This window comes from Lactuca serriola, chromosome 8 (assembly GCF_051521515.1).
Source record: "Lactuca serriola cultivar US96UC23 chromosome 8, Lser_US96UC23_V15, whole genome shotgun sequence".
Classification (NCBI taxonomy): Eukaryota; Viridiplantae; Streptophyta; class Magnoliopsida; order Asterales; family Asteraceae; genus Lactuca; species Lactuca serriola.
The window spans coordinates 92,833,723-92,905,811 of NC_136415.1; the positions used below are offsets into that span (position 1 = coordinate 92,833,723).

At 34.7% G+C, this 72,089-nt stretch overlaps 4 protein-coding genes and 1 pseudogene across 4 annotated transcripts; 4 read left to right on the plus strand and 1 right to left on the minus strand.

Annotated features, from left to right (window-relative positions):
- The first annotated feature begins 26,706 nt into the window (after positions 1–26,706).
- Positions 26,707–29,493, plus strand: LOC145069982 (heparanase-like protein 3). The gene is made up of 9 exons (XM_079016907.1): positions 26,707–27,219; positions 27,538–27,574; positions 27,657–27,840; positions 27,932–28,080; positions 28,172–28,402; positions 28,485–28,674; positions 28,754–28,879; positions 28,965–29,064; positions 29,134–29,493. Exons 1-9 carry the CDS (start codon positions 26,992–26,994, stop codon positions 29,467–29,469), a joined length of 1,581 nt encoding a protein of 526 aa, XP_078873033.1. The 5' UTR covers positions 26,707–26,991; the 3' UTR covers positions 29,470–29,493.
- A 6,774-nt stretch (positions 29,494–36,267) lies between these two features.
- On the plus strand, positions 36,268–40,333 carry LOC145067163 (uncharacterized; annotated as a pseudogene).
- A 751-nt stretch (positions 40,334–41,084) lies between these two features.
- LOC145071115 (protein LATERAL BRANCHING OXIDOREDUCTASE 1-like) lies at positions 41,085–42,860 on the plus strand. Its single transcript, XM_079018026.1, has 4 exons — positions 41,085–41,527; positions 41,628–41,839; positions 41,933–42,260; positions 42,333–42,860. The coding sequence occupies exons 1-4, from the start codon at positions 41,261–41,263 to the stop codon at positions 42,567–42,569; spliced, it is 1,044 nt and encodes a 347-aa protein (XP_078874152.1). The 5' UTR covers positions 41,085–41,260; the 3' UTR covers positions 42,570–42,860.
- An 825-nt stretch (positions 42,861–43,685) lies between these two features.
- LOC145070360 (codeine O-demethylase-like) lies at positions 43,686–45,436 on the plus strand. Its single transcript, XM_079017290.1, has 4 exons — positions 43,686–44,017; positions 44,311–44,558; positions 44,645–44,972; positions 45,041–45,436. The coding sequence occupies exons 1-4, from the start codon at positions 43,784–43,786 to the stop codon at positions 45,275–45,277; spliced, it is 1,047 nt and encodes a 348-aa protein (XP_078873416.1). The 5' UTR covers positions 43,686–43,783; the 3' UTR covers positions 45,278–45,436.
- A 138-nt stretch (positions 45,437–45,574) lies between these two features.
- On the minus strand, positions 45,575–49,078 carry LOC145068921 (pyrophosphate-energized vacuolar membrane proton pump-like). The gene is made up of 7 exons (XM_079015892.1): positions 48,636–49,078; positions 47,581–48,155; positions 47,118–47,497; positions 46,637–47,054; positions 46,168–46,578; positions 46,033–46,092; positions 45,575–45,957 (listed from the first exon to the last, which is right to left on the minus strand). The coding sequence occupies exons 1-7, from the start codon at positions 48,880–48,882 to the stop codon at positions 45,751–45,753; spliced, it is 2,298 nt and encodes a 765-aa protein (XP_078872018.1). The 5' UTR covers positions 48,883–49,078; the 3' UTR covers positions 45,575–45,750.
- Positions 49,079–72,089: the final 23,011 nt, after the last annotated feature.

The window sequence follows — 72,089 nt, forward strand, 5'->3', positions numbered from 1 at the left end:
ACACTCTACTATCAAGATCCTTGACACTTCCGAAGGGAACTACTGTCTACAATGAGATCCTTGCCCATAAACTTTTTGTTGTGAGGAAAACGCATGAGCCTTTAAAGACATAATCATGAAAAATACTTGCTTTACACTCGATCTGACCAACGAATTCTTGAGAAACGCAACGAGGATGCTTTCTAACCACGAGTACCTCAATGGTAGCCTCGACCACTTCATGGTCTGCCCTGTCCCAACAACTCTAAGAAAACTTAATCCATTGAGTCCATATTGTTGGATTAGGTGTCTAAGCCCATAACTATAATTGGTATGTACTTGAATTGATAGCAGCACAGTCCTTTTAGGTTGCCCTCAAACCTAGCAACCAGACAAGGAAATTATGAAAGGAGAGATATTAATTTATTATAAGATTAATAAATTAATATAAATGAATTTATTAATATGTTAAAAGATTAATATATTAATAAGAAATCATTTTGTTTAATTAATTGTTAGCCAGAAATTAATTAGAATTAATTTTGGGGTTAAAAGAATTGATTATAAGGTGCAGGGACTAGTTTGCAATTATCTAATAGTTGAGTGGAAGGCTCTAGAACCCCCTTGGATAAGGGTGGACGAAATCTTTAGGGGGAAACCCTAATAATTTCGTCCATAGGGGCTTGGATAAGGCCCTTGGGTTTGCTTAGGCCCTAAGCAAAGGACAACTAGGGTTTCCCCTAAACCCTAAATCCCTCAGCTATATAAGGAGCCTCGTGGTTCATGTTTTGGTCACTCTCTTTCTTTTGAAGAAACCCTAAGGGCCAAAATTTTGCATACTCCCTCTCCCCTCTCTCCTCTACTTTCCTTCTTGCTAGTTTGGGTGTGATTCCATTAGAGGCATTACACTTGTGGTGTTGAGCTTCCAAGAAGATCAAGATCAAGATCAAGGGAATTATCAATTGTTTACTATAACAATTGAAAGGTATGTAATTACTAAACCCTATCTTGTTAATTTCGAAATTAGCCTCTCTCCTCTAAGGTTCTTGTTTTGCAATTCAAAGTTGTATGTTCAATAGTTAAAACATAGATCCAAAGTAGGTTGCATGTGAACTTAGGAATTGTTTTCTAGTTTATTTGTTTTACCTAAAACCCATCAGTGGTATTAGAGCCATTGTTTTTTTTAAATTGAATTGCTATAATTGTTGAATTGCAAATTAGGGTTTATAACTATTAAACCCTAAAGGCCATTTTTCGATTTCTAGGGTTTTGGATCAAAGGGTTTTCGAAAAACCCTAGCCTCCAAAGAACCCTAATCGAAATTAGGGTTAGGGTTTTGAAAACCCTAGCCTCCTCCCTTGTAAATTTTGAAATATGCTAGAGTTTTTAGGGTTTCTTGTTTTGGATAATTGTTACTTGATTTGATTAATTGGATAATTATCCTTTACCCCTAATTTTCGATATTTAGAGGGATAAGGATTAGGATTAAATTAATTGATTAATTTGATTAGATAATCCTTACAAGATTTAATAAATTAATTAAAAGTTAATTAATAGATAAATATTAAATCTAATTAATTGGTTTATTTAAATTTAAAATTTAATAGTTTAAATTTCGAAAAAACTTATATAAACCCTTGGAGTTTTAAAATGTTTTAAAACACACCTTATATATATATATATATATATATATATATATATATTATAATTAAAAGTTAAATATTATATATGTATAAGAATATGGTCAGTCAAATCACTAGTATGCCTCATTCACGAAGCTAGTCTATAAGGGGGGTATAAGGAAACTGCCTATAAAATGGTAGTTGAATGGGTGTCCACTCTCACCCACCGCTTCCTTGATTAATAGAGGGTCGTTAGCAGAACGGATTTGATAGGACAACTACTTCCCATTAAAAGTATAATGTTATTAAATAAAGTACTAGAACACTATTTTTCAAAATCCCAACTCTAGTTACTTTAGGAAAATGTGAAAAGTATGCTAATCCATGAAATTGCACATTATGCTTTATTGGTCATTAGTTGAGCGTGTGTGGTTAACCGGCACACTAAAAGGCACTAATAAAGAGTAGTAATGGGTATCTTATAATTATCATTTTGATGGAGCGTGTTTGGTTTACCGACACATCAATAGTTAATGATAAAGACAACAAGGTTACCAAGCACATTTGCAGGGTTATTCACATCTAGTTTGTGATCCTCGGTTTCCCAGTCACAAATAGTAGAGCATAATCCGAGATTAAAACATGCCATTAAATAGTTTTAATGTATCTCAAAAGAATTAGGAATTTCACTTCGTTTATTTTGTCTAATGGTGGAATTGGTGAATCGTCATTCACCTACCTTTATGAGATTTGAACTTGGATCTCGGCATCCCATTTCTAATTTGTAAATCGTCATAGTTGGGTCCTAACCTTGATATGATATCTTTGGGTTATTATATTGAGGTGTCTTGGAATCTAACTAAAACTATCTTTCTTTTCAGATGTCTACTTCTGGAAACACTTCTGCTTCATCATCCTCCAGCCACAACTTCTCTCTACTAAACATCTGCTCCAAAGTCGTTATGGATGGCTCCAACTATAACAATTGGATGTGTAACATCAAGATGGCACTTAGATTCGAGGACAAAGAGTATGTCCTTGAAAAGGAGCTCAAAGAACTTGATGAGTAAAAAACCACTCCCCAAGAGTATGCTGCCTACAAGAAACACTGTGATGATGCTACCAAAGTGACATGCATCATGGTTGCAACCATGTCCCCAGAATTGCAGAGGTACTATGAGGACTACTGGCCTTTTGAGATGAACAAGGAACTTATGGAAAAGTACCATAAGCGAGCTCGTCAAGAAAAGTTTGAGGTAGTCAAGTCACTCATGGCTTGCAAGATGAAAGAGGGGGAATCGGTTGTATCTCATGTGCAAAGAATGCAACGCTACATAGAGCGTTTGGTCATGCTCAACATTCACTTCGATGAGGAATTGGCCATTGACATGGTCTTGAACTCGTTGCCTGATTTTTATGGTCAGTTTATCTTAACTTACCATTTGAACAACACTGAGCAGACTTTGGCCCAATTGCACAACTTGTTGCAGACAGCTGAGGCAGGGATGAAGGGTATAAGTATACCCTCCACACCTGCAAGTGCCCCTGTCTTGGCCATTGGACAGGGAAAGGGGAAGAAGAGGAAAGGTCCTCCCAAGCAAAACTGGAAGAGCAAGGCTCAAGCGGTGTCATCTAGTAATGGCCCGAAGGCTAAGCCCAATGGTTCCACTCCCCATGTTTCTTATCCAAAAGAGGCCATTTGCTTTTACTGCAATCAAAAGGGGCATTGGAAGAGATCTTGCCCACAATATCTGCAAGATATCAAGGATGGCAAAGTGAAGCCATCCTCGGCAGGTATTTACACTATTTCTGCTAACAACTCATTATCTTCTCGTTCATGGGTCCTTGATACAGGATGTGGATTTCATATCTGTTCTGATTTGCAGGGGCTAAGGGAAAGTGAGGAGATAGAGCATGGGAGAATAAACTTGATCATGGGGAACAGAAAGTCTTCACCAGTTACCAAGATCGGAGCTTATCAACTTTTGCTCAGTAATGATGTTAGATTAGATTTAATAAATTGTTGCTATTCGTCTGAGATGACGAGAAACATTATTTCATTTCATACATTGTTCAGACAAGGTTTTAAATATTCTTTTAATGATTTGAATGGTTCAATTTCTGTTTATAAGAATGGTGTTTTTGTGTTTGAAGCTTTACCTTGTGATGGTGTGTATGAAACAGTGACTTGTGTTGATAGCTTAGGAAATAGTGTACTCAATATTAACTTGTCTAATAGTGTAGACAAGGCATGCTTGTGGCATTTTCGTCTTGGATACATTAACAAGAAACGCATAGCCCAACTCCAAAAGGATGGAGTGTTGGAATCATTTGACCTAAAATCAGATGATATGTGTGAATCTTGTCTTTTGGGAAAGATGACAAAATCACCATTCACAGGGTCTTGTGAAAGAGGTGAAGGTCTGTTGGATCTCATACACACAGATGTGTGTGGGCCCTCCAGATCAACCACAAGGGATGCTAATCGATTCTATGTGACTTTCACTAACGATTATAGCAGATATGGTTACATCTACTTGATCAAACATAAGTCAGAAACCTTTGAAAAGTTCAAAGAGTTTAAGCATGAAGTTGAAAATCAATTGGGCAGAAAGATCAAGATACTTAGATCTGATAGAGGCGGGGAGTATCTTAGTACCGAGTTCAACGACTATCTGAAAGAATGTGGGATAGTCTCACAATTGACTCCTCCTAGGACACCACAGTTAAATGGTGTAGCTGAGAGGCGTAATCGAACCTTGTTAGACATGGTTCTATCTATGATGAGTCGTGCCTCGCTTCCTATTCACTTCTGGGGGTATTCCTTAGAGACAGCCGCCCACATCCTCAATCTTGTCCCTACAAAGAAGGTTGCCAAAACACCTCACGAAATGTGGACAGGGAAAGTTCCCTCGTTAGCACATATTAAATTCTGGGGTTGTGAAGCTTTCGTAAGATGAGAGACTCACGACAAGCTAGCAGCTAGAAGTGAGAAATGTGTTTTCATTGGTTACCCAAAGCAGTCTTTTGGATATTTGTTCTACAGACCTAGTGAAAACGTGGTGTTTGTAGCTCGAAGAGGAGTCTTTCTGGAAAGAGAGCTCATATTCAAAGAGGACAGTGGGAGTACCATTGACCTTGAAGAGATTCAAGAGTCAACCAATGAAGGAACCTTATATGACACTAGCACTCAACCAGAGGAAACAGTTCCTGTTGAACCGGTTGATAAATCATTACCTCTTCGAAGATCCACTAGGGTGAGTGTGCCACCTGAGTTGTATGGTTTTCATATTACTTCAGATGGTGACACATTCATAAGTGACAGAACACTGGTAAACTTAGATGAACCAGTCACTTATAAGGAAGCAATGGAAAGCCCAGAGGCTTCCAAGTGGAAAGAGGCAATGGACGGCGAGATTAAGTCCATGTATGACAACCAAGTTTGGAATTTGGTTGATAGTGCACCGGGTCGGAAGACAGTTGGGTGCAAATGGATCTTCAAGAAGAAGACAGACATGGATGGGAATGTGAATACGTTCAAGGCTCGACTGGTTGCAAAAGGTTTCACTCAAACACAGGGGTTGACTATGATGAGACTTTTTTGTCGGTGGCTAAGATTAAATCTATTAGGATATTGCTCGCTATAGCTGCCTTTCATGACTATGAAATCTGGCAGATGGATGTCAAGACTGCCTTCCTTAACGGGAAGTTGGCTGAGGATGTTTACATGAGTCAGCCAGAGGGTTTTGTTGATGCAAAGTTTCCCAATAGAGTATGCAAGCTTGAGAAATCCATTTATGGATTGAAACAAGCATCTCGCAGCTGGAATCTTTGCTTCCATGAGAAAGTCAAAGAGTTTGGTTTCTCTAGAAGTGAAGATGAGTATTGTGTGTATATCAAGGCTAGTGGGAGTATAGTAACTTTTCTGGTGTTATATGTCGATGACATATTACTCATTGGCAACGACGTTCCAACCTTGAATGAAGTTAAGTCTTGGCTTGGAAAGTGTTTTGCCATGAAAGACCTAGGAGAAGCCGCCTATATTCTTGGGATTAGAATATTGAGAGATAGAAAGAAGAGACAAATGGGACTTAGTCAGAGCACATACTTGGATAAGGTACTAAAGAGGTTTAGTATGGAAAATTCCAAGAAGGGAGAGCTACCTATCCAGAGCAATACCATATTGAGTAAGACTCAATGCCCGAGTACAAATGAGGAAATAGATGACATGAGTCGTGTACCTTATGCTTCCGTTGTCGGATCGATCATGTACACTATGACATGTACTCGCCCTGATGTGGCATTTGCTTTGAACATGGTCAGTCGCTATCAGGGAAACCCAGGTAGAGCTTATTGGATAGCCATGAAGAATATACTCAAGTATTTGCGAAGAACAAAGGACTGGGTCCTTGTACTTGGTGGCAATGATACTTTGAGAGTAGATGGTTACAGTGATGCCAGCTTTCAGACGGATAGAGATAACTTCCGTTCTCAGTCAGGTTGGGTATTCTTATTAAATGGAGGAGCAGTTACTTGGAAGAGTTCCAAGCAAGATACGGTGGCTGATTCTACTTGTGAATCAGAGTACATAGCAGCAAGTGAAGCGTCGAAAGAAGCAGCTTGGTTGAGGAACTTCATCGGAGATCTCGGAGTTGTTCCAACCATCCAGGAGCCTATGGAACTGTTCTACGATAATGAAGGAGCGGTTGTCTTGACAAAGGAACCGAGAGATCATGGTAAAACCAGACATATCGACAGAAAGTACCATTTAATTAGACATAGAGTAGAAGAAGGCCATCTTATAGTGAAGAGGGTGTCATCTGAGGATAACCCAGCAGATCCCCTCACAAAGGGTCTGAGTAGGGCTAAGCATATTCAGCATGCTCGGAGCATAGGACTGAAAGATGATATTAGTTTTAGTAGTTAGATTAGTTTTCTGAAACTTGTAACAAAGTAAATGTAATTGACTTTTGGTGATTAAATAATAAAGTATTATTTATAAGTTTGGGTTCTACCTTTTGTCAATTGTTTATTATTGTGTTTCATTTTTTTGCATGTTTTACTTCCCGAATAATAAGATTATTCAAACTCCACAGTCGCTCATACTTTTGGAAGTAAGTAGTGAATCAAGACTGTCATGAACTGGATTGTAGATTGTCTAAGGATAGACATGGCAATGTATTTGCTGCAACGTTCATGAGTACTCAGAAATTGAGATTTGAGTATTGGATAAACCCTCGCTCAGAGTATTACTTCATGGAATTCATCACGAGTAATACTGAGACGATAATATCTTATAATCTTGAAACAGAGATATATGAGTTGTGATTTGCAAGTCGGCTATGCATTGGTGATACGAAAACGCATCAGTAACTTGGTGTTATAAAACTTATTATCATGTATGGTTTGATGAGTAAAAGATACAAGCATATGAGTCAATGTTTATTCGTTCCTTTTGCCCTAAAGGGAAAAGCGATATCTGTGGGCCCCTCGATGATTTGGTGTTGACTTGTGTGCTGGGCCCAGCCAGGACTAAATTGATGTGTTCAATTAGAAGTCCTACATCATCACAAATCGGGAATCGGGAAACATAGATTCTGTACAAAGAGGTTGATTGCATTCCATGTCTTTTGTCTAGGGATATCTAGCAGAACGAAGGATTATATGATCACTTATCTTAGGACACGTAACTGACTGGGTCAGAGTTCGGCAGCAGCTTTGTGGAAGCTACAATTTGCTGGTCAAATTTAGAAGGCATACTAGCAATTATAGTTACAGAATTATCCAAATGGGAGACTGTTGGATTAGGTGTCTAAGCCCATAACTATAATTGGTATGTACTTGAATTGATAGCAGCACAGTCCTTTTGGGTTGCCCTCAAACCTAGCAACCAGACAAGGAAATTATGAAATGAGAGATATTAATTTATTATAAGATTAATAAATTAATATAAATGAATTTATTAATATGTTAAAATATTAATATATTAATAAGAAATCATTTTGTTTAGTTAATTGTTAGCCAGAAATTAATTAGAATTAATTTTGGGGTTAAAAGAATTGATTATAAGGTGCAGGGACTAGTTTGCAATTATCTAATAGTTGAGTGGAAGGCTCTAGAACCCCCTTGGATAAGGGTGGACGAAATCTTTAGGGGGAAACCCTAATAATTTCGTCCATAGGGGCTTGGATAAGGCCCTTGGGTTTGCTTAGGCCCTAAGCAAAGGATAACTAGGGTTTCCCCTAAACCCTAGATCCCTCAGCTATATAAGGAGCCTCCTGGTTCATGTTTTGGTCACTCTCTTTCTTTTGAGGAAACCCTAAGGGCCGAAATTTTGCATACTCCCTCTCCCCTCTCTCCTCTACTTTCCTTCTTGCTAGTTTGGGTGTGATTCCATTAGAGGCATTACACTTGTGGTGCTGAGCTTCCAAGAAGATCAAGATCAAGATCAAGGGAATTATCAATTGTTTACTATAACAATTGAAAGGTATGTAATTACTAAACCCTAGCTTGTTAATTTCGAAATTAGCCTCTCTCCTCTAGGGTTCTTGTTTTGCAATTCAAAGTTGTATGTTCAATAGTTAAAACATAGATCCAAAGTAGGTTGCATGTGAACCTAGGAATTGTTTTCTAGTTTATTTGTTTTACCTAAAACCCATCACATATTTCCAACTTTCGAATGTGATCCCCTTTGATGTCGAAATGGATAAATTTTCCAACTTTATCCATTAGGAAACATCAAACAAGCAAGAGCTAAAGCCCAATATCACAAGATATCCAAACACACTTTTCTTCCTTCATGGAGTAAAGAAATCTCTTACACGCTCTATCTACTCCACCAAACGACCAGATATGAACCCAACATCAATCAAAAGCTCAAAAGTTCTCTAAACCTTATGCAACAAGCTTCAAAGGACCGAAATTCATTAAAATGGATCATAACACTAAATACTCATCGATCCAAAGAGAAATGCAATAACGTTTGGAACTTTATGACCTACAAAGGTCCAGAAGGTAGATGAAAATTAAGATCTTCAATTACCAAGCTTCAAGCAAATGGATACGCTATATTCTTCCGATGCATAGCAAAGATACCGTAAAATCAAACCGAACAATGATCCTCCAAGAAGACAATCCAGTTCTTCCCCACTTAGGGTTCGAACCACCGTCGACTGTCGTCCACAACCTCAAGGCCTCAGACTGGCTCAACCAAATACATACCAACCTTGACTCTCGGAATGCGCAACATAACACTAGACGATCCTCTAAATAATAATCAGCCAAATCTCAAGAAACTTTGCATCTCCGAAGGAGACCTAAGAACCTACTACCATATTGCCACCTCAATCTTATCAAAATCGACCCAAATACCATTTTATGGATGATGCACCTTACGAACTGAACCTTGCGCCATCAAAACTTGTATGATCCACAACTTCATCCTCCCATGAAGATTCAAAATTTGTATGATCCACAACTTCATCCTCCCCTAAAGATTCAAGAATCCTTGGAAAGCAAACACCAAAAGGATGATGCCTCTAATGGCTGACACCCAAAACCAGAAAATCTAGAAAGAGGAGGAGAGAGGAGATATGAATGGAATTTCATTCCTATGCCTTTAGTTAATGTGGTGAATGAAAATTGCAAGCCAAGGGGTCCTATATATAATTTAAATAACTTGCAGGCAAAGCAAGATTTGAATTAATTAAATAGTAGATTTAATCGAAATTCAAATCCTTTCCTTTTATGCAACCAGGAGACTTCTAGAGACCCTAGGAAACCCTCCAGAACTGTCCACCTTGGAGGGTTCTAGAATTGCTTCTTTTTTCAACCTATTGAACTGTTACAATTCATCCCTTGCACCTTTAAATTTTAATTAATTCCAATTAATCGCGAAATAATTCCAGATTAATTTTGATTAGTAATTAATCAATTCTAATTGATTTCATATTATTTATTAATCATATAAATTAACAAATTAATTATTTATCAATTGACCTCATATTAATTTATTAATCACATAATAAATCAACAAATAAACTGTCTATTTCCAATTAATATATTAATCACATAATATATTAACAAATTATTTTTCCATAATTTCCAATTAGGTTATTAATCACATAATAATCTATTAAATTATACTCATCTCTCCTAATATCATTTCTAGTTATTTCTATTCATGAGGGCAACCCAAAAAAGACTTTTCTTCTAATTACAAGAATATACCAATTTAGTTACTGAATTAGACACCTTAGTCCAACAGTCTCCCATTTGGATAAGAGTGTAACTACGATTGCAAGTATAGACCTTGAACTAAACAGAAAAGAGTGCTTTGATTCAAATTAAACATTGGCCCTAAGATAAGTGATCAGTTATTCCTTCGTTCTACAAGATATCATATGAACTGAGTCATGGATTAAATGATCAACCTCATGTTCATTTATTTGTTTCTTGATTTTCCGATTTGTGATCAGTTTAGACTACAAAATCGAACACATCAATTCAGTCCGAACCAGACACCTGGTTTTTCATAGATCAACTCAAATCACTGAGGGGACCATAGATATTGCTTTTCTTTATTCAGAAAGAAAGATCAGATTACATTGACTATATAGTCATACAATTTACATATCAAGTCACACATGGAATAACCCTTTATAACATCCAGTTTTGAGATGCGTTTGAGGGAACCAATGAACAAATGATATGTAAACTATGAACTATACATCTCTGCTTTAAGAATAGAAGGTATTAATGTTTTAGAATTACTTGTGATTAAATCCATGAAGTAATCACTAAACGTGGGTTTATCCAATACTTAAAATCTTGATTTTCAAAGTACTCATGAATATTGTAGCAATTCCGATTGCAATGTCTTAACCTCAATCGACAATCTACAATCAATTCTTGAAAGTCTTAATTCACTACTTACTTCCAAAAGTATGAACGATTGTGGAATTTTAAATAATATGAAAATTACTCGGGGAAGGAAAACATGCAAATTGAAACACAATAATAAATTAATTAACTATGGCATCATACCTATTGATTATAAATAAATCTTTATTATTTAATCACCATAAAAATTAGCAATTTATTCATTGTATAATATTTTGAGTAATCTTTATTATTTAATCACTCAAAAGTCCAACTATGGCTTAAAGCCCAACATATGGCCTAATTTTCCAAATTGGGCCCAAACCCCTACATGGACTTCCCTTAAGGCCCAATTGTTCAGTCTAGTCCAACATGTCTCATTCTAAGGGCCCAATATCATACAACCATCTACGCCCAAACTATGGCCCAATTTTCTAAATTGGGCCCAATCCTTCATATGGGCCTTACCCTAAGCCCAACTAATTATTCTAGTCCATTTGATTATTCTTGGATGGCCCATTAATAAACCAATTACCAAAGCCCAATCGAAAGGCCCAATTCACTGCCCCAAGTGAAATTAGGGTTTCACATAAAATGAAGATTAAGGTTAAGTGTTTCTTACTTAACCCATTAAGAACTTAATCCATTAAGTACTTTACTCTACTAGATAAATGATATGGAGAAATTGGGCTTAATACACAATCCAATCTCAATGGCCCAAAAGTGGGTCCAAATAAGTCCAAGACCCAAATACTCACAATTAGGGTTTTCCACCCAAACATGGACCAATAGGCCTAAAATTAATCTTTAAGCCCATTAGGGTTTTGGCTAGGTCCATTAGGGTTTTGCACCTCGAGTAGTGGTGGTCAATGGCGACACACGGAGGCGGCCACCACCTTACGGTGGCGGTTATGGTTCTTTTCATTAATCTTTTCTAATTACAATTACAATGCTTAATCCAAAAATAAACACACACACACACACAAACATAACCACACCGTGGTGGCCGGCGGTGGCGCTTGGCGGCAACGACTTTTTCCCGGCCAAATAAACACACACAACCCATACACACGTGCTCCTAATTTACAAGATGTATCCCAACCACCCACCTGGTGGTTCACAGAGGTCCGGCAGCAGCATGACGTCCCACATCGGTACAACGACATGAGAAGGAGGCAGATGTGGTGGCTAGGGTTTGGCAGCAGCTTCTGGTGAAACAACCGCAAAGCGGCGCCGAAAATGGTTGTGCTAGCGGCAACAGCGACGTCTACGGTGATGAGCATGAAAGGGAGATGCAATAGTGAACGACTCGACTATGGCCTACAACAGCCCCTGAAGTCGTCGATCTTCCTATTCCAATATAGATGGAGGCGACATCGGGCTTGGCGGCGCAACGATGGATGAACTCGGTGGGCGGCGACTGAGGAGATCCACAACCCTCTCGTTGACATTCCTGGCTCCGACTTGGTCGCCAATAGACATCCTGGCAGTAGAAGGAAGCAAGGTTGTCAGGCTCGGAGGTTTGAGGCTTTAGCAGCGGTGGTGGAGGAAGTATGGCGGCACCGGTGGGAGTCATAAGGTTGGCGGCTGGAGGATGAAAGGGAGTGGGGGTGACAGCCGACATCATATCTTTAGGGTTAGGGTTTGGCACCCGGTGATGTTGGGTTATATACCTGACTTACGAAACTTTGCCTCATAATGACAAGTTAAGCCCCTCCTTTCCCTCATTTCTTTCAAACTAATCCATATTTTACACTTTTAACCCTGCCTTCAAAAATCTTTACAACTGAATCCAAAACTTACCTTTTAAGCCCTTATCCCATAAATTTCTTTCATAATAGATCCCTAAATTACCAATAAACCCTTAAATCTTCAAATCTTTTTAATTTAAGTCCATAAATTACCAAACGCACCCTGACCTCCGAAATCCTTTTCAATTTAGTCTTTAACTTACACTTTTAACCCCCAACTTTTAAATTATTCACAAATTAGTTCGGGACTTACATTTACTAATTTATGTAGATAAACGAGGCATTACACATTATAATGCATGCTTGTGATGTTTATTTTATGTTAAATGCATGTTATGTTTAATGTATGAAAATGGTTTTTACATGTCAAATAACATTTTTTTCATAAGATAATATCACTTGGAGTTTGAGTTAAAAATATTTAAAAGATAACATAAAATGTTTATAAATAGGTATTTATAAAAACTTTTTACCGGTTAAAACTCAATTTTTTTGTTGAACATAGTTTTATTGTAAAACTTATAAATATCCAACTTTAAAATACTTGAAATGGTTTAAAAGATTTTTAAACTTTAAATAAACTCCATTTCTTTATAATAAATAAAGAGTTTTTATTAAAAAGACTAAAATCAGTTTATAACGTTATAACGGCATAAAATATCAAAGTAATCATACGAATGTGGAACAAAATAGTGTGTGCACTAGAATCACCCCGAGCTCTTCCCCTTTGCACCTGAAGTACTTGAAACATAAACTATAATTCGTAAGCACGAAGCTTAGTGAGTTTCCCCCAAATACCACATACCACACATATCAAACATATAATGGGCCCCGCCCTAACTCGCATTACGGACCCCGCCCACAGAGTATAACGGGCCTCGCCCTAACTTCTATAACAGGCCCTGCCCACTAAGTATAACAGGTCTCACCCTAAATCGCACAAGGGGCCTCGCCCAACATACAAACATACTAGTATAACAAGTAACAACATACAGAATAACCATTGATCCCCGACCACTAAGCATACGAACACATACACATGCAAGAGTCACGCATACATCTAGCACTAGGGGTGAGCATTTGGACCGGATCGAACCGAACCGAACCGGCTCTTGGACCAGACCGGTTATGGAGAATTTTGTGGACCATGGACCGGACCGGATGAGTCGTGTCCGTGTCCGTGTCTGGGTCCGGGTTTTCTAGTTTTTGGACCCATTTGGACCGATACAACTTTAATTGCATAGAGTATAAGTAATCTATATTGATGTATAATATTATAACTTGCAAAATTAATATGTTTCTGTTTCATGCATAACTAATCTACATTGATGTATAATATTATAACTTGCAATTTTCAAAAATTAATTTTCCGAATAAAAGCAACTAACATATAAATCAAGTTCACCAACAAAAGTTAAACAATTTTAAGACAAACATACAAAAGTATTACCGTAACAACAAAAATCATAGTTTAAACTTTAAAATCAATCAAACTAACAAAATTCATAAACTCATAATGAAATCTTCCATTGGCCTCTTCCCCATATCATTGTCATCCATATGTAACATATTTAAAGCTTGTGCAATCTCTACATAAACACAAATGAAAATGTTGTTAGTATTTAATCAAAAGTAATAATTGTATAAAAAAGAACAAAGATTGTAATTTTTTACCCAAAGCAATATCATCATCGTTCAGGATGTCATTGATGGGTTTTGAGCAAAACATCATTCCTATGGTGTACATGCAAACCCTAATAGCTTTTGGATCTAGTTTTTCTAATGAACATGCAATTGAATATCCAAAGCTATAAACCCTAGATCTAGCATACAATTAATCATATTAACATAAGATTGGCGTTTAGATCTTACCTTGATTGTTATGTAGCAATAACAATCTCAAATCCTCCTTTGTAATGGCTTTAGAAAGCTTAGAGTCACAAGTGTCACTCCTCTAATGGCTCACAAACACCAAGAGCAAGAGGATGAAGAATGATAAGAGAGGAGGCACCCAAAAATGTGTAGAAACCCTAAGGAAACTCTTCACCACGTTTTTGGTGCTCTAGGAATCCTTAAATAGTGAGGTTATTAGGGTTATCTGACACGGAAACCCTAATCTGACTGCTTAGGCCCTAAGCAACCCATGGACTCCCTCCTTAGAGGCCTTGGACGATTTCTAATGGGTTTCCCCATAGAATTCGTCCACTCCATCCTCTATGGAGTCCATTAGCTCAATATTCAACTATCACACAATTGACAGTTCTAGTCCCCTTTATTTAATTAATCTCTTTTAGCCACAAAATTAATTCTTATTAATTATTGACTAATATTAATTAAACAATATGATTTCTCCTTTAATATATTAATCTCATAATATATTAATAAATCATAATTAATCCTCTCTCTCCATAATTCATCCTACCAAGTTGCTTTGGCGAAGGCAACCCAAAAGGACCATGCACAATCGGGTCAAGTACATACCAAAATAGTTATGGACTTAGACACTAATCCAACAGTCTCCCACTTGGATAAGTCTAATAACTATTCTGCAAATGGCTTCAGATCCTGATCTGCAATCGTAGCTTTCAAAAACCATTGTAAACTCTGATCCTATCAGAAGCGTGTCCTTTAGATAAGGTATCATATATTCCTCCATTCTAGATATCATATAGACTTGAGGCATGGATTTAAATCATTCTCTCTGTCTATGTGTTGTTTTCCGATTTCCGATTTACGACGACTGACAACAGACTACAATTGAACACATCAAATTAGTCTCGGCTTGGCCAAGCGCTTAGGTGCCATCACTAAATCATCGAGGGACCCACAGATATCGCTTTCATCCCACTTTGGATAAAAGGAACGGATAAACTTTGATTCAATGCTTTCTTGCACTCACTCACCGAATCACACACAACAATATGTTTTATGACACCAAGTTACTGGTGCGTTTACATATTATCAATGTATAACCGACTCGCAAGATACAACTCACACATCTCGGTTTCAAGAATATAAGATATTATCGTCTCACCAATCACTCGTGATAAAATCCATGAAGTGATCCAAGTGAGTGTGGGTTTAATCCAATGCTCAAATCATATTCATAAGCACTCATGAACGTTGCAGCAAACATTTGCTTATGTCTAATACACTTTAGACAATCCACACACCAATTCACGACAGTCTTCATTCATACCTACTTCCAACATATGAACGACTGTGGTCCATTCGAATAATTTGATTGTTCTAATCCAATTTAATTATTCAGGAAGTCAAAACATGCAAAGTGAAACACAAGAATAATACTAATCCCATATGGCCCCAAACTCATGGTATAAATAAAACATTTTATTTAATCACCATATTGATTACTCATTATTTGTTGTTTCGGGTAATCAACTTCTTACTTGAATTATTACTACACTTGTCCCATGCTCTCAGCATGCACACAATGTTTACCTACGATCCTTACTTTGTGAAATAGATCAAATGAACACATTTCCAATCATACTCATTTCACAACTCCCAATCCTTATCATAAGTATAAGAATATCAAATTCTTGTTACTTATGCTAGATTCTAACATTTTTGCAATGATTCTTTCGTAAAGTCATAGCTCAAAATCATCAAGATTTGACTAATCTCTATCAGAAACAATTCTATAGATATGATGTCTCTCACTCAAATTACATTCCTTTGAACATCCTTCTTGTATAAAAGTTTCTAATCTAGATATAGATTCTCAATATCCAACTCCCAATATGGAAACATTTCCATATTTTCCATATGACAATTCATTCTTAATAGAATCTTATCTATTCATAATAATGTCGATATGGTCCATCCAATACCATACTTCCAACTACCCACAAGTAACCAATCCTCAGCGAGCTTTGGATCATCCTTTGATAGTTGTTTAATTATCTTAGTATAAAACCGATTCTTGTCCTTTTTCCCTCTTAATGAGCTAGACATTTGGAAAATTTTAGAATGGTCAAATTTTATAGCATCTACAATCGATCCTTTACCCGAAGCGTATGGGATACGATACATAATGTCTTACATGTTATGTATCCTTGACTAAATTTATTAACATTCCACAACCTAATCCTTTAGATTTGAAATGAAGCATACTATTCTCTCCCTTAATTATAGCAAAACAACTATTCAATCCTTACGATTTTGCAAAGTATAACTCTTGTTTTCTATAATTAATATTGCTAACATGCAATACTTGCCTTAATAATCATACAAGCACAACATTTATGCTCCCACTATCATGATGATTATTATCATATAAGCATAACACTTATGCTCCCACTATCTTTGACATGAATTCAGAAAACAACTTAACTTCCAGAAAACAATACCTATTGAATTTCTTAAGTTCATATTTCTAATACCTAATGCTTTGATAATCCTTTATCTAAGCTTCTCAAACTTATACACCTTTGCCTTAGATAGCTCATATGTGTGTCTAAACAATTCAGACTAATTGCCAAATCTCACAATTCGAATTTTGGAAAGGGATACCGTAACCATAATCGAATTCGAGAATACAGTTTTCACAATTACTATCTTCTTAAAATCGCTCTTAGCAAAAGCATTTCCTCACAATCATTTTCATGAAGAAGGGAATCTTATGACACTTAGATTTTAATGGTGTATGTGTTCCTATCCATGCGAATTTGTCAAAACCAAAGTTTGCGACAAATCCAAACTCATATGGACCGAACTTTCTCAATCTTGATTTCTTGCCTTATGGTGACACGAGTGCCCACCATGTCTTCCAAGTAGTTAAGCAGCTTACCCTTTCATATCAATGTACTTTTCATTGATCAAGGTGCTTGCCTTTTATGCGTTCAAATGAGAACTCGTAGAACTCACATGCATAATTAACTCAATTGGAATGGCACAGAAACAAAATAGTGTCAACACGATAGGTTGTAAACCTCAAGTCGTGTGCTAGTGATGATCGATAAGGTTTATTCTTGATTTGTTCTTGAAACCTTTCAAGACCATTGAGACTCCCACTGATTTCTTGACATATAAGATTCTCTTGTCAAGAAACATTCCATGACAAAACAAATATTCAAGAGTTAGTGTAGTTCTTATCAAAACACTTCACATAATTGGTCCTAGTTGGTCTTTGTCTTATCCAAGACAGCACAACTTTCCAATTTCAAATGTACAAGAATAGGAAAACCTTTTCAAATTCCACATTTGATGAATGTTATAAACATTCTTAAGACTTGTCACTCAATTCACAATCTTAACTCTGAGACTTGTTTTTGGAACGAAGTATGATTGACTTCTTGATTTAACCATTTCTTCAATTTTTTTGATTTCTCTTCTTAGACATACAATTGTACTAAGACTCACTTAGAGGATCAATTGAGATATGGTTCTTAATCATTAAGACCTATCATAAAACATAATAAAAGGTACTCTCCCTTCTTCTTAGAATAGAGAAACTTTTATCTTTTTGCCTACTTGATTCTTCTTATTCGTTCTCCTATTTATTGAAACTTTTTCAATCAACTGAGAATTACCCTTAATCTCATAAGTATAATCATATTTACTTAACCTTAGTAAATCATGACGAATATCTTTGTTACTCTTGTGGTGGACTTGATCAACACACAACCTTGTGTACTTGATCTCCTAGTCCTTCACTTAACACTTTGTCAACGAATTAGTCTAATTTCCAAATATGTAATTTCTCATTTATCATACAATTAAGTTGTATGATTCCAAGTTTCTATCAAATCGAAACTTGGGTGATGAGAAACTTTCCCTATTTGGTAAATTCTTGACCTTTCCACAAATAACATAATTAATAATCAAATCCATTATTGCTAATAATAGAAACTTACAAACATCAATTTTTCATACACGCCATTGCAAGGATAAATAAATAATATAAAACCAAAATTTATTTTATTGCGGAAAAAATTGTCCTTACAATGCAATTCAATTGAAAAACTATGTTAATACATATTTCTTAGCAATCTATTCTAACTCCAAGTAGTAGCTCATAATTCTAATCTTCAAGCAATGCGAACGAAATCCATTTCTTCACGATTAGATTCAGCTCACTTCTTCCCTTAAGCTTCCTTTCTTTTCTTCGATCCTACACAACATCAAAATGTAATCTTATCACATCATGTATTAAGAATCTAGAATAGGAACTTAAAAGAGTTAGTTAATGGATTTTACCTAAAGTAGAGCCATACGTTTTGACTCTCCCATCTCTTAGATCTCTTAGGTAAATAGGGCAGCTTCGTCTCCAATGCCTCTTCTCTTGGCAATAAAAGCAAACTGACTCTTTTGGAACAGCACACAGAACTACTTTTGACTTTGCCTTTCTCTTATGATCAAACTTTTCGATCATGGCATACCTTTCGTTGCCATTGCCTATATCCATAGAGGTCTGGAAGGCAGATCCACCAATCAACTTTGCTTTTCCTGTGCGCCAAATCATTGCTGATTCGGCAACAATAAGAATATAGGTGAGATCGATGAGGGTTATGTCATGGTTCATCATATAGTACTCTCTTACGAACTCATTATATGAGTCAGGAAGTGACTGAAGAACCCAATCAACAGCCCGCTCCTCACAGACAACAGATCCCAACATTCTTAACCTATCCACTTCATCTTTAGGACGTGTGCACACACTGACTTTCCTTCTTCATGTTTACTTTCCAAAAGGGCTTGAGTGAGTTTGAACTTTTCAATCTTTTGAACTTGTGGGTTAGGGAGAACAATATGAGGAGGTGGAGGAAGTGAAGCATGATCTCTTGTTCCTCGATCGAATCGTGGAATATCATCTTCATGTGGAAAGCTTGTTCCACTGGATTTGGGAAGACCATAGTTGTCATACTTTGACATCTACAAAACGGGAGAAAATTCAAGATAAGTTGATTAGAATCCTCGATGTGACACCCAAATGAAACATCGAGGCTAGGATCTAACACAATACTCTACAACCTAGAAGAGGGATGCCATAATCTAGTTGTAGAATATTTGAAGGTAAGTGAATGACGATTCACCAATTTCCACCATGAAAAACGAAAAATAAATTTAAGTTTTAAATCTATTGAAAATTCCTAGATCTTTTGAGAATCATTGAACATTTCAATGGCATGTTTAAATCTCGATATGCCCCTCGATTTGTGACTGGGATGCCGAGGATCACAAAACAGGGTGTGAATAACCATGTAAACTTACATGGTGCCCCCAATGTTACAGTCACCTATTCGATGTGCCGGTTAACCACACACGCTCCACCGAACTATGACAAACATTGAGTCACCATTTGCTACCTTTGCTTAGAACCATTTAGTGTTCTGGTTAACCATACACGCTCCACTAACGTCTTCGCAAGGGCACAAAGTGTAATTTCATGGAATTGCATCAATTCACTTTTGCCTAAAGTAACTAAGATTGGGAATTTTGTAAAAGCATTTAGTTACTTTTGTACTTCATTATACTTATAATGGAATGTTTCTGTCCTATCCTACCCGTTCGGCTAACGACCCTCCACTAGTCAAGAGTGCGGTGGGTAAGAGTGGATACCCATTCAATCGTCATTTTATAGTAAATTTCCTTAAACACCCCTTATAGACTTGCTTCATGAATGAGGCCTACTAGCGGTAAGACTGATTGTTTACTCATACATACATAATACTAGACTTTTAATGTTATATATAGTATAGGGTGTATTTTACACTTTTAAAATACTAGGTGGTTTAATTTAATAAATTATACTGTTAATTTAATTAAATGTAAACCAAAACTTTATGGGTTTATTAAATCTCTTTTAATTATACACCTTAATTAATTAATAAAACCATAAGGGTGTGATTTGAGCTTTTCAAAACAATACTAGGGTTTTAGAATTTAACATTTCTAAATTAAACTTTTTAATCAACTTTTAAATTCCAAAACTTGAGGGCAAGTTTTGAAACATTTCAAAACATTAGGGTTTAACTTATTTAACTTTCAAAAATAAAAATTTTAAGTTCAAATTTAAACTATAAAGCATAAATGGATTAATTTGAAACTTTTCCAAACTTTATCAAGAATATTCTAGATCACAAAATTCAAATAAGGCAATTAACAATTAATTGGTGGTTATCTAATTTGACCTAGTCCAAATTCTTGCAAGACAATTCACCAAATAATTCAAATAATTAAATCTAATCATATAAGGAAATAATTATTTAACTAATATGAAGTTATCTTTAATTTTGGCAAAGATAATCACCCAATATCATAAAAATCTGATTTATATCAATAAAAAACGTTTTGGTAATTATCCCACAGCCAAAAAAACACAAAATCCCGATTTTCCCTCTTTCTGACGAGCCGACTCGTCGAGTCAGGCATGGACTCGGCGAGTTCATCTATGGACTCGGCGAGTTCAGCCCCCAGAAACCCTAAATTTCGAATTTTAAGCAAGGATAATTCACAATAGCATCAAATACATCAAACAAACAGCCATGGCTCTGATACCACTGATGGGTTTTGAGCAAAAAATCATTCCTATGGTGTACATGCAAACCCTAATAGCTTTTGGATCTAGTTTGTCTAATGAACATGCAATTGAATATCCAAAGCTATAAACCCTAGATCTAGCATACAATTAATCATATTAACATAAGATTGGGGTTTAGATCTTACCTTGATTGTTATGTAGCAATAACAATCTCAAATCCTCCTTTGTAATGGCTTTAGAAAGCTTAGAGTCACAAGTGTCACTCCTCTAATGGCTCACAAACACCAAGAGCAAGAGGATGAAGAATGATAAGAGAGGAGGCACCCAAAACGTGTAGAAACCCTAAGGAAACTCTTCACCACGTTTTTGGTGCTCTAGGGATCCTTAAATAGTGAGGCTATTGGGGTTATCTAACAAGGAAACCCTAATCTGACTGCTTAGGCCCTAAGCAACCCATGGACTCCCTCCTTAGAGGCCTTGGACGATTTCTAATGGGTTTCCCCATAGAATTCGTCCACTCCATCCTCTATGGAGTCCATTAGCTCAATATTCAACTATCACACAATTGACAGTTCTAGTCCCCTTTATTTACTTAATCTCTTTTAGCCACAAAATTAATTCTTATTAATTATTGACTAATATTAATTAAACAATATGATTTCTCCTTTAATATATTATTCTCATAATATATTAATAAATCATAATTAATCCTCTCTCTCCATAATTCATCCTATCAAGTTGCTTTGGTGAAGACAACCCAAAAGGACCATGCACAATCGGGTCAAGTACATACCAAAATAGTTATGGACTTAGACACTAATCCAACAGTCATCAATGTTGTCAACTATCAGATTTGTAGACTTTCTCACCCAATCTTGGGTGCATAACACAACTTCAACTATCGACGTCGATAAACTAGTCTGATACTCACTTACAAATCTACCACATGTGCTAAACGCGGACTCGGACGCTACACTTGAGATTTGTATCACCAATATGTCTAACAACAAAGAATTAAATTGTAACAACATTAATTTATAAAGAAACTATGAAAGACTAAAAAAAGTAATCACCTTTCGCCATCCGAGCAATTGTTGGGAACCTAATCGTGTTTACTCTCCACAACCCAACAATTGAGAAATCTTTTTTATAATGAACTATACTCTCTTTTAAATAAGTTCGTAACTCGTTATTCGTTGGATCCGAGTTGCTACCTCCCGTACAAAGAAAATCACCGAAAAAATCGTTATAATCATCAACATCAATGACTATTTGACTCGCTTCTTGTTGAGACGATCCATCGTTGTCAAATCGTTCCAAGTAGGTCATAAATAAATTCTCCATCTTATTCTCAACCTCTCGTACCATTTGATGTGGTTTTATGTCTATGCGCGCGGGGTCAATGACGGTTCCATGTACCTGATCATTTTTTTAAAAGCATGTAACAAAAAAGGTGATTTGGTGGTAGGATCAAGTAAAACCGCAAAGTACATAAAATCGTTCATCTTGTTGTATGCACCCCAATACTTGTCATATTTTGTCTTCATATCTTTTACCATATCGAGAAATATTGGTTTGTTTGACCATTTTCTTAGATGTATGTCCACATCTAAGACTTCCCTGATAAAAAGAAATACCAAAGGTTTTGATGTAGCCGAAACAAGCTCCGTTTTTGTTTTGAATTTTTCAAAGAACTTCACCATTTCGGTTACAACTTCAAAGTCATAATTTTCCAGTACTCTACCGAGATCCCTTTCATATGATTTATCTGTGAAAGATACATAAAATTCAGAAGTATAGTATAAAATAATACTAAAAAGCTGAAATATTTCAACTTTGATAACTCTACTTTGAAGGATTGTAACTCAGTGAATATAATACCAAAATAAAAAAAATTATAGTCTAAATCATCTACAAACTATAAACTAAATCTTAGAAAAAACCGGAGGTCAATCCGACTTAAAACGAATGAGTTATGGGTGTTTAAAAAACGTCATAGACTACAAAATCTTGATAACTCTACTTTGAAGGATTGTAACTCAGTGAATATAATACCAAAATAAAAAAAATTATAGTCTAAATCATCTACAAACTATAAACTAAATCTTAGAAAAAACCGGAGGTCAATCCGACTTAAAACGAATGAGTTATGGGTGTTTAAAAAACGTCATAGACTACAAAATCTTGATAACTCTACTTTGAAGGATTGTAACTCAGTGAATATAATACCAAAATAAACAAAAATATAGTCTAAATTCATCTACAAACTGTAAAATAATTGTTGGAAAAAATCTCAGGTCAATCCGACTTAAAACGAATGAGCTATGGGTGTTTAAAAAACGTCACAGATTACAAAATCTTGCTGAAAAGCTGAATTTTTTCAGCTTTGATAGCTCTACTTTGAAGAATTGTAACTCAGTTAATATAATACCAAAATAAACAAAATTATAGTCAAAATTCATCTACAAAATGTAAACTAAATGTTGGAAAAAACCGCATGTCAATCCGACTTAAAACAAATGAGTTATGGGTGTTTAAAAAACGTCAAAGAAATCCGAAACATGTCCAACCGGTTCTAAACTCAGTAAAAACCGGACCGAACCGGGAAAAAAACCGGACCGGACCGGATAGAAATCTTAGAACCGAGAACGGTCCGGTCCGGTCCGATCCACCGGTCCAAATGCTCACTCCTAGTGGCACCAAAATGATGTTACAGCTAGTTGCCCACACCTAGTGCTCACGAATCATAATAATTTAAATAAAGGGAATATATATATATATATATATATATATATATATATATATATATATATATATATATATTACAAGAGATTACAATACTAGGCCTGTCAACTGGACTGTACAACATTGGCCTATACAAATAAATACATGGCTAACTAATATACATTAATACACTCTCGCAACTAGAGGGGGATAGTGATTGCGAGTGCTTAAACTTGATCTAAAATCGGGAAATAAAGTAGATGGGAGTCCCTTCGTGAAGATATTTGTACACTAATGACTGGAAGTGACATGAAGAGCACAAATTTGTCCAGTAACCACCTTATCCCGAACAAAGTGAGTGTCAATCTCATTATGTTCCGTACGTTGATGCCAAACAGGATTAGTGGAAAGATAAAAATACGTTGACATTATCACATTAGATAATGGTGGAATTCAACAATAGACAGTGAAGCTCTCGTAACAAATTGTGAAGCCAACATGTCTTTATAACAACATTAACTATGCCTCTGTATTCTGTCTCGGCACTGGAGTGGGAAAGTATCGGCTGGTGTTTGGAAGACAATGATATAAGGTTGTTGCCAAGGTAGATACAATAGCCACCAGTTGAACGATGATATATTGGGCATCCCCTAGTCGGCGTCAAAGTATGCAATGAGGCCCATAGTGGAAGAAGGATGTATATACAAACTGTAGTCAAGAGTACCTCGAATCTACCATAGGATTCGATTTAGAGCATGAACATGAGGTTCTCTCATGTCATGTATGTAAATACATATCTGTTGAACGACAAAAGAGATGCTTGGATGGGTAAATGTAGGATACTGCAAACCACCAGCCAGGCTACGATATAGCGTGGGATTTGAAACCGGAGGACCAAAATTATCGATCTTTGCTTGAGAGTCGACTAGAGTGTGGCAGGGATTACAGGTTGACATGTAAGATCGCTCTAAAATTTTCAGAGTGTATTTATGCTAGGAGAGAAATATACTTGTATTATCCCGAGTGCTTGAGATGCCTAGAAAATATGACATGTCACTAAGATCAAACATGGAAAACTCATTTGAGAGAATAGGGATGATGCGCCACAACATATCGATCATCAGAGGAAACCATTAAAATAATGTAACCGACATATAAAAATAGGTAAGTCATGGCATCCCCTTTGCTGAGGATAAATAGAGACGAGCCAGTCTTACTGTGAGTGAAGCCAATCCTAGTAATGTACTCAAGGACAAGAAGAATGAAATCCTTAATGTTAATGATTACTTAGGGTTTGAGATTTTCATTGGAGGTATTGGCATTGTGGACTCTAGCCATAATGAAAAACTAAGAAAAATAGAAGAAATAAGAAGAAGGACCGACGAAGAAGGAGAGATGTGTCGGCGTTGATGAAATTGACAGTTTAGGGTTAGAAGGTAAGGGTCTCTGATACCATGAAAGGATACATATTTCCCATGAATCACAATAATTTCATTAAAGAGAAATATATAGTACAAGAGATTACAACAATGGGCCTATCAACCATATTGTAAAACATTGGGATATACAAATAAATATAGGGCTAACTAATATATACTAATAATCATTAGAGCTTTTATGTGGATTCTTTGGTCTTACAGGAATGACATGTGCTTCAAGAGCACTTGTAAAAGTATCCCCCCATGTATCTTCATAAGTGTTATTTGTCTCATTTTTATGGTGCAGTGTTAGAACTAAAAGGGTTGGGAGCTTAAAATGGGATATGTGGATGTAATGTTTTACACTTGTACATTTTCCTAGCTCCTCACTAATTTATTTGAATTCTTTTAATTTTGTTAGAAAAAAAAAAAAGATGGTATGCATACCGTACGTTTCTCACCATTATCATACTCTTTGTTTTTTTATGATGCATATCATATACATGTTTGGTAGCCCCTATGGTTTACTCCAATGTAATGAAAATATGCATTATACTTGACACTCTAAAGATAACCCTACTGTAAATTGGTCAATCTTTGACAACTCATTAAGTACCAATGTGAATGCAAAGCCCATCTTGTTTACAAAGATGGTTGTATACTTATCGATGTATATCTTCCTATTTTGATGATTAAAAAAGTGCTTCTCCATCATGATCATATATGAAATGCACAAAACTTATGCTTTAATTTTCAATGAAACTAATCTGAATACAATCTACTCAAAGTTGCATGAATGATCGTATTCCTCATTGTAATCTACTATCTTACAACGTGACCTCTCAATCTTTTCATAATAAGTTGGTACTCTATCAGTAAGTGCAACAGCAAGCCTTAAAGGCCAGATTTTTCTCAGCTACCCAATCATCTACCATAATCGAATCAATATTATACTTTTAGGTAGGTGGCTGAAATCCTAACAAGGACTTCAACCTGCAACCCCTCTTGGTGAAACCATCAATGTGCAAGAGGTTTGTATCACATCAGTTTGACCACATACACTAAATATTACTTTGAACAAGAGTGAAAATACATTAGACGATGGTGGCCGAATAAAAGAAAAACCCACATTGGCTTCCTTCTTTATTGATAAGATTCAAATAGGATGATTGGAAAAGACCAAAATACCCTCATATATAAGTCGCACGAATGGGCTTAACGAGTGGTGGTGATAGATGTTAGGATAATGGACTATATGTGCTACAAAGGTTTCAAATAGGAACCAAATATGCAAAAAAAATGTATCTACTTTAATAAATGAAGTTTTTTTTGCCATATGTTACACTCTAATTCAATTTGTCAAATGTCATTTTGTGGTTATTTTGAATTAATTTCTTTTTCATATGTCATTTTATAGGTTTTTCTATTTTAATAAATTCCACATAATACTTTAGTGTAATAATTACAATAAATTTAGTAATAAATGAATATCAATTTCATTACTAGACTTAACTTTTTATTTCAAAATTTCCAAATTACAACTCATTAGCTTATTTTGTTTATTTATTTAAATTTAAAAGATGAAAAAATCAATTTTAATAATTTATTATTTTTTTTGTTTTTTTTTATAAATCCAAAGTTCTTAAATATTTAGAGCTTTATATTTAATTTTTTTAATTAATTCATATAATATATAGGTTTTACACCTAATTATTTATTATGGACTAAACATAATATTTGTGAAAAACTACATGGACGAAACATGTAATTTAGTCTAATAAAATACTCGTAAAATGAATTTGTTAATACAAAAGATGATATCATTCCAAGCAATACGTCAGAGCATAGCACAAAAGGTGCCAACTACCATCGCCACCACTACTCCCTCCTCTTCTTCACTTCATTCCTAAATTCGAAGCCCCCATTTCCAAACCCTAAATCAACCTCTTCTTCTCCACAGTCCTATATCAGGAAGGGAAGAAAATCCAGACAAAATTCGATCTTTTTATTCTTTATCAATCCGTCCATCTGTTCCTGCTCCTCCACTGAGACATGCACTTCTTTGATCATTGAATTTTGTAAATCATCGAAAAAGCTAAAAAGCTTTCAAGATGGGTTCTTTGTCTTGGCAGATAGGTGTATATATCTGGGTTTTATTGATCACATGCATCTGTATTTTTATGGATTCAAAAGTTCAGAACGGGAATGTTTTCATTGATGGGGAAAGAGGAATTGCAGAGACAGATACTGATTTTATTTGTGCTACAATGGATTGGTGGCCACCGGAGAAATGCGATTATGGTTCTTGTAGCTGGGGTTATGCTTCTCTCCTCAATGTGGTATGATCTTCTTCGTTCTACTTGTTTTAAAGGATCCCGATGATATATGTTGTGACAAGATTCTTTATTACTTCTTAAAATCAAACAATAATGAAACACTTAATCATTTGATCACATACGTTTGATGAATTCACCATAATTTTCCGAATTTAGGCTCTTGAGATGTGTCAGTTCCGATCATGTATCGTTTCTATTTCGTGGGTCCAATTATTCCGATCATAAATGTTGACAAACAAATTCCTGTTTTCCTAATTTTGGCTTTACTTTGTGGGGTTCATTTATGTTTATTCGCTAATTTTTGGATTTTCTTCTTTGCAGGATCTTAACAACACAATCTTTCAGAATGCAATCAAAGGTGAATATTCCTCCCTTTTCTGGATAGTCCACTGTTCTCTTTTCCAATTCCTTTGACCCCAAAAGTCAAACTTTTTATGCAGCCTTTTCACCATTAAAGATTCGATTGGGAGGAAGTTTGCAAGATGAACTTGTCTATGAAACCGAAGATCAAACTGAAACCTGCATCCCATTTTCCAAAAACACCTCCGCATTATTCAATTTTAACCCAGGCTGCTTACCTCTATCCAGATGGGATGAACTAAACACCTTCTTCAATGAAACAGGGTAACCAAAAACACCCTTTTATTTCATTCAATTTTCATAATTTGAAAACTAAAAATCACCTCATAATTCATAATCAGTCTTTTATCTTCAGGGCTGTAATTATTTTTGGATTAAATGCTCTTAATGGAAGAAAACTGCAAGCTGATAGTTCAACCATTGGAGCTTGGGACTCCACCAATGCTGAATCTTTGATTCGTTATACAGTTAAAAAGAATTACACCATTTATGCTTGGGAACTCGGTAATTGCAAGAAATAACAAATTAGTTTTCATTTATTTGTTTATCATAGCATGTTGCTATTTCATTTCTCCATTTAATGCATAATTTATAGGGAACGAGTTAAGTGGAAGTGGAGTTGGAGCAAAAGTAACAGCATCTCAATACGCAATTGACACAATTACCCTCAAGAACATAGTAGAAGAAATTTATGATGGGATTGAACCTAAGCCACTAATTATCTCACCAGGTGGATTCTTTGATGCAAAATGGTTCAAAGACTTCATAAACAAAACAACCGAAATTCTTGATGTAGTCACTCACCATATATACAATCTTGGCCCAGGTAAACAAAAGATTGAAATAAAACAGTTGTAATGTTCAAAAAGATTGTAAAGTTTGGAACTTTATATTCTTTTTTGCAACAGGAGTTGATCAACACCTTGTTGAAAAGATTCTTAATCCCTCTGTTCTTGATAACGAGATCGATACCTTTAAGCAACTCGAGAACATTCTAGAAGCTTCCGGAAGTTTAGCATCTGCTTGGGTTGGTGAAGCTGGTGGAGCTTACAATAGTGGCCACAATCTTGTGACTAATGCATTTGTGTTTAGTTTCTGGTATGTAAAGTACAACCCTTGATGCATAAGGTACAAACATAAATATTGTGTAGTCATAATGAGCAACTTAGTTGTACAGGTATTTGGATCAGCTAGGAATGTCAGCTGTTTACAACACAAAGACATACTGCAGACAATCTTTAATTGGAGGAAATTATGGTTTACTTAATACAACTACTTTTGTGCCAAATCCGGATTATTATAGGTACATTTTGACTTTCAAGGTCAAACCTTTGACTTACTAAAAAAGTTGAAATTTTGATATGTGATTTTGTTTCTCTTTGTATTAGTGCTCTTTTGTGGCATCGACTAATGGGAACAGCAGTTCTTGCTACAGACTTTAATGGGAGCAAAAAAATCAGATCCTATGCACATTGTGCTAAACAATCAGTAAGTTTGTTAAATAACTAACATGTTTCCAGTTTTTGATTTCATAATCTTATTGAATCTTTCTTTTAGGATGGAATAACACTTCTACTCATTAATCTAGACAAAACCACTACATTTAATGTAAATTTGTCGATTAAGATGTCAATTGAAATTCAAATGGTGAGGGGTGGATCAAGAACACGAGAGGAATATCATCTGACAGGTAAAGATGGAAACTTGCATAGTCAAACAATGGTGTTGAATGGGAAAGATTTGATTTTAAATACTGAAGGTGAGATACCTCTGTTAGAGCCTTTGTATGTAAGTTCTTTGAAGCCAATAGTTGTGGCTCCTTATTCTATTGTATTTGTGCATATCCCATATCTTACTTTGGATGCTTGTAGCAATTTGGTCATGGAGTTATAAGTGTTCAGAAATTTATTTGGTGTATACTTTCTTGTTCTTTTTGCTTGTTTTAAGATCAAATGCAGTTTTGTTGTTGGTGTTTGAGTGATGAAAAAAATGTATGCCATTGAATCTCAAGTTCAAGATTGATCGACTCAAAGAAATCACATTTTGGTTCGTATTGATGCATAATCAAACAAAGAATATCAGGGAATGCAGTTTTCGACTTTTTGAATAAAATATCAAACAATATTGCTTACCATTGAATAAAATATCAAACAATATCAAACAACACTATTTTATATAAATTTTATATAAAAATCTAAGACTTAGAGAATAGTTTTGATGCGTCAAATATTAATAATCAACTCTATTCTGTTCTTACCATTTGAACGATTTATTTTTGGGGTCAGCAATACAAAATGTTGTTATTATGCTAATATAATATTTTTAAGTTTATGTTTTTATACGATTAATCTATTTGTGTAATAATGTTTTATTTTAACCTTTTTAACATTTAAATTTTTTTATCTATTGACTTTTTTTTTCGTTTTAATCTATAATTAAATTTTAAATTTATAAGTCATATTATATTTTTATTATTTATTTTTTTTATAACTATATACTGATGTCATCATCTTTTTAATTATTTAACAATATTCATCATTTATGACATTTTATTTTAAAAAAGGCATTGTTAGTGTCATTGTATGTCAAAGTCTTCAAAGAAATTTTAAAAAATCTCTAAATATTATTAAAAAAAAACTTTAAATTCACCACTGAAGCAATCAGGGCTTTTAATTGTATTTCAATCATATGTTTTTCACCATTAGATCAAATTGATGACATCATATTTTCCAAATAAAATTTAAATACAATTACATTTAATTATATAATATTTAAATTCAACAAATATATTATCAATTGAAACATATCATTCTATTTATATAGAAGATATCAATTTCTATAATTAATATTGTTTTTAATTTAACTCCCTTATTTATAGTTTTTGGCTTCAAATTTTAAATAACTCTTTAAATAAGCAAATCATTAATTTGCTTAACCTATAAAATCTAATCTAATCCAATTAAATCTGCAAAATATTTGAGAGTCAAAATTAAAGTCACTATCATTCATAATTTTTCTCACAGAATATCCCACATAAATTGAATTGATTTGAGATAATGATTTGAATTTTAAAACTCATAAAATAAGCAAGTCAATTAATTTGTAAATTTGAATCAATATAATTGATTTCTTTTTTTTCTAGATTAATAGCCGGAAATCTCTAAGATGATATCTTAGGATCCTATTTTTTTAAAAAGATAATGATTTGATTATTCAAAAACACCCTATATATACAATTAGATTGAAGTTGTTATTCTTACGATTTTCGATTGAGTCCTACAATTTACAATGTTCTTCTTTAACAATTTTCTTCTTCAATTCTTTTTTCTAGATTCTTTCTTTACTTTGTTCTCCTTCTCATTCTCCAATTTCTTGCATTTACTTTCTCTTCTTATTACATGTTATTACTATATTCATGTTGAGAGGTCATGAAAAAATTAATCAATCTACTTTAAGCATATTAGTTTCATTCATATCTAAATATCATTAGAAAAGAACCCTTAATTCACCAATAAAACAATCAGGACCCTTGATTGTATTTCAATCATATGTTTTCTACCCTTAGATCAAATTGTTGATATCATCTTCCCCAAATAAAAATCAAACACAATTACATATAATTATAGAATCTTTAAATTCAGCAATTATGTTATCAATTGAAACATAATTCTATTTATATACGAGATATCAGATTTTATAATTAATATTGTTTCTAATTTAACTCCCTTATTTATAGCTTTTGGCTTCAAAATTAAAACCCTTTTTTTTTTTAAAAAAAAAAAAACTCATTAAATAAGCATATCAATAATTCAGTTATTAATCCACAAAATCTAATCTAATCCCATTAAATCAGCAAAATATTTGTGAGTCAAAATTACTGTCAATATTATTCATAATTTATTTCCCAGTATATCCCACGTAAAATGAATCAATTTGAGATAACGGTTTGAATTTTAAAACTCATTAAATATGCAAGTTAATTAATTTGAAATTTTGAATCAATATAACCGATATCTTTTTTTTCCAGATGATAGTCGAAAATCTCCAAGTTGATATCTTAGGATCCCAATTTTTTGGAAGATAATGATTTCCTTATTAAAAATACTATATATATATATATATATATATATATATATATATATATATATATATATATATATATATATAGAGAGAGAGAGAGAGAGAGAGAGAGAGAGAGAGAATTACATTGAATTTTTTATTCTTACGATTTTGGATTGAGTCGTACGATTTATAATGCTCTTCTTCAATGGTCTTCTTCTCCATTTCTTTTTTCTAGGTTTTTTTTTACTCTGTCTCGTTCTTCTTCTCTAATTTCATGCATTTACTTTGTTCTTATTACCTGTTATTACTATATTCCTGTTGAGATGTCATAAAAAAATTAATCAATCTACTAGAGGAAAGATACGTGCTAACATTTTGAATTTGTATTGTCCTCTAGAAACCAACCGTAGTCTCATAAACCATTCTCACATATCTTAATAGGTCTTAGCATTCCCTCAAATTCAGCTACAAGAAGTCATGGATGTACTTCTTGAATAAATCCTCTAAACTGAAATTCATTTGTTAGTTAGATGCAGTGACCAAAATGCAAGATTTGTGAAAGTTCATTATTAGTTATTAGTGTTAATCTTTGGCAAATTATGAAACTAATATTATACTTTTGTTCATAACAAGGCTTATTTTGTAATAATTTCTTTGATCGGAAGATATGTATATATGATTAGGTGTAGCCTAAAAAATCATATTTTATTCTTATAAGGAAAAGATACTTTAGAAATTGACCAAATTACAATGTCTAAGTTTGATGTTTATGGCTATAGCAATGCACTTTAATTGTATTTTTTTATCAAATTTCTTTACAGAATTTCACGTTGTTGGTACATATAACAACTTATTATTGTTTTTGGTTTTACGTGACCAATATGAAAAGTGTCATATGAGCCTCCATGGGGGTTTGTATACCGAACAAAGTCAATTTATAAAGCTACTACACAACATGTTTTAATCAATGAGTCACATCATGTTGTGATAAAACAAATATCACGTGGATCATTTATGTTAAAAATCACTGTATTAAAACATTAAATTGCTCTAATATAAATATTAAATATTTTTATTTAATAAGTTTGGTTCAAAAACTCAAAATGAATCTAACTAACATTTTTTATTAAAATTTCACTTAAAGCAATACCATCTACTAATGTGATGTATATTTAATTTATTTTCTCCGCGTTTAACGCGGGTCATAATCTAGTATATTATATGAAAGGGAAAATGACTTTAAAAGGTTAGTGTCATTGTATGTCGGAACAAATGTTACACATGAAATAGATAATCAAAGTCTTCAAAGAAAATTTTAAAAATATATATATTATATGAAAGGGAAAACGACTTTAAAAGGTAACAAAGTTTCAAAAATATCTAAAAATGACCATTATTCTTTTTTTAGTGTAAAAAATACCATTAAATTGACGCATTTGTACAAAAAACACCAACAAACTATACATAAAGGCTTGTGGTAACCTGAGGTAACCAGTTACCTCAGGTAAAATAACGACTTGGGGTTATTTAATGGACATTTACACCTTCAACTACCAAATTAGGTGTCACTCCACCGGAAACAATCTCCACAATGGCGAAGACGATGACGGTCGTTGCCCTTCTCCGAGAATGACGATCTCCTTCTTCTACGGCTCAGACAATCTCCTTCTCCGACTAGATTTCTAGCAAACCATCACCGCAAGTGGGTTCTAAAACCCTTCACGGTGGCGGCGACATTTCGCCATCGCAGTTTGGGTTTTTTCTACACCACCATCTTCTCTTTTCCCTTTTGTGCATTTTGGCTAGGATGTACGCCAAATTAATGTCTTCGATCCGTTTTATATACCGGGTGCGACTGTTACATTCCCGATTGGATTCAATGTTGGAGATAATAGTGCATTAACGAATGAGTTGTTGACGACGAATAGAATTGGGTTTTAGGCAATCAAGAAGAAAAAAAAAATTCAACATGCTCAGGAGTGTAGCGAACATACTTCTCATTATTTTGGGGATAACTGAGCATATAATGGCTATCAAGAAGGAAAAAAAAATCTAGGGTATTGTTTGAGTCTAAATTATCTCTTTTTCTTGATCTCATAAACGGTGTATATGTGTGTATTTGATCGCATAAATGGTGTATGTGTTTGATCTATGGTGATCGTGGGGACTTTTAGAAGCAAATATGGGTGTGTTTTGATTCTATAGTAACGAAGGAGATGAAAAACGACGATTAATGATATATGTTTAGAAAAATGATGAACATGTGTGTGATGGCCAGTGATCAAGTTTAACCGGGTAACCTACAATACCCGGTAAAATGATATTTTTTACCCTAAAAAAATAATGGTATTTTTTGTAAATTTTTAGAACTTTTTTACCTTATTAAGTCATTTTCCCTGTATGAAAATAAGCAAGATATGACTTGCGAACAATTTGTGTATAATCACATGTGTGATGAGATAAAAATGAAATATGGACTTTCGATTTAGTAGTATTTATTTTAATTTTGTATATTGTAATACATTGATTTTGTGTAGTGTTATTGTTATAAGTTAACAATTTGGATGAAAACACTTTATAAAATATTTCACAAAGATAAGGTTAACATTCATGGCTCTAAATAATGTTTGGTGTGATTTGGCGGCAATGTCAAGTTTCAAGTTTTTACGAGCCGTGACGAGTCATGTCGTTTATAAGGTGTGATTTAAGGCGGCAATTTTTTTTTTTTGTGTGTGTGTGTGTATATATATATATATATATATATATATATATTAATATTAGTCTTTTTTATATACATATATGACTTAAGGTGTCATGTTATTAAAACGTAACGTCAAGTATAAGTCTTGGAGTCATGATGCACCATGACGAGTTTTTTAGAATCTTAGTAACATCACATAATTTATATATTTTTTTAGTTAAATGGTCAATAATTGAAATGGGTTTTAATTTATTAACGTTTTGATTGACAAAGTTTATGGAAAGATATCATGATAAACAAATATTTGAAACGTCCCAAAATCAGATTAAAATTTTTCATTTTTAAAACATAACTCCATAGTTCAATAATTACCAAAACATTGTTTTACAAACCAATATAAGTCAAATTATCATATCATAGTATCTCTCAATCATAAAAAGTTAGATGATGTGTACAATCACGTCTTCGCTTTTCCCTGCTCGTCAGAAATACCCAAAACATTGAAATTCAAATTGTAAGCCATAACATACTGAGCTTCCCAAAATACGACACACCACAGATAATACATAGCATGCATACAGGGTTTGTTGGTCCTTGACCTCACCCCAACCATATCGGGTTTGTTGGTTTACAGCATGGAGCAGCAACACCTCAACCCAACCATCTAGGGTTTGTTGGCACGTAACCTTAACCCAACCATCCAGGTTTGTTGACACGTGGCCTCAACCTTACCATATCGGGTTTGTGGACCTCCAGTCTCAACCCAACCACCCAGATGTCGACATATACACAAACAAAGCATACATAGGACTATCATAGCAATCCTACATCCTAGGATACATAAAATCAATAAATGGGTCGGCCTTGGTGCCTTAGACCCATTGGCATAGTGAGAGAACTTACCTTATGATCAAGGATTAACTGCACAGAACTTTGTAACACATACACCAGCTCTACTGTCCGCCTAAACAATAAACTGAGACCCGATTCGTAATGTTAGTCTATAATACTCCCAAAATACCCAAAGTCAAACTTGGTCGAAAGTCATAATCAATGTCCAAAAAGTCAACGGTCAGAAGTTAACATATACCGAGTACGTCCAGCGTGCTCGGCTCATACGCCCTGCGTACTCTTGATCTTGGTCGGGCTTCTAACGGCGTACGCTCAGCATACGTCCAGGTATGCCCAGAGTACGCGATGGCTCAAAAATTCAACTTTTAAGGGCTTAATCCCTTAAGTCATTTTGTCCAAGTCTCAGATCTAGTCTTAAAACATATCCCAAACCATCAAGTTTCCAACTTTATGGTTTTACATGCCAAGAACAAACCCAACAACAAAACCCTAACTCTTTTTAACCACTAAAGCTCTTAATGACTTGCATGAAAGAATCTTAGGGGCCAAGATCATATTTTTATGACTCAAGACATGGAAAAACGTCCAAAAGGACAGCCCAAATATTCTATAGCATGTCATGCACAAGAAAGTCATAATTTGAGGACAAAAGCTCATAATTCATAACATCACCATGCAAGCTAGATCTAACAATTTAACCATCAAGGTGGGAACTTTTTAGCTTCTGAAGATGGAGAATGATGCAAGACTTTCATATCCAAGCTTGCTTCTAGATTCCAAACTTCACCACCACCTTTTTCTTCCCTTGGAACACACAAAAACACACCCCGAGGTCTCAAAATGCACTAAAGGGGGATAGGGTTTGCAAGAAAACGTCTCAAATGATGGAGGCTGGAAATGGGATGGGGTGATGGGCCTTAAAAATCAATATATATATATATATATATATATATATATATATATATATATATATATATATATATATATATATATATTGTCTAAACCCCCAAGATTAGAGTTTTCGTCCGGATCGAGTACACCCAACGTACACTAGTGTACGCCCAGCGTACTCCAAAATGGCGACGTTTTCCTTTAATGAACCTTACACCCAGTGTACCATCCAGGTAAGCCCAACGTAAGGACCAAAATTTCAAAATTAATTAAATAGAGGATAAGAAAGGGATCTAACCAGTGCTTAGGCTTAGGTGTAACAATATCTGTAAGGTCGATGATTAACGGATATTAATGTTTAAAAAAAAGGTTTTAGTTACACTGGTGTGGTGGTTAGTTCCCGATTGAACTTGTTCGAACGTCGAGTCAACTTGGTTTTCAAAATTAAATAATTTTAGTACCAAATAGAACTTACATAATTTTAATACCAAACCGAATTTATAAAAGTTTCGATACCAAAAAGCTTCAAAACAATTACCAAACATAATCATAAAGTTTCATGACATTTACCATTTTTTAGTGACAAAACCACTCCACTTAAGCTATAAAGAAAAGCTTATCGAAGTTCCAATAAATAAGAGTTCTTAATCATATTGAGGGTTTACAAATTTGGTCAATATGCGCATTAGAAATCAAGTCAAATGTTATATGATTATCTCATATTCAAAGGCTTTCTCATATTGACTTTATAAAATTGCAAAAAATGGATATGCAGTGTCGGCCCAATGGAGGTTCAAACAGTGCCCAAGAATAGGGCCCAAAAAATCATAGGGCCCAAAAATTATTTAATAATTCTTGTATACTAGGTTCAATCGACCCAAAAAATTAGGTTAATTTTTATTACTCACCAGAAGAAGGAACGCCACCTAGAAGAAGGAGCGGGAATGAACTTTCGAGAAACAGAAAACCCTTCGGTTTCTTCTAATCTTCTTCATTGACGCAGACATTGGTAATAACAAACATCATTGCAGGAGCAGGAGGAACGGTAATATCTATTCAATCATTTCTATTCCAATATTAAAGACACGATTTCAGTTCTTAATTTTTTTTCTTCTTCTTCTTCTTCTTCAACGATAACAGCCAACCAATTCAGTCTATTCTTACTTCTATTTCTTCTAATCCTCTTGTTCTTCATTGAGTCTCAAAAGTTCAGAACTATCAAGCTTCAAATTTCGAATAAAGAATCATCAAATTTCAAAATCTGAAGCTTCAAAATCTTACCTGTTTGACTGTTTGAGCCTTGAGGTTTCGAAATCAAAGGTAACTTTAAACTTTAGTTTTGTTTTTCATGGTTTGTTATTTTCTAATTGAATAATTTTTGATCAATTTTTTTTCTGATCAAATTTCGAAATACAAGACCATCAATATCAAATTATCAGTTTCTGTAATCAAAAGAAACAAGGGTCAAGGAATGTAAATTCTCCTTTCAAGTTTTTGATTTTTTCTACTTTTTTGTTTCTGAAAAATCACAAATTCTTATTTTCTGTTTCTATTTGCTTCTTATTTGTAAGGACTAAGAACTATATTTTGATCTCAAATAGCAGGTTTTCTGAATTTTTTTTTGGAGCATAACATTGTTTTCTGATTTGAAGTGTCAAAATATAAGGTAATTTTTGGATTATGATCTGATATGATTTCTTTAATTTTTCTTTTCTGATATGTTATTTGATTTCTTATTTGGATTTTTATTTTTATTTATACTTTTGGTATCTTCTCTTGGTGATTTGAAGTGTGGAAAATCTAAAACGAAGAAGAAATCTACAAATCTCAATTCGCAAATAAGGTCGTTTCTTTCTTTTCTATAATTTACAATGCCTCCTAGATTAAAAACATATGCATCTTGATTTGAAAAACGTAAAAAGAAACAAAAAATTGAAGAATATAATAAAGCTCAAGCAGGTTCTATGGATAAGTTTATAACAAAAATAAACACAAAATTTTTCAGAAAGTGAAACACAAATTGTTAATGAAGATAATCTTGATAATAATGATTATGTTGATGTTGATGTTAATGATAATGCTAATGACAATGTTGATGCTAATGATAATCCTAATGTTGATGTTGATGATAATGTTGATTTTCACACTTTCGATATATTTGGTCCAAGATATTGGGATGTTCTTGATTCTAATATGATAAATATATTAGCATTGAAAGGTCCTAAAAGAGATTTATCCATTATAAAAGGTCCTAAAGATAAATATTTAAGAAGATTTTATGCAACATATTACACTAAAACTTTACTAAATGGGGAAATATATGATAGAGATTGGCTTGTTTATTCTAAAGAAATTGATAAAAAAAATTGTTTTTGTTGTAAATTTTTTCGAAAAGGGTGTGGAAATGGTCAATTAGCAAATGAGGGTTTTAGAGATTGGATACATCTTAACACTAGAATTAAAGAGTATGAAACTAGTATGGAACATGTTAAAAATATAAAAACTTGGTATGATTTGCATTTAAGATTACAAAAAAATAAAACTATTGATAATGCAGCTCAAAAACAATTAAAAAAAGAAAAAGTTCATTGGAGACAAGTTTTGTTGAGAATTATCTCTATTGTGAAATTTCTTGCTAAACATAATCTTGCTTTTCTTGGTACTAATGAGAAAGTGTATGAAGATAACAATAGAAATTTCTTAGGCTTATTTGAAATGTTGGCTGAATTTGACATGGTTTCGTATGAGCATATGCAACGTATTACAATTGAAATTGGTATCTATAAACATTATCTTGGGCATAGGATACAAAATGAATTAATAATTTTGCTTTCTTCGAAAATAAAATCTATGATTATTAGAAAGATAAAAAATGCAAAATATTTTTTTATAATACTTGATTGTACTCCTGATATAAGTCACCAAGAGCAAATGACTATTATTTTAAGATATGTGGATGTTTCATCAAATGTTGTTTGCATTGAAGAATCCTTTTTAGGGTTTTTAGATGTAAATGATACAACCGGCCAAGGACTTTTTGATGTTTTACAAAATGAATTGAATTTGCTTGATCTTGACATTAATAATGTGCGTGGAATAGGTTATGATAATGGATCAAATATGAAAGGAAAACATCAAGGAGTGCAAAAAAAGCTTTTAGATATAAATTCTAGAGCTTTTTATACTCCTTGTGGTTGTCATAGTTTGAACTTAACTTTGTGTGATATGGCTAATACTTGTGGTAAAGCTAAAGGTTTTTTGGAACAATACAACGTATCTATACAATTTTTGCAAATTCCACTAAGAGATGGCAAATTTTAAAAGATGATGTGAAAGGGTTAACTCCTAAATCTTTGTCATCCACTCGGTGGGAGATTCGTGTTGATAGTGTTAAAGCTATAGAGTTCTCAAATTTTTGACATACAAAAAGCTTTACTTCAAGTAGCCAAAAATGATAATGATCCAAAAATAACAAGTGAAGCTAAATCTTTAACAAAAAATGAACTTGGTAATTTTGAGCTTATATTGGCTTTAGTAATTTGGTATGAAATGTTAAATATTGTTACTTTAGTTAGCAAAAAATTACAATCAAAAGATATGCTTATTGATGTTGCTATGTAAAAAATAAAAAGGTTGATTTCGTTTTTTAAAGAATATAGAGAAAATGGTTTTTTAAATGTTTTAGAAACTGCAAAAGATATTGTCTTGGAAATGGGTATCGATCCAATATTTTCTAAAAAACGTGAACCTAAAATAAAAAAACATTTTGATGAGATTTCATCCCATACTTCTTGTAGTGTTTCACAATCCGCACAAGAGAAATTTAGGGTTAAATATTTTATTTATATTGTTGATCAAACAATTACTTGTTTAACTACAAGGTTTGAACAATATCAACAATATGATAAAATATTTGGTTTTTTGTTTAATTCAGAAAAACTACATTCATTAGATGATATAACCTTAAAATCTTGTTGTAAGTCTCTTGAAACTTCACTCAAGAAAGATGAGCAATCGGATATTGATGAAAATGACTTGTATGTTGAGTTAAAATTACTTCTACATCTTTTGCCCAGAGAAAAAATGACAGCAATTGATATTTTAAACTTTTTAAAATGTGTTGATTGTTTTCCTATTACATCTATTGAATATAGAATTATGTTGACTATTCATGTTATTGTTGCATCTGCAGAACGAAGTTTTTCAAAACTGAAGATTTTGAAGTCCTATTTACGATCTACAATGACTTAAGAACGATTTAATGGATTGGCTTTGATGACGATTGAGCGTAACATGTTGGACAAAGTTACATATGAAAATGTTATTGAGAAATTTATTTCAGGAGGACAGTTTTCAAGTAGAAACCAATTTCTTTTTTGTTTATTATTTTGAATGAAATTTTAATTTTATGTATTTGCAATAAAAAATTAAGATGTATATTTTTTTGCTTTAATTTTGAGATATTTCAAATTTTAAGGTCTATTTTTCGTTAAATCGCACAGGGTCTCTAAAGTCTCGGGGCCGACCCTGTATATATGTAATTGGTTATCAAATAAAAGATATACATAAATATACGAGAAATCTAAACATAAATGAAAAACACCACAATGTCCAATTACATCACTTCAATGTGGATTTTAATATTTCAGTTTAACCGATTTGTTTCGATCCAAAAATAGACATAAAATTAGTGATAGTTGAACTGTTCTATTCTTAGATTTCCAATCCAACCAATTTAACCGACCGATTCGAACAAAACCGTTTATAAAACATTAGCGTAGATGTTCAATTTTTCTAATTTTAAAAAGCATATTTTATATCCATTAAAGAGATTTTTCAATTTATAAATATATTACATACAATAAATTATCTATTTTAATTGGTTGAAAAGAAGCTCATGACAACAAAATTGGTTAATTAACAGCTCTTGAAAAAGAAAAACTTTGATTGAAAAACTTCACTAATGTTTTTTTCAAAAAGGTTTTTGAAAAGCTTAAGATTGTCAAAAGTCTTTGCTGTTTGTCGGCCTGTCAGTTCAGCTTCAGATGATAAAAATCCAATTTTTGCTCAACAATCAATGCATATACATCTACATTACGGATTGCTATCACCCAGAGCATCAACACGTATACAGGTTCAGTTGCCTGCTGATCATACCGATCAACGCCTTGATACACCATGGCTGAATCCCAGGCGACGTCGGCGACCGCTGTGGAGAACCACGATTCACAAACCAAACAAGTTCAAGAGATAGCGGCGGACTATAACCACCTGCCGGAAAGATATATCCGTAAGCAAGATGAAGAGTACGATAACGTTAACAACACCCCTGTATCATCTCCGATGAGTGAGGTGGTTCCCGTTATTGATATTAGCCTCTTAACTTCATCTCTTTCGGAGCTCCATAAGCTTAAATCAGCTGTTAGCTCTTGGGGCTGCTTTCAGGTCTCTCTCTCTCTCTCTCTCTCGAGCATCAACACATATATAGGTTCAGTTGCCTGTGCATGTTCTCATGAAACTCGAATGGATTCCATTTCATTTTCAGGCAATTAACCATGGAATTGAAGGTTCATTTCTGGAGAAAGTTCGAGAAATCAGCAAACTGTTCTTCAGATTTTCAGGGGAGGAGAAGAAGAAATACTTGAGAGCAGAAGATAATATTGAAGGATATGGGAATGACATGGTTCTTTATCTCAATGTTCTTCCAAAACAGCAACGAAGGCTTCAATTTTGGCCCCAAAATCCCTCTAACTTCAGGTAAAATCATTAGTATATGCTGAATATTGATTTACAGAGATTATTTGTTAGAGTTATCTTGAAATTGGTTAATGCAATTATGATATGTTTCAGGGAGGTTGTCGATGAATATGTGTCGAAAATAGAGTTGATTAATGAATTTCTCCTAAAAGCCCTTGCTAGATCATTAAACTTGGAGGAAAATAGCTTCTTGGATCAATATGGGACAAGTGCAACAATGGAAGCAAGGTTTAACTACTACCCTCCATGTCCATGGCCAAACAAAGTGTTTGGAGTGAAACCACACGCTGATATTTCAGCACTCACATTTCTTTTGCAAGACAAAGAGGTTGAAGGGCTTCAAGTCTTGAAAGATGGTCAATGGGTTGGAGTTCCTATTCTTCCTCTTGCTTTAACAATCAATGTTGGTGATCAACTTGAGGTAATCCTTAATTAACTAAAAGTTTTAATGATGATGTAATTAACTTGATTTGAAGAATATGAAAATGTGTAGATAATGAGCAATGGGATTTTCAAGAGCCCTATGCATAGGGTGTTGATCAACTCCAAAGATGCAAGAATGACTGTGGCTTTGTTTTGCATGCCTCAAACGGAAAGGGACATTGGGCCTGTGGATGGGCTTGTTACGGATGAAACACCGAGGCTATACAAGAGCGTGACCTTTACTGTCGACTCATTTTTCAAGTATTACCAGAAAGGTAGGAGAGCAATCGATGTTTGCAAGATTTGACTATGTTCACAAGATGGTTGGTTCATAACTTCATCGTCCCTTCCACTTATTATGTATTTATGTTCTGTGTTTTTGTTATTTTGTGTGTGTCATCCAAATAAGATTAGAAATCATAGTAACATGGCATGATGACACAAGTAATGTATGTGTATGCAAGTATTTTGTGGGTACCAGCCTTCTTGGTCTCGGATGATATGATTTACATTCTCATCTTGGCTATGTGTTGGTGGGGTAGTCCACAAGTGGCTTATACCCTTTTTTAAGTATATTTGTGTGTACATATGTTTGTTTAATATGTATAGTGTCTTTTTATGTCTTTGTATATGTGTATTTGTATGTATACATACATATACACATCAACAAATTAGTAACGGGAATTTCAGGACTGGTCAATAATGTACATTTAGCAACGAAATAGTGCATAACGTTAAAAGATGGAAACGATCTAAAAGAGTAATATAGTTCTCATTTTGTACACGTTTAGTTGGTATTAATATTAGAACCATTATGGCTAATATAAGTTCTTCACCTGATGTGATGTGATGTAATGTAATTGATATTGCTATTGAATGAAGTTGTTATTGGTATTAAATTTAGTTGGTATTGTACTATAACAACTATTAATATCAAAGGCACAATGTTATTAATGATATATGATTCTATTGCCCGGACTAGCCACATATGATAACAACTCATTAATGATTGTCATAACGTTTATGTCACGTGAACAAAACAGGAAGAAGTCATTCATAAGGACTGGATGGACGAGTATAAAAACAACAAAGACTTATTTGAAAAGAAAAATAATAATAATTAAATGTATACAAATTGAAAACTTAACGTGAAATAGCTGGTCATAAGGCTTGAATGTGAAAAAAAAAAAAAAAAAAAAAAACATATACAATTATTTTACAAATTAAAAACTATATTATTTTTTTAAGTCGTTTATGAGGCCAAAGATTTTAACGATGTTGCAAGCACTTCAATGACATATAATTTTCTAGCAGTGAACGCTGCACGAATTTTTGCTAATGGGATTGTAAATATTAAAGTAAAAAGTAAAAAAAAAAATGTGTTATGATATTATATCCATGACTTTGACTGTTTGACATGCGTGCCGTTGACCAAAAACATCTTAGAAGAAGAACATCAAATGAGGTAATCGAATTCTGTTGGCTCCCGATACAAAATCAACGCTTTGCTACACCATCGCCATGGTTGATTCCCAGTCTCAAACCAAACAAGTTCAAGAAATAGCGGCGGACTATAACCACCTGCCGAAAAGATACATCCGTAAACAAGATGAAGAGTACGGTAGCCTCAACAACACCGGTGTGTCGTCTCCGATCACTGAGCATATCCCTGTTATTGATATTAGCATCTTAACTTCATCTCCTTCGGAGCTCGATAAGCTCAAATCAGCTGTTAGCTCTTGGGGCTGCTTTCAGGTTTCTCTCTCTATCTCTCTCGATATCATATATCTTGGCCCCGAACACTTGATCTGCGGGATAACTATCTGTTATTGATCAATCGATCGACATGATATCTGCAACTGTAGATCTAATTCAATCCACCGGTTGTAAATTTAGGGACGATTTTAACATTTAGGCTTTATCAGTTTGAATGTAACAACCAGTTTCAGATTTAATGAATCGATTTTTTATTTAGGAACCAATCAATCTGGTGCCATATCTTGTAAATTCTTTTAAAGAAATTTTTTTGAAACTCAATTGGTTTTCAGGCAATTAACCATGGAATTGAAAGTTGGTTTTTGGAGAAAGTTAGAGAAATCAGCAAACTGTTCTTCGGGTTATCAATGGAGGAGAAAAAGAAATACATGAGAGCAAAAAATGATCTCGAAGGGTATGGAAATGACATGGTTCTCTCACATAACCAGACTCTTGATTGGACTGATAGGCTTTACCTCACTGTTCTTCCAAAACACCAACAAAAGCTTCAATTCTGGCCTCAAGATCCCTCTCACTTCAGGTAAAATAAACATACTTGATCTCAATTGCTGAAATGGGATTTTGACTTATTGTAATATATTATGTAATTGCGATGACATATCTCAGGGAGGTTCTTGATGAATATAGCTGTAAGATAGATTCGATCAATAAACTTGTGCTTAAAGCCCTTGCTAGATCATTAGATTTGGAGGAGAATTGTTTCTTGAATCAATATGAGACAAATTCAACAATGAATGCAAGATTTAACTACTACCCTCCATGTCAATGGCCTGAAAAAGTTTTAGGAGTGAAACCACATGCAGATGGGTCAGCAATCACAGTTTTGTTGCAGGATAAAGAAGTCGAAGGGCTTCAAATCTTGAAAGATGATGAATGGGTTGGAGTTCCTATTGTCCATGATGCCCTAACCATTAACATTGGGGATCAACTCGAGGTAATAAATGAATTTTGATGGATTTTGTATGATGTACGAAGTTTGATTTTGAGAAAATGTATGTGTAGATAATGAGTAATGGGGTGTTCAAGAGTCCTGTGCACAGAGTGTTTGTGAACTCAAAAAGTGAAAGGATGACTTTGGCGATGTTTTGCATGCCTCAAACGGAAAAGGATATTGGAGTTGTTGATGAGCTTGTTACGTGTGAAAGACCAAGGTTATACAAGAATGTCACGTTTACTACCGACTTTTTTTTCAAGAATTATCAACAAGGTAGAAGAGCCATTGATGCTTGCAAGATTTGAAACATATGGAATCCATCAAAATATTAAAGAAATTAAATTGTCTTTGGTTTGGTTGGTAGAGGATAAAATGTTATTTCCAATTTGTTTTTTGGTTGATGTCAAAAGAATTGAATTATAAATTATACTTGTTAATTAATCAAAATACTTGTTTTTCTTTTCTTTCTTGTTTTTTAGAAAGATATTGATTAGACAAAAAGACAAATCAGAGAAATTTTGAGCAAATGGGCTGAGGAAGAGTGATAATTACACCTAAAATAAATATACCAACAAAAGTCACTTGCTATTCTCATTCCAAGTACGGAGAAAATCGGATAAATTTGGGTTTATATCTTATTGCTAAGGTTTCAAATTGGTATAATGAAAAAGTCTAATAGCTAAAACAAAAATATGTTTAAAAAAAACAGTTTCAAGAGTCTCTTAAAATATATATATCCGAGTGTTATAAACTCCAAAAAATAAAAATAAAAAATTATTTAAAAAAACTTGAAGAGAAGACCACCATGAGTAGCAAAAAATGGTGCAAAAACGAGGGATTCAACAGCCATGAGTTTGATAAGGATATTTAGCGACGGCCCGGAAGTGTCCTTTAAAGGGTCGCCAACCGTGTCACCAATCACAGCCGCCTTGTGTGGGTCCGACCCTTTGGGGCCCAGTGTTCGCGCATGTTCAGAAGCACCAGCCTAAAACAAAGTTATCCACTTTTTCTTTAAAAAAAAAAAAAAAAGGAAAGGATGTTTTTATAATTTTAATAATACCTCGATATATTTCTTGGCATTATCCCAAGCACCACCGGTGTTTGATGCAGATATAGCAATCTATATTAAGTTAAAAACACATGAGAAATGCATGATGAGTAAAAACGTCATTTGGGTCAAATGACTAATGATAACCTGAACGCCGGAGATAAGAGATCCGGCAAGAAGACCGGAAAGCGTTTCGACACCAAAGAAAATCCCAACAATGAGAGGAGTAAGCATAACAAGGGCGCCAGGTGGAATCATCTCTTGAATGGATGCATCGGTTGATATTTGAACACAAGTTGCATAATCAGGTTTTGTACTTCCTTCCATGAGGCCTGGAATTGTATTGAATTGCCTCCTGACTTCCTCCACCATTTTAAGCGCTGCACTTCCAACACTCCTCATTGTCATGGCTGAAAACCAGTAAGGAAGCATCGCTCCCACCAACAAACCAATGAAAACTTTCGGTGTCAAAACATCAACCGTTATGATCTCCGCTCTGCTCACAAACGCACCGAATAGAGCCAACGATACAAGAGCCGCTGACCCGATTGCAAAACCCTACAAATAACCCGACAAATTAATCGCTAAATTAATGAAGGAATACTTGAATTGCTACCTTTCCGATGGCGGCAGTAGTGTTTCCGGCGGCGTCAAGGGCGTCGGTACGTTCGCGAATCCGGTGGCTCATCCCGGCCATTTCGGCGATGCCGCCTGCGTTATCACTGATCGGACCGTATGCATCGATGGCTAAACCGGTGGCGATGGTGCTCAGCATTCCGAGGGCGGCAACGGCGACGCCGTACATGGCGGCGAAAGTGAAACTAACATAAATACTTATTGCGATTGCGAAGATCGGAATGATACATGACTTGTACCCCAAAGCAAGCCCGAAGATTACATTTGTCGCCGCCCCTGTACGGCATGAATCCGCCACGTCCTGGACCGGGCTGTATGCGTTGCTGGTGAAGTATTCGGTTACAAACCCGATTATAAGCCCGGCCCATAAACCGACACTAACACATAAGAATAATTGCCTGCAAAACCCAGAAAGACATGAAATTTTGTATCCAATTTGTGAGACTAAATTTGAAAATTACCAGTTGCGAACTTCTTTCTGGATTCCAAAATTGAAGATGGTGAAGGAGGGAGGAAGGGCAACCCAACTAACGAGTGCTATACCCATAGTCATCAAGATGGTGGAAATTATGAGTTGGTATTTTAAAGCGGGTTCGATTTCTTTAACAGTTTTGATTTCGAAAAAGTCAGTGGCGAAAAGGGTAGTGAGCAAACAAACAAGAATACCAATGGAACTCACAAGGAGAGGATACATCATTGAAGTGAAATCATGATTGTTACCAAATGAGGAAATGGAAGCAACTACAAGAGCTGCACATGATGACTCAGCATATGACCCGAAAAGATCGGATCCCATACCAGCAATATCCCCAACATTGTCACCAACATTGTCTGCAATAACCTGCAACGAAAAGATTTTTAAGCCATGTTAATTTGAAGATAGATGGGTGCTGAAATTAGATTAAAAAGTAAAGACTGACTTACTGCAGGGTTTCTTGGGTCATCTTCTGGAATGTTCCTTTCTACCTTGCCAACAAGATCCGCCCCAACATCAGCGGCTTTGGTGTATATTCCACCACCAACTCGACCAAAGAGTGCCATGGAAGATCCACCAAGTCCATAACCAGTTATGGCTTCAAAAAGGCCTTCCCAATCATCACCATAATAAAGTTTAAACAAATTGATGGTGATATACAGAACAAGGAGACCATTTGCAGCTAGGAGAAACCCCATGACAGCACCAGAACGAAAAGCAACAATAAAAGCCTTCCCTACTCCCTTTCTTGCTTCAAGGGTAGTTCTGACATTTGCATAGGTAGCAATTTTCATTCCAAGGTAGCCAGATATGACTGAGGTGATGCCACCTAGTAGAAAGGATATGGTGCTGAAGATGGCAGTTGCAAGTGCAGGTTTACAGAGCTTGCTGCTATCGTATGTGCATTGTTGGTCACTGGTGCTGAAACCCTCAATGGAGCCCAGGAATACAAAGATTAGAACAGCAAAAACAGCCATGAAAACACTAACGTATTGGTATTCAGTGAAGAGGAAGGAAGTTGCTCCTGTAATAACAATAAATGTCTATAAGGATACATACACTTGTAACAATTCAACACCACACGCAACTCTAAAAAGCTAGAGTATGTGTAAACTAGAAAGCTACATCAGAATCACATCCTATATTGCTTAGTAGAGAATTCATCCACAGAAAAAAAAATTAATGCAAGATGAGCTTGTCGAAATAAATTAAGAAGTATAACTAGAGATTTATGATTTATGATGTAAAATGGAAAGAAAACAAATATAACGCATGGAAGAGAGTGCTATAAATGAGTATAAAGGAAGAATAAGGAAGATTTCTTCTAATCATGATGTAAAACTCATTTGTAGATGAAATTTACTAACGTGGAACATGATTACACAGAGAGAATAAGAATAATGATAACAAATCATTCCAGTTTTCGAGATTTGATCGAGAAATCAAAATCACCGAGATGACACCAATAATTAACGATCTATAGGAAATAAAACAATCGCAATACCTTCGGCAATAGCGTTCTGAATTTCGGCACATTTACGAACAACGGTGTGGTCATTGACGCCTTCTTCTTCCTCGATCAAGGATTCAGCGTACCCATGCCTGCCGCCACCGGCGAAAGGCTTCTCCGGCGAGAGCTTGATTTTGGCGACAAGGCACCATTGGATGAGAGAGAAGAGAATTCCTATGACGGCGCAGACTGGGATTACGATTTCGGTGCCGAGATCTGGGAGAATTGTTGACGTCCCCATGGCCGTGATAGCGGAGGAGGACGGATCTCCGACGAGAAAAACGAACAAAATGAAATTTGGTAAAAGAGACGAAAACTGAAGCAAAATGAAGGCCGGGTGGATGGGTGGCAATGCAGGTTCCGGCAAGGAAGGTTAGATGGAGACGATGTTACCGTGTATATATAGATACAGATATATGAATGTATAATAAATTCAGAAAAGATAGAAAATCGAGCGGGTATGAAATTGATGTCTGTTCATGCTATAACTCTTTACATCTATTGGGATGTTTACCAAAACAGTCCCTATCAAAAATAAATTTACAAAAATGGTCTCTCTAAATTACACCATGATCCCTATTTTAATAGAAAATTACATAAATGACTCCTACATAGAAAACAATTTACAAAAAAAGGTCTATATGATTTACAGAATGGGTCCCTCCTGTGCAGAATTATTTTTATAGGAATAGTCCCTCCCTAATAACAAATTTATGAATATAGTTCCTAAGTTTCATAAGTTATAGATATGGTCCCTTTCTATTATCAAATTTACATAAATGGTCCTTATTTTTCACAAAATTATAAAAATGTTTCCAACTTTTAACAAAATTACATAAATAATCCCTACCAAAAGTATATTGCTCCTACATTTCACAAAACTACAGAAACACTTAGTGTCTAATAACATTTTACATAAATGTTTCGTGTCTAATAATAAATTTACAGAAATATTTAATACTACATTCGTCCTAAATTGATAGTCCATTTTTGACTTTTGAAGTCTTTTTTTTAAACTTTGACCTTAAATATTTTTGTGTTTGATAAATAATATTTGATGCAAAATATATGAATGGATTGTATATATTTTAAATGTTTTTTCATTGTTATAAATTTTATCCAGTAATATATAATACAAATAAAAATATTTAAGGTCAAAGTTAAAGAAAAAAGACTTCATAAGTCAAAAGTGGACTATCAATGTTAGACGGAAGGAGTATATAAGAGTACAATAGAAAAATTATATGAAAATTATAAGATTTATAAACCCAATACAAGGCCACTCCTCTAGTTACTCTTCTTTATATGAGAATAATTACATAAAATAATGTAATATACCTTTTGCTTCACTATGTAATATGATATTTTATTTTATTTTTTTTAATTTATTATCTGAAATTTGATCATAACTGTTGGATATATTTTAAAAAAAATACAAAAATAGCCATTTTTCTTTATTAATTTAAAAAATAATAATAATAAAATTTTTAGGCAAATGAATAAAATAACCAACGAAATCGTAGTTTATCTAACCTAACCTACGATTCCATTAAAGGGGTTGTGATTTCATGGTCAATTAGCTCGGGATATCTAAACCCTTAGAAAAAATTTCAACCTCATTTTTCCACTTTTCAAGGGTTAGGAAATCCCTTTGATATCTACATATGAATTTCCTCTTAATATGTAACACAATGTTTCGATTCGTTTCATAATGCGGGGTCGTGACCTGAAGATCAAGTATCATAAGGCTTCAGGCTTTGGGAAAGAGATGTTTAGACCCATTTGGATGTGCGTAATGTGGATTACGGGATCCAAGAGTTTGGTTTATGTTGGAGTCAAAGGGTAAAATAGCAAAAAGTGATTTTCAGACTTCTTAATATGGATTTTTGTTTGGGAATTATTTAGTCAAAGATATCCAGATAATATTGTAAGGCTCTTTAATACCTTTATGTGGATATAAAGATCGTCGAATACGGAGTTGAAATGAAGAAGTTATGATCGTTTGAAGTTATGAATGTTTTGGGCTTAGTCTAGTACGTTGGACGTATAGGATGTACGATGGGCATACTAGGCAAACTTGGAGTACATTAGGCATACCTGGAGTACAATGGGCGTACATGACTAGTACCCAAACCCTATTTTTTCGTGGTTTAAGCCATATTTAAGCTCCTTAACTTCCCTAAACCCATTCTATTCTCATCCTCCACCTCTCCAACACCCTCCCTTGAAACCCTAACCCTAGTTTGAGCCATTTGAGAAGTGTTGGTTGCATTAGATCTTGTAGATCCAGACTTTGTTCACCTTGATCTTTCTTCAAGAGGTATAAAGCTTGAATCTTGATGATGTATTTGTTAGATCTAGCTAGTTTTGGGTGTTATGAGCTTTTGGTCACTTTAGTGTATAAAGTTTAGATCTTGAAAGTTGGCGACCTTGTTATGGATAAAGTTGGAAACTTTATCCATCTAAACATCATATTGATTCAGATCTAAAGGTTGTAGACTTCAACTTAATGGATTAAGTTGCAAAAGACGCACTTTTGGTCCCTTTGAGATTTAAAGACTAGATCTTGGTTGTTTGGACCATTCTGAAACTTTATCCATTATAGAGTTATTAGGAACCATAAAAATGTAATCTTGGACCTTAGTTTCCTTCCATGCACGAGCTAGGTTGTCTTAAAGAGTTAAGAAGTTAGGATATTTGGTATTGAGCACTTAATAACCATTTAAGATCATAAAGTTGTAAACTTTATGATTAAAAACATCATTTGAGGGCTAGATCTAGATTTTTGGACGAATGAGCTTAAGGATTAAGCTCTTAATGTGAAGAAAGGGTGGCAGTTGCGTACGTTGGACATACCAAATGGGACGCTGCACGTACCCCTCAATTCTAGTCAAACGTGTAGTACGCCCCTCGTACCTGTTGCGTATGCCCAATGTACTCACCGAGTTGACCCGATTGACTTTGACTTTAACCAGGAGTTTGACCTAGGGGTATTTTGGGTATATTTATTATAAGTTAAGTTTGGTTATGTTCTAATGAGTAGGTGACCAGTAGAGCTGATGTTCTAAGCAATTTCGTGTTCAACGATCTTTCCGGTTGAGAGGTGAGTCTCCTCACTAGATTCATGGGTCGAAGGCACCAATGCCAATCCATTACTTTGTTATGTAGAATGCTAGTCATCTGTGTGATACTTGCATGAAAGACCAGGATCTGAACCCTGACAATTGTATGAAAGACTAGGATCTGGTCCTGGAAATTCTATGAAAGACCATGATCTGGCCCCTAACACTTGTATGTAAGACCGGGATTTGGTCATCGACATTGCTAGGAAAGACCATGATTTGGCCCATGGTAGGAAATGATTGTAAGACTATGATTTGACCCATAGCATTCACTTTCTTATGTATGGTATGTGGTATTTTGGGGAACTTACTAAGCTTTGTGCTTACAGTTTTATGTTTATAGTTTCAGGCACTTCCAGTACGAAAGGGAAGGACTCGACGTGACTATATCGCATCCACCAGAGTTTTCCGCATTTGGCAACTTTCAGTATTTACTATGATGTTTAAATAATATATTCACTTTGATCGGTTTTGGAACAACTTGTTTCTATGGTTTATTGTTTTAAAAATGAAAATCTCACTATGAATTTTTGGGACGTTACAAGTTGGTATCAGAGCCTTGGTTTGAGGGATTCAGACACACTCTTGGGTATATTTGAACTCAAAATGAGAAATTGGTAATCTTTTGAAGGAAAATAAGTTTCTAAAAAGATTTTTATAAAGAAAATAAGTTTCTGAACATATTTTTATAAAGAAAAAAGGGGGTGTGATGTGTGTAATCAGTCGAGCTCAAGTAAGTTGTCACACCCCAAAACCAAGAATGGCGGAAACGTTCCGGGGTGGAGGACGTCATGTGAAGTATCATAACAGTGTAAAGTAGTAAACAAGCAACAACATCATCCATTGCATTAAAAGTAAAGTTTAATGCATGTGTGTTCTTTCATAACGTACAATAATAAAAATAAGTAATCAAAACATGACGAGTCTTGATTGTGCTCCGTCTTCTCAAGGCCTGGACATCGTACCTGTCTAACTGGTGACCTGAGAATACAAGTTATTTTGAAAGCGAGTATCAGCCTAAAGCTGGTGAATTCATAAGTATTTAAGTGTCATTGTCTTGTTTGGAAAACTGTCATGATTGTCTGGCAAATCTTTAAATGTAACAATTGATATAAGTTTGAAAATCCTAGAAAATCCCTTATTTCCTACAAGTATGAAATGTAGTCTTCTACCAAGACCCGAATGTTCTGTAAGTAAAATGATAGTTTTTCCTTTCTATTGACTAGTAATAAAGTACTTAGTCTAACTCCTCGTTTATGTGAAAGTATCACAAAATAAAGTAAATAGGAAAAAGTATATGATAGTCTTCTACCAAGACTTAAATGTTCTGTAAGTAAAATGATAGTTTTTCCTTTCTATTGACTAGTACTAAAGTACTTAGTCTAACTCCTCGTTTATGTGAAAGTATCACAAAATAAAGTAAACAGGAAAAAGTATAATCATGTAAGTGTTAGCCGGAGGTACTGGTGCTAACAAGTACTTAGTCTAACTACTCGTTTATGTGAAGATATCACAAAATAAAGTAATAGGAAATATGTAATAATGTAAGTGTTAGCCGGAGGTACTGGTGCTAAAAAGTACTTAGTCTAACTACTCGTTTATGTGAAGATATCACAAAATAAAGTAATAGGAAATATGTAATAATGTAAGTGTTAGCCGGAGGTACTGGTGCTAACAAGTACTTAGTCTAACTACTCGTTTATGTGAAGATATCACAAAATAAAGTAATAGGAAATATGTAATAATGTAAGTGTTAGCCGGAGGTACTAGTGCTAACAATACATCACGGTAAGCGAAATAAATAACCTACTGAACATCCGAAGATTGTCCGATTAACCTCTATAGCGAACAGTAGGTTCCAGGAATGGTTAGTCCCGTAATTGGCCCCTAATAATAGTAATAACAACCTAATGAACATCCAAAGATTGTCCAATTAGCCTCTGTGGCGAACAGTAGGTTCCAGGAATGGTTAGTCCCGTAATTGACTCCCGTTGACCAGGGATAGGCAGGACGATTTACTGAAGGTACTAATAATTCATCCTAAAGAACCAAGGTTCAAGTATTCATGTAAGTATACATAGGTAATTGTATCTACGTAAAGGTATTCATGTAATGTGTGCATGTAAGCGTATTCATGTATCATGTAAGCATATGTAAAGGTACTCATGTATCAGGTAATGTACTCGTAAAGACTCATGAATGAACTGACTCTTGTGTGATTCCTTGTAATGGGAATAATGTTTGATATCTTCTAACTATCCCTATGATAATTAACTGGAAAGTAATTGGTTGTTCAAGTAGTTTTATACACCCTTACTATACAAGAGTGTGGGAAGAACCGGATGAAAGATGAAACTATAATCTCAAAACATTTATATGAACATAAGTGTGTAAGTATAGTTTTGATCAAGTAGGTAAAAGAAATGGTTTTGTAAGATATCTAAGAGTTTTGAAATTATAATAAAGAGTGAATTTATGTCATTTTAAATAAACATTTCAAAGTAATACTTTTGATAACGTGTTTTTAAGATAGGAAACCATTTCATGTATCACCTTTTGACGTTTGTGAAATCTACTGAGTGAAAACACAGTTATAAAATACATATGATTGATTTAATAACATACTGTTTTCTACTTGTATTCCCCCCCCCCCCATTAAAGCATTTAAAATCATTTAAAACATTGATTAAGGGGTATGAACTCACCTGTTGCGGGTGATACGAATGAACTGAAGAGGTAGGACTGCTAGGTGTCAAGTGAAGTCTTGAACACACTTACGATCCTAGTTAACATATAATTTCACATATATGTAACAAATTAGTCTATAAAAAACTAATAAACAAGTCAAGACACCCTAGGACATGCTAAACACCTTTATCAAGTGTTATTAGCCTCTAGGATTGCATCTAAGTGTTTGTAGGGGAAGCTATTGTGTGTAGGGCTCAAGGAATACTCCACCATGAGGTTCACGGCCCTAATGACCCTACTAAGTGAGTTTACGGTCGTAAACTCATGAGTTTACAGCCGTAATCTCACACTTATGTTACCATTTAATGTTTGATATAAGGCCCTAATAAGCATTTCTACTTAATGGCTTGGTCTATGGAAGAGTTTAGGGCATAATATAACTCCTTTTAGGAGTTTACGGACCTGGGACCATATTCCCTTGGAGTTTACGGCCATAAACTCCCTTGGAATGATGTTTTTGATGCTTTCAAGTCCCATACTCACATAGGATATGTTCTAGGCAATTGTTCAAGGTCTTAGGAGGAATTATGGCACTATTTGGCACCATTTATTTGAGTTCACGGCCCTAGAACCTTTTGGGCCGTGAACTCTCTTTCTCCCTTGAATATTAATTGATTTGGTGGTCTAAACATGTAATGTAGGCTTCTAGTTTGAGATCCGAGGCTTTGAGGGACTTTGGGACACCTTTAGCCCTTAAAATGGAGTTTACTCCCCAAGTGTTCTTGGGCGGTAAACTCCCGAATCTTAGGGTTTTGTTTGTTTTCTAGTCTCAAACACACTTATATACAAGCCTAAGTTTGTTACCTAACACGAGGAAAAGACTAGGTAGTATTTAAGCCACATATAGGAGTTTACTCTCCAAGAACGTTCTTGGGCGGTAAACTCCCGAATCTTACATATTTGATATGTAATCTAAGTTATTAAGCACATAATAAGCATTATAAGACAACTGGAGAAGTGAACTCATGATTTGGGATAAAAACCCGAAGATCCGTGAGAGAGAAAATGGCTTTTCTCTAGTTGGAAATGCGAATAATGAATGAATTTGGTTCAGAATTCTATTTATAGTCCTGAGATATTTTTGGCAGAAAATATTTTTATTCCTGGAATGATTTCTAATATAACAGAGTGTTGGAATAACAGTGTTGCACAAAACCCTAGTGCAACCACTCTCCTGATATCTCCTTAAGTGTAAATCCTGAAAAACTGCCAAACTTATACCCGAAGTCTGGAATTTCACTGAAACTGTTCTAACTTCTATTGGCTTGATATGGTTTGTTCAGAATGGAAATTTCGGGTTGTCACATAAGTGATTCTCACAATACCCATACATGTTGATAGTATGTGATATGAATGTTTACATGCTAGGATAAAGTTAGGGATACTTTCAGGAATTGCATGATAGATCAGCCTGATATGTGATGCCTTGTAGCCTAGGAGAATTGGATGGTATGCTAGATTTGGAATCTATATTGGTAGAAGTGATTATTATGTTTATGTTTTAAAAATTATATACGACTAGGATCATATTTCCTATATTGTATATAATTTGCATGCATAAGGCAAACGGTAGTGATGATAGAGGTTCCTAGCATGTTAGTAGTAAGTAAGCTTGAGATGTCCTTTCATTGTTTTGTGGCTTGGAGTGTGACTGCACGAATGTTGCTTGCTTTGTGCTTTGTGGGAACCCTTAGTGATGGGAGTTAAATATTAAGTGAATATATTAAGTTGCATGCTACAAACGAATAATAAACTCAGAGTTATGGATTTGACCCTATTGTGTTGCTCTTGTCTGAGTTCAACCGTTGTAGGGATTAAGTCTTTTAATCGAAGGATTATTTAAGCTTTGTTGCATGTGATTGTATTCGTGAAGTAGTTAGCTGACATTAGTGGGAGTTCTTCACCAGCTGGCGGTAGGGTGAGTTCAAGAACTTAGAAGAGCCTAGGAAGTGATTTAGTAGGTTGGGTTGCGTTGTTTAGCAGGTGCTTGGAGTACCGATTTGAGAAGGTGACTTGGAGGATTCGGGATAACTCTTGAGAAAAGTATGGGTAGGTGTGGAAGGTAGTATTGGACCCGTACTACTAAAATAATAAGATCCATACTCGAATCGAGGGGAGTCACGAAGGATCTAAGAAGCCTGAGGGATGAGGATTCTTTGAGTATGTTCTAATTATTGTATGGTTGCTTGTGAGTATGGTGGTGAGCACTCGTGGCAAAGGATCTGGCTCAGACTTAGTTGTTGGCACTGATCTGATTGATGAGTAGATACGGGATTTCATCTCGTCGGAGATCACCCGCAGTACTTTGGAGCAGACTCATGTGATCTTTAGTACGATCAAGGAGGGGATCATGGAGATTATGCATGAGCGTCTGGATGTGTACCGTTCTAGGATTATGGAGTTGTTAGATGAACGACTTGGGGCTTTTCAGTTCGATATTGTGGCAAGACAGTTGGGAGCGTGGACTCCCTCATTTCGGGAGTTTAAGGTTTGTGAAGCTGCAGAGTTCTTTGGGGATAAGGACCACATTGTTATCCACTGATGGATTGCTGACATGGAGAATGCTCAACGGACAAGCTTCTGCCCTGAGGGGGGGCGAAGGTGGGTTTTGTTGGATTAGTGTCTAAGTCCATAACTATTTTGGTATGTACTTGAACTGATGGTGCATGGTCCTTTTGGGTTGCCTTCACCAAAGCAACTTGATAGGATGAATTATGAAGAGAAATGATTAATTATGATTTATTAATATATTATGAGAATAATATATTAAAAGAGAAATCATATTGTTTAATTAATATTAGTCAAGAATTAATTGATAATTAATTTTGTGGCTAAAAGAGATTAATTAAACTTAAGGGACTGGAACTGTAATTATAAGATAATTGCATTTGGGCTATGGATCACCTTGGAATAATAGGTTGGACGAATTCTATGGGGAAACCCATTAGAAATCGTCCAAGGGATATTCTAAAAGGGTCCATGGGCTACTTAGGGCTTAAGCAGTCAGATTAGGGCTTCCTAGTTGAAAACCCTAATAACCTACATGTATATATAGTACCCTTAAGCCCTAAAAACGTGGATAAGAGTTTCACTAGGGTTTCTGGACGGTTTTGGGCAGCCTCCTCTCTCCTTATTCTTCATCCTCTTGCTCTTGGTGTTTGTGAGCCATTAGAGGAGTGACACTTGTGACTCTAAGCTTTCTAAAGTCATTACAAGGAGGATTTGAGATTGTTATTGCTACATAACAATCAAGGTAAGATCTAAAAACCCATTCATATGTTAATATGATTAATAGTATGCCAGATCTAGGGTTTAAAGTCTTGGATGAATTGCATGTACAATAGAGAAACCTAGATCCAAGCATTAGGGTTTGCATGAGCACTTAGGATGTTCTTATGGCTAAAACCCTTTAGTGGTATCAGAGACTTGATTGGTTTCTATTGTATTGATGCCTAGTACATTCATTCTTGTTGTAAAATCGATTTTTTGGCTCCCTGACTGATGAACTTGGCGAGTTCCAATGTGGACTCGGCGAGTTGCTCCAACTCGGCGAGTCCATAGAGGAACTCGACGAGTTCGAGCGTTAGTAAGAGAAGATTTCAGGATTTCTTGTTGTTTTGCTTAAGGATACTTGCCTTAATTTTTTTGGGTCTTTAATATTCGAATTTTATCTTATATTTGATTATATCCTTGATTAAACAAAAGATAATTACCAATTGATTAGATAATAACTTCCTTATATGATTAAAGATTGATTATTTGTATTAATTGGGTAACTTATCTTGCAAGAAATTGAAATTAGGTCAAATATAGAAAATGACAAAATTAATTGTTTAATTTCTATTATTTGTTATTTGATCCTTGTGTTGTGAAAAAGTTTCATTCGTGCCCATGTAAGTTTTATGGTTTAAATTTGGACTTAAAGGTTTGTTTTGAAATTTAAATAGTTGAAACCCTAATGTTTTGAACTGTTTCAAAACTTGCCCTCAAGTTTTGGAATTTAAAAGTTGATTAAAAGTTTAATTTAGAAATGTTAAATTCTAAAACCCTAGTAATGTTTTTGAAAAGTTCAAATCACACCATTATGGTTTTATTAATTAATTAAAGTGTATAATTAAGAGAGATTTAATAAATCCATAAAAGTTTTGGTTTACAATTTAATTAAATTAAAAGTATAATTATTAAATTTGACCACCTAGTATTTTAAAAGTGTAAAAGACACCCTATACTATATATAACATTAAAAGTCTAATATATATGTATGAGTAAAAGTCAGTCTTACCGTTAGTAGGCCTCATTCACGAAGCTGGTCTATAAGGGGTGTTTAAGGAAATTGCCTATAAAATGGCGATTGAATGGGTATCCACTCTTACCCACCGCACTCTTGACTAGTGGAGGGCCGTTAGCCAAACGGGTAGGATAGGATAGAAACCTTCCATTATAAGTACAATGAAGTACAAAAGTAACTAAATGCTTTTACGAATTCCTAATCTTTGTTACTTTAGGCGAAAGTGAATTGATGCAATTCCATGAAATTACACTTTATGCCCTTGCAAAGACGTTAGTGGAGCGTGTGTGGTTAACCGGCACACTAAATGGTTCTAAGCAAAGGTAGCAAAGGGTGACTCAATGTTTTTCATAGTTCAGTGGAGCGTGTGTGGTTAACTGGCACATCGAATAGGTTATTGTAACATGTGGGGGCACCATGTAAGTTTGCATGGTTATCCACACCCGCTTTGTGATCCTCGGTATCCCAGTCACAAACTAGAGGGGCATATCGAGATTTAAACATGTCATTGAAAAGTTCAATGAATCTCAAAGGATCTAGGAGTTTCCATAGATTTAAAACTTAAATTTCTTTTTTCGTTTTTCAAGGTGGAAATTAGTGAATCGTCATTCACTTACATTCAAATATTCTGCAACTAGATTACGGAATCCCTTTTCTAGGTTGTAGATTATTGTGTTAGGTCCTAGCCTTAATATCTCATTTGGGTGATTTATTAAGGACTCAATCAATCAACCAACTTGAATTTAATTTTTCTCCCGTTTTATAGATGTCAAAGTATGACAACTATGGTCTTCCCAAATCCCGTGGAACAAGTTTTTCACATGAAGATGATATTCCACGATTCGATCGAGGAACACGAGATCATGCTTCACTTCCTCCACCTCCTCCTATTATTCTCCCTAACCCACAAGTTCAAAAGATTGAAAAGTTCAAACTCACTCAAGCCCTTTTGGCAAGTAAACATGTAGAAGGAAAGTCAGTATGTGCACACGTCCTAGAGATTAAGTCACACATTGATAGGTTAAGAGTGTTGGGAACTGTTGTCTGTGAGGAGCTGGCTATTGACTGGGTTCTTCAGTCACTTCCTGACTCATATAGTGATTTCGTAAGAGAGTACTATATGATGAACCATGACGTAACCCTCATTGATCTCACCTATATGCTTATTGCTGCTGAATCAGCAATGATTTGGCGCACTGGAAAAGCAAAGTTGATTGGTGGATCTGCCTTCTAGACCTCTATGGATATAGGCAATGGCAACGAAAGGCATGCCATGATCGAAAAGTTTGATCATAAGAGAGAGGCAAAGTCAGAAGTAGTTTCATGTGCTGTTCCAAAAGAGTCAATTTGCTTTTATTGCCAAGAGAAGGGGCATTGGAGACAAAGCTGCCCTATTTACCTAAGAGATCTAAGAGATGGGAGAGTCAAAATGTATGGCTCTGCTTTAGGTAAAATCCATTAACTAACTCTTTTAAGTTCCTATTCTGGATTCTTGATACATGATGTGATAAGATTACAATTGATGTTTTTTAGGATCGAAGAAAGGAAAGGAAACTTAAGGGAAGAAGTGAGCAGAATCTAATCGTGAAGAAATGGATTTCGATCGCATTGCTTGAAGATTGGATTCTTGAGCTACTACTTAGAGTTAGAATAGATTGCTAAGAAATATGTATTGACATAGTTTTTCAATGAATTGCATTGTAAGGACAAAATTTTCCGCAATAAAACAGATTTTGATTTTATATTTATCCTTGCAATGGCGTGTATGAAAAATTAATGTTTGAATGTTTCTGTTATTAGCAATAATGGATTTGTTTCTTAATTATTTTATTTGTGGAAATGTCAAGAATTTACCAAATAGGAAAAGTTTCTCATCGCCCAAGTTTCAATTGGATAGAAACTTGGAATCATACAACTTGGTTGCATGATGAATCAGAAATTTCATATTTGGAAATTAGACTAATTAATTGACAAAGTGTCAAGTGAAGGACTAGGAGATCAAGTACACAAGGTTGTGTGTTGATCAAGTCCACCACAAGAGAAACAAAGATATTCGACGTGATTTACTAAGGTTAAGTAAATATGATTATACTTATGATATTAAGTGTAGTTCTCAGTTGATTGAAAGAGTTTCAATCAATAGCAGAACGAATAAGAAGAATCAAATAGGCAGAAAAAATAAAATTTTCTCTATTCTAAGAAGAAGGGAGGGTACTTTTATTATGTTTTTTGATAAGTCTTAATGATTAAGAACCATATTTCAATTGATCCTCTAGGTGAGTCTCAGTGCAATTGTATGTCTGAGAAGAGGAATCAAGAATTGAAGAAATGGTTAAATCAAGAAGTCAATCATACTTCGTTCCAAAACAAGTCTTAAAGTTAAGATTGTGACATTGAGTGACAAGTCTTAAGAAGGTTTATAACATTCATCAAATGTGGAATTTGAAAAAGTGTTCTTATTTTTGAAATTGGAAAGTTGTGATGTCTTGGATAAGACAAAGACCAACTAGAACCAATTTTGTGAAGTGTTTTGTCTTGATAAAAGCTACACTAACTCTTGAATATTTGTTTGTCAAGAAATGTTTGTTGACAAGAGATTCTTATATGTAAAGGAGTCAGTGGGAGTCTTAACGGTCTTGAAAGGTTTCAAGAACTAATCAAGAATAAACCTTATCGATCATCACTAGCACACAAGTTGAGGTTTACAACCTATCGTGTTGACACTATCTTGTTTCTGTGCGGTTCCAATTGAGTTAATTATGCATGTAAGTTCTATGAGTTCTCATTCGAACGCATAAAAAGGCAAGCACTTTGATCATTGAAAATTACATTGATAGGAAAGGGTGAGCTGCTTAACTACTTGGAAGACATGGTGGGCAGTTGTGTTACCATAAGGCAAGAAATCAAGATTGAGAAGGTTCGGTCCATATAACTTTGGGTTTGTCGCAAACTTTGGTTTTGACAAATTCGCATGGATAGGAACACATACACCATTAAAATCTAAGTGTCATAAGATTCCCTCCTTCATGAAAATGATTGTGAGGAAATGCTTTCACTAAGAGAGATTTTAAGAGGATATTGATTGTGAAAATTGTATTCTCGAATTCGATTATGGTTACGGTATCCCTTTCCATGATTCGATTTGTGAGATTTGTCAATTAGTCTGAATTGTTTAGACACACATATGAGCTATCTAATACAAAGGTGTATAAGGTATTAGAAATATAGAAATTCAATAGGTATTGTTTTTCTAGAAGTTAAGTTGGTTTCTAAATACATGTCAAAGCTAGTGGGAGCATAAGTGTTATGTTTATATGATAATAATCATCATGATAGTGGGAGCATAAATGTTGTGCTTGTATTATTATTAAGGCATGTATTGCAAGTTAGCAATATTAGTTATAGAAAACAAGAGTTATACTTTGCAAAGTCGTAAGGGTTGAATAGTTGTTTTGCTATAATTAAGGGAGAGAATATTATGCTTCAGTTCATATCTAAAGGCTTAGGTTGTGAAATGTTAACAAATTTAGTCAAGGATACATAGTGGATTCTCAAAATTTCGATTATGATTGTGGCATCGCTCTTCATAGTTCGAATTGTGAGAATGTGACACATAAACTATTATGGCAGAAGATTGATAAAGTATCGTATCTTTATTATGCATCGTATCCCATACGCTTCAGGTAAAGGATCGATTGCAGATGCTATAATATTTGACCATTCTAAATTTTTCCAAATGTCTAGCGCATTTAGAGGGAAAAAGGAAAAGAATCGGTTTTGACTAAGATAATTAAACAACTATCAAAGGACGATCCAAAGTTCGCTGAGGATTGGTCGCTTGTGAGTAGTTGGAAGTATGGTATTTGATGGACCATATCGACATTATTATGAATAGATAAGATTCTATTAAGAATGAGTTGTCATATGGCAAATATGGAAATGTTTCCATATTGGGAGCTGATTATTGAGAATCTATGTCTAGATTAGAAACTTTAATGCAAGAAGGATGTTCAAAGGAATGTACTTTGAGTGAGAGACATCATATCTATAGAATTGTTTCTAATAGAGATTGGCCAAGTCTTGATGATTTTGAGCTATGACCTTACGAAAGGATCATTGCATAAAATGTTAGAATCTAGCATATTCTATAAGTGGCAAGAATTTGATATTCTTACACTTGTGATAAGGACTGGGGGTTGTGAAATGAATATGATTGGAAATGTGTTCATTTGATATGTTTCACAAAGTAAGGACCATAAGTAAACATTGTGTGCATGCTGAGAGCATGGGACAAGTGTAGTAATAATTCAAGAAAGAAGCTGATTACTCGAAACAACAAATAATGAGTAATCAATATGGTGATTAAATAAAATGTTTTATTTATACTCAAAGGTTTGGGACCATATAGGATTAGTATTATTCTTGTGTTTCACTTTGCATGTTTTGACTTCCTGAATAATTAAATTGGTTCAGAACAATCAAATTATTCGAACGGACCACAGTCGTTCATATGTTGGAAGTAGGTATGAATGAAGATTGTCGTGAATTGGTGTGTGGATTGTCTAAAGTGTATTAGACATAAGCAAATGTTTGCTTCAAAATTCATGAGTGCTTATGAATATGATTTGAGCATTAGATTAAACCCACGCTCACTTGGATCACTTCATGGATTTTATCACGAGTGATTGGTGAGACGATAATATCTTATATTCTTGAAACCGAGATGTGTGAGTTGTATCTTGCGAGTCGGTTACACATTGATAATATGTAAACGCACCAGTAACTTGGTGTTATAAAACATATTATTGTGTGTGATTCGGTGAGTGAGTGCAAGCAAGCATTGAATCAACGTTTATCCGTTCCTTTTATCCAAAGTAGGATGAAAGCGATATATGTGGGCCCCTCGATGATTTAGTGATGACACTAAGTGCTTGTCCAAGCCAGGACTAATTTGATAATTGTAGTCTGTTGTCAGTCGTCATAAATCAGAAATCGAGAAACAACACATAGACAGAGAGAATGATTTAAATCCATGTCTCAGTCTATACGATATCTAGAATGGAGGAATATATGATCCCTTATCTAAAGGATCCGTATCCGATAAGATCAGAGTTGACAGCGGCTTTTGAAAGCTACGATTGCAGATCAGGATCTGAAGTCATACACAGAATAGTTATTAAACTTATCCAAGTGGGAGACTGTTGGATTAGTGTCTAAGTCCATAACTATTTTGGTATGTACTTGACCCGATGGTGCATGGTCCTTTTGGGTTGACTTCACCAAAGCAACTTGATAGGATAAATTATGAAGAGAAAGGATTAATTATGATTTATTAATATATTATGAGAATAATATATTAAAGGAGAAATCATATTGTTTAATTAATATTAGTCAAGAATTAATTGATAATTAATTTTGTGGCTAAAAGAGATTAATTAAACTTAAGGGACTGGAATTGTAATTATAAGATAATTGCATTTGGGCTATAGATCACCTTGGAATAATAGGTTGGATGAATTCTATGGGGAAACCCATTAGAAATCGTCCAAGGGATATTCTAAAAGGGTCCATGGGCTGCTTAGGGCTTAAGCAGTCAGATTAGGGTTTCCTAGTTGAAAACCCTAATAGCCTACATGTATATATAGTACCCTTAAGCCCCAAAAACGTGGCTAAGAGTTTCACTAGGGTTTCTGGACGGTTTTGGGCAACCTCCTCTCTCCTTATTCTTCATCCTCTTGCTCTTGGTGTTTGTGAGCCATTAGAGGAGTGACACTTGTGACTCTAAGCTTTCTAAAGTCATTACAAGGAGGATTTGAGATTGTTATTACTACATAACAATCAAGGTAAGATCTAAAAACCCATTCTTATGTTAATATGATTAATAGTATGCTAGATCTAGGGTTTAAAGTCTTGGATGAATTGCATGTACAATAGAGAAACCTAGATCCAAGCATTAGGGTTTGCATGAGCACATAGGATGTTCTTATGGCTAAAACCCATCAGGTTTTGCATCTTGTCTTTTGAGGGATCGACCCTGTGATTGGTAGGAGGATGCCATTAGGGCATTGTAATCTGTGGTTGTAATTGCCATGTCTTGGGAAGAGTTTGTCTCAAGATTTTAGGAAGATATTGCAACGACATTTGAGGTGCAACAAATAGCGAGGGGGTTTTAGGGCCTTTTCCAAACTACCGAGACTATGGCAGAGATCACTGCCAAGTTTCAGGACAGAGCTTTGTTGGCTCCGCCGTATGCATAGGATGAGGAGATGAAGAAGGTGAGGTATCATGATATGTTGTGACATGATATTAGGGAGTTTGCTAGCTTTTCAGCTTGTCGGACTTTGGAGGACATGATAGCTAGAGCTTGAGAGCAGGAGAATGATTTGGAGCACCTCGGGAAGAGGAAGCCAGAACACGTGTAGTCAGTTGGGGGTCTTATGAAGAGACACAAGACTTTTGATCAGTGAGTGAGAGTAAAACATCCATAAAATGATGGGTTTAGAGCATTCTAACACTCTTATGGCGTGCATGCAACCCTAGAAACCTTGGATCTATATTTTCTCTATTATACATGCATACTTTAATTTTCCAAGGCTTTCATCCTAACTATCATATTATGGGGTATATGTAATATAAAAACTACTAGAATGACATACCTTTCTTGTAGCTTGGATTCTTTAAGACCTTGTGAGCCTAGCACCCCAAATGTGATGCCTCAAATGCTTCACACAACACCACAACTCTTGGAATAACTTGATAGAAGAACACTTGTGCACAAATTTTGGCTAGCCCTCACCCTTATGTCTTAGTGCCGATTTTGCTTGCCATGGGGCTCTTTATATAGTGTGCCACATGTAGGGTTACACCATGTAAACCCTAATGTGCATGACTTTTCATTTCCTTCGTGATCCATGGGTTTTAACTTCCATGGAGCATCCATGTAGCACCCTATGGATTTTAGCCCAATCTAATGAATCATGGATCATAAGCCCACTATATAAGAATGGATGATTTACCAAATCAATCCCCATATATTTAATTAGTCTCTTTTGATCACAAAATTAATTCAAAATTAGATCTTGATCAATACTAATTAAATAATATGATTTCATATTAATATATTAGAGCTTATAATATATTAACAAATCATAAGTTTTCTTTTTCTCATTTTGTCTATCCAATTGTTATGATGTCATCCAACCCAAATAGACCATGCTAAATCAGGTCAAGTACATACCAAATATAGTTATGGACTTAGACACCTTATCCAACATAAAAATCATGAAAAATTTAAACTTTTAAAAACAACCCAAAAATCATAAATTGTTTACAACATAGTTTTCAAAACATGTTCCATATTAGAGTTTCCCAAAATCATAAGTCAAAACACAAGGATGTGTACGGTCACGCCTTCGTCTTCTCGCGATCGTCTGAAGTACCTAAAACATAACCAAAAACTATAAGCCCAAAGCTTAGTGAGTTTCCCCCAAAGTACCAACGCAACATGTCAACACATAATCAAAATAACACCAACAAATAGCATGCATACAGAGCCTTCAGTCTGATTGGAACGACCCACTGGCCTACAGTCTATCTGGTACGCTCACAGGACCTTCAGCATGACCGGTACGCCTCACCGGTCCTTCAGTCTATCTGAAACATCCTCTGGGCCTTCGGCCTAACTAGTATGCCCATCAGTCTGCAGTCTATTTGGGACGCCCTGGGTCTCTCGGCCTTCACCACACAACAGGACCGCCTCAACCCAACACACCATCACATATCAACATATACCATATCAAACCCTAGCTAGCATATACAAACAGTCATACAGATCAATAAGCATAACACCATCCTATATACCATGATATAGAGCTAACAGATCACTACATCATGCAATCATGCTACAAACCATGATAACTATCCAAAGAGGCCGGCCTTGGTGCCTTCAACCCAAAAGTACACTGGGGAACACTTACCTTGCAAATCCATACAGGTAGGAGAAAATAATATTGCTCCACGAGTCAACTCTACATGTCACCTTCTGAAGTTTCCCAACGAGGCAAAAATCCCAGATCTACAAGCTTGATTCTACCCAAGGATCTTCAATGAATCTTCTTTCTTCCTTCAACACACCAAGAACACACACTTAATGTCATACCCTCGGACCAGGATGGCAAAAACGTCCGGGGGTAGATAACTTTCATGTATTGTATCATAACAATTGAGTAATAGTAAAGAAAGCAAACATAGCCATCATAAATATAATTAAAAGATTTACATCATTGTAATTGTTACATGTTTCAAAATTCAATTACAATATGATGACAAAAGATTTGTTTGACGCCTTAGCGTCCCATCCTCAAAAGCTGGTGGTTACCTATTTTTAATGATTCTCTGAGAATACAAGTAGTTTGAAAAAGTGTCAATAGGTAAGTTGGTGAGTTCATAAGAGTTTGTATGAATAATTTTAAGCCTTTCCTTGTAAAGTAATCATGTTTGTTTCCAAAAAATCCGATATTTTCCATAAAATGAGTTGTAGTCTTAAATGTTCCAAGACAGAAATGTACAAGTATTTTCCATACTTAAAATAGTAATATGCAGTTATATTCGTATATAAACCGTTTAAAGAAATGTGTTTTCGTGTCAAATAAACGTATCCTCGTTTTCCCATGTGAGTTTTCATAACTGTGCTAAAAATGAAGTTGTCTGTCGCGACGTTCTTCAGGCGTCGAAATGTTTATGACATTTGTCACCCATAACCTGCCGGTCTAACTATAGCTAAAAGTTAGGATGTGGGATCATCAGTCTTGTATAGATCTATACACAAGTATCACGCTCTCTTACGGGAGATTCCGATTATAAAACAGGACTTTCGTGTATACATCAGTTAGGTACGATGAAGACAATGTCTCACAAATTTATTCAACGAGAGTACATGTTTTTGTAATGAAAAAGTTTGTATATGTAATTATCCCCTTTTTCCAGGATAATTAAGGAATGGCATAAAACAATTATATATGTACTTTATATAATTACACCCTTTGCTCCACGGGTTACAAAAGTGATAAAGTTTCGTAAACTATACTTTATATAGTTTATTATAGTAAGAAATTTGTACCTAAAATATATATCTTTTTATATATTTTTCTAAGAATAATGCGGGGTGTTTCGAACTTGTTTTTCATATCTTTACATTTTTATCAAAACTTTGCATGTAAGAGTATACGAGTTTGGTAGTCGAGTCGTTTCACGTATTTATCACTTTTTGTAAAAATAGTATAAACGTATTTAAATGTTTTCGTTTTAACATTAATTTTCTTTGTATCCCATAAAATGAGTTGTAGAAATGGTTAAAAATCAAAAGGCCAATCATACTTCGTTCCAATATCAAGTCTTAGAGTCAAGATTGTGACTTGAGTGAAAAAGTCTTAAGTAGGTTTGTAACACTTATCAAATGTAGAATAAGAAAAATTCTTATTCTTGTACATTTGAAATTGGTAAGTTGTGATGTCTTGGATAAGACAAAGACCAACTAGGACCAATTTGTGAAGTGTTTTTGTCTTTATAATAACTGCACTAACTCTTGAATATTTGATTGTCAAGAAATGATTCTTGACAAAGAGAATCATATATGTCAAGAGGTCAGTGGGAGTTTTAATGATCTTGAAAAAGGTTTCAAGAACAAATCAAGAATAAACCTTATCGATCATCACTAGCGCGCGACTTGAGGTTTACAACCTATCGTGTTGACATTATTTTGTTTCTGTGTCATTCCAATTGAGTTAATTATGCATGTGATCTCTATGAGTTCTCATGTGAATGCATAAAGACAAAGCACCTTGATCGATGGAAAGTACATTGATATGTAAGGATAAGTTGCTAAACTACTTGGAAGACATGGTGGGCAATCGTGTCACCATAAGGCAAGAAATCAAGATTAAGAAAGTTCAATCCATATGAGTTTGGATTTGTCGCAAACTTTGGTTTTGGCAAATTCACATGGATAGGAACTCATACACCATAAAATCTAAGTGTCATAAGATTCCCTCCTTCATGAAAATGACTATGAGGAAATGCTTTCACTAAGAGAGATTTTAAGAAGATAGCAATTGTGAAAATTGTATTCTCAAATTCGATTATGGTTACGGCATCCCTTTCCATAGTTCGAATTGTGAGATTTGACAATTAGTTTGAACATTTGGAACTTAGTAACATAAGTTCTGAATTGTTTAAGCACACATATGAGCTATCTAAGGCAAAGGTGTATAAGTTTGAGATGCTTAGATAAAGGATTATCGAAGCATCTGGTATTAGAAATATGAATTTTGTGGAATTCAATTAACATTGTTTTTTTTCTAGAAGTTCAGCTATTTTCTGAATACATGTCAAAGCTAGTGGGAGCATAAGTGTTATGCTTATATAATAATAATCATCATGATAGTGGGAGCATAAGTGTTATGCTTGTATGATTATTACGGCAAAGTATTCCAAGTTTGCAATATTAATTATAGAAAAACAAAGATTCAATTTACAAAGTTGCATGGTTTGAAAAGTTGTTTTGCTATAATTAAGAGAGAGAATATTATACTTCGTTTCAAAATCTAAAGCTTAGATTGAGAAATTTTAATAAATTTAGTCAAAGGATACATAGTGTGTTCTTAAATTTCGATTATGATTACGGCATCCCTCTTCATAGTTCGAATTGTGAGAACGTGACACATAAAATATTATGGCAGAAGATTGATAAAGTATCATATCTTTATGTAAGACATTATGCATCGTGTCCCATATGCTTCAGGTATAGAATCAATTGAAAATGCTATAATATTTGATCATTCTAAAATTTTTCAAATGTCTAGCGCATTAAAAGGGAAAAAAAACACTAGAATCGGTTTTGACTAAAATAATTAAACAACTATCAAAGGACGATCCAAAGTTCGCTGAGGATTGGTCTCTTGTGAGTAGTTGGAAGTATGGTATTGGATGGAACATATTGACATTATTATGAATAGATAAGATTCTATTAAGAATGAGTTGTCATATGGAAAATGTGGAAATGTTTCCATATTGGGAGTTGGATATTGAGAATCTATGTCTAGATTAGAAACTTTTATGCAAGAAGGATGTTCAAAGGAATGTACTTTGAATGTGAGACTTCACGTCTATGGATTTGTCTTGTAACAATTTATGATAGAGTACTTTGTAATTTCGTTGGCCAAGTCTTGGTGACTTTTGTGCTATGACTTTGCGAAAGGATCGTTGCATAAAATGTTAGAATCTAGCATATTCTAATAGTAGCAAAGAACCTTGTGTTCTTACACTAATGGTAAGGATTGGGAATTGTGAAATGAGCATCATTGAAAAATTTTAATTTTCAATTGATCTATTTCACAAAGCATGGACCATAGGAAACAAAGTGTGCATGCTTGGAGCATGGGACAATTGTTGTTGTAGTTCAAGTAATGAGTTGATTATCCGAAAAATTAAATGATAAATAATGAGTAGTCAATATGGTGGATAAATAGAAGTGTTTTATATACTCTCATGAGTTTGGGGCCATATAGGATTAAGTATTATTGTTATGTTTCAGTTTGCATGTTTTGACTTTCAGAATAACTGGGTTATTCAAACATCCACAGTCGGTCATACGTTGGGAGTAGGTATGAAGGAAGACTGTCATGAATCTGTCTGTAGATTGTCTGAAGTGTTTAGACATGGCACAAGTTTGTTGCAGAGTTCATGAGTGCTTTGATAAGATTAGAGTATTGGATTAAACCCACGCTCACTTGGATCACTTCATGGATTTATCACGAGTGATTAGTGAGACGATAATATTGTATAATATTTAAACCGAGACGTGTGAGTTGCTATTTGTTGGTCGGTTGCACATTGATGATAAGTAAACGCACCAGTAACTTGGTGTTATAAAACTTATTGTTGTGTGTGATTCGATCAGTGAATGCAAGCAAGCATATGAGTCAAAGTTTATCCATTTCTTTTACCCAAAGTGGGATAAAAGCAATATATGTGGGGCCCTCGATGATTTAGTGATGACACCTAAGCGCTTGGCCAAGCCGGGACTAAGTTGATGTGTTCAATTGTAGTCTGTTGTCAGTCGTCATAAATCGGAAGTTGGGAAACGGTATAGAGAGAATGATTAAAATGCATGTCTTATGTCTATAAGATATCTTAAGAATGGAGGAATATATGATCCCTTATCTAAAGGACACGCTATCTGATAAGATCAGAGTTGACAGCGGCTTTTGAAAGCTACGATTGCTGATCAGGTTCTGAAGTCATACGGAAAATAGTTATTAGACTTATCCAAGTGGGAGACTGTTGGATTAGTGTCTAAGTCCATAACTATTTTGGTATGTACTTGACCCGATTATGAGCATGGTCCTTTTGGGTTGCTTTTACCATAGCAATATGTAGGATGAATAAAGGAGAAAGGTTTAATTATGATTTATTAATATATTATGAGAATAATATATTAAAGGAGAAATCATATTGTTTAATTAATATTAGTCAAGAATTAATTAAGAATTAATTTTGTGGCTAAAAGAGATTAATTAAACTTAGGGGACTGGAGTTATAATTATAAGATAATTATAATTGGGCTATGGATCACCTAATAAAATATAGGTTGGACGAATTCTATGGGAAGCCCATTAGAAATCGTCCAAGGGATATGTTAAAGGAGTTCATGGGCTGCTTAGGGCTTAAGCAGCCAGATTAGGGTTTCCTAGTTGTAAACCCTAATAGCCTACATGTATATAAAGGACCCTTAAGCCCCAAAAACGTGGACAAAACTTCCTTTAGGGTTTCCAGCCGTTTTTGGTGCCTCCTCTCTCCTCCCTCTTCATCCAAGTTGCTTAGTGGTGTTTGTGACTCCATTAGAGGTGCAACACTTGAGGCACTAAGCTTTCTAAAGCTAAGGATTGATTGTTATTGCTATATAACAATCTAAGGTCATATCTAAACTCTATTTTATGTTAATATTATTAATTGTATGTTAGATCTAGGGTTTATAGCTTTGGATATTCAATTGCATGTTTATTAGACAAACTAGATCCAAAAGCTATTAGGGTTTGCATGGACACCATAGGAACGATGTTTTGCACAAAACCCAGCAGTTACATTGTGAATTCACTTGTACACGGTTAAAATTTAGACCTTGCTTGTTCAAAAAAAATTCCAGTTGTTACACTTAAGCTCAAAACACACACTCAAGGGATTAGGGTTTGCAAAAACTTCACAAGGGGAGTGGAGGCTGGAGAGGTGAGGGAA

Bases quoted from the DNA above. Each gene is read 5' to 3' on its own strand.
- LOC145069982 (XM_079016907.1), top strand. From the start codon at position 26,992: ATGGGTTCTTTGTCTTGGCAGATAGGTGTATATATCTGGGTTTTATTG. The intron at 28,403-28,484 runs GTAAACAAAAGA...TTTTTGCAACAG, and splicing joins TATATACAATCTTGGCCCAG to GAGTTGATCAACACCTTGTT. The intron at 28,880-28,964 runs GTACATTTTGAC...TCTTTGTATTAG, and splicing joins CCAAATCCGGATTATTATAG to TGCTCTTTTGTGGCATCGAC.
- LOC145071115 (XM_079018026.1), top strand. From the start codon at position 41,261: ATGGCTGAATCCCAGGCGACGTCGGCGACCGCTGTGGAGAACCACGAT. The intron at 41,840-41,932 runs GTAAAATCATTA...GATATGTTTCAG, and splicing joins CAAAATCCCTCTAACTTCAG to GGAGGTTGTCGATGAATATG. The intron at 42,261-42,332 runs GTAATCCTTAAT...GAAAATGTGTAG, and splicing joins ATGTTGGTGATCAACTTGAG to ATAATGAGCAATGGGATTTT.
- LOC145070360 (XM_079017290.1), top strand. From the start codon at position 43,784: ATGGTTGATTCCCAGTCTCAAACCAAACAAGTTCAAGAAATAGCGGCG. The intron at 44,018-44,310 runs GTTTCTCTCTCT...ATTGGTTTTCAG, and splicing joins GCTCTTGGGGCTGCTTTCAG to GCAATTAACCATGGAATTGA. The intron at 44,559-44,644 runs GTAAAATAAACA...GACATATCTCAG, and splicing joins CAAGATCCCTCTCACTTCAG to GGAGGTTCTTGATGAATATA.
- LOC145068921 (XM_079015892.1), bottom strand. From the start codon at position 48,882: ATGGGGACGTCAACAATTCTCCCAGATCTCGGCACCGAAATCGTAATC. The intron at 48,156-48,635 runs GTATTGCGATTG...TTGTTATTACAG, and splicing joins TCAGAACGCTATTGCCGAAG to GAGCAACTTCCTTCCTCTTC. The intron at 47,498-47,580 runs GTAAGTCAGTCT...TTTTCGTTGCAG, and splicing joins ATGACCCAAGAAACCCTGCA to GTTATTGCAGACAATGTTGG.